Genomic DNA, 72,089 nt, shown 5'->3' on the forward strand with positions numbered 1-72,089 from the left:
GTTTCGCACACTCGTGGTTACAGCCGGAAAACCCTCACTTCCGGTCTGCACTTCACTGTGTGGCGAACTGCGGCCACAAACGGACGCTCTTCTGCTTTGCGAGTCCCCAAGTTTTGACTGTGCCTGGTGTAGTAAACTACTGTGACAGTGTGTTTAGCAATACTTTTTTATGTAATGCAGGAGCGTCTTCAGAGTTTGACGCAGCGTATTTGCACTAATTTATTTTAGCGATTTATTTATATTTTTATTTTTTTTCGAGTTTACTTTGTCGTGATGTATTTCCATTCCATAACCATCTGGCAAGATAGTGCAGTGTTTTGTGTGCGACTGTATTTGAAACAAATTGTTTAAAGCAACATCTGCAAATGTACTGAAACATTAAACACTTTACCTAACTTGTTGTTTATTTATTTATTCATTTATTTAGACGTCAATTTCATTAGAACCAAATTGAGGAGAAAGTCTCCAAGGTCATGTAACAAGTCAGTACATGAAATTACAACGTAAAAGTAATAATAGATAAAATGAAATGTTCATGGACCCAAAAAATTCAAGCCATAACTTTAAGTAAACGCAATCAACAATGAAACATAAGAGTCAGCTCAATTTCTCGTGGAACTCCTCAACACAATAGAAGAGGTGACCCATGAGAAAACTCTTCAAGTTCGATTTGAAAGCGCGTGGTTTACTGCTAAGATTTTTGAATTCTTGTGATACCTTGTTGAAAATGGATGCAGCACCTTTCTGCAAGAGAGTTAAGGAAGTTCGATCCAAATGCAAATTGCATTTCTGGCTAGTATTAACTGAGTGAAAGCTGCTAATTCTTGGGGATAGACTGATAGTGTTAACAAGAAACGACAGTAAAGAATATATATATATATATATATATATATATATATATATATATATATATATATATATATATATATATATATATATATATATTAAGAGACCGATGTCAAAATACCCAGACTAGTGAACAAGGGTAGACAAGAGGTTCGCGAACTCAACACCACTTATTGCCCGAACAGCTAATTTCTAAGCCAAAAATATCTGTTTAGAGTGGGAAGAGTTACCCCAAAACATAATATCATATGACATAAGTGAAAGAAAATAGGCGAAGTAGACTAATTTTCATATCGAATGATCACTCACTTCAGATACCATTCGAACAGTAAAAATGGCAGCATTAAGTCTCTGAACAAGACCCTGAATGTAGGCTTTCCATGACAGTTTACTATCTATCTGAACACCTAGGAATTTGAGCTGTTCAATTTCACTAATCATATGCCCTTTCTGTGCAATTAGAACGTCGGTTTTTGTTGAATTGTGTGTTAGAGTCCGTAAAAACTGAGTCTTACTGTGATTTAGCATTAGATAATTTTCTACAAGTCATGAACTTGCGTCATGAACTGCACCATTTGAAACAGAGCCAATGTCACACACAACATCCTTTACTACCAGGCTAGTGTCATCAGCAAACAGAAATATTTTAGAATTACCTGTAATATTAGAGGGCATATCATTGGAACAGGAGTGGCACCAACACTGATCCCTGAGGCACCCCCCATTTGACTGTATCCCACCCACACCCCTCATCACAGCCATTCTAACACTGTGAATAATGCTCTTTTGCTTTGTAGGTAAGGTAAGAGGTGAACCAGTTGTGAGCTACTCCACGTATTCTGTAATGGTCCTACTTCTGGAGCACTATTCTGTGATCAACACGATCAAGCGCCTTAGTTAAATAAAAAATATGCCTAGCGTTCGAAACATTTTGTTTAATCCATCCAGTAGCTCACAAAGAAAAGATAATATAGTATTTTCAGTTGTTAAACGACTTCTAAGGCCAAACCATACATTTGATAGCAAATTATGTGATTATCCTTACATACACAACCTTTTCAATAACTTCAGCAAACAATTATGGCATAGAAATAGATCTAAAATTGTCTACATTATCCCTTTTTCCCTTTGTATAAAGTAGCTTTGCTACTGAGTACTTTAATAGTTCATGAAACTGACCTTTCTTAAGGGAAAAATTAGAAATATGGCTAAGTACAGGGCTAACATGTGCAGCACAGAACTTTAATATTCTGCTAGGCACTTCATCATATCCATGAGCGTCCTTAGTCTTCAGTAATTTAATTATTGACTCAATCTCCCCATTGTCAGTATCACAGAGGTATATTTCAGACATCAGTCTCGGAAAGGCATTTACCAAGAGAGTTATACGATTCCCTGCAGATACTAAGTTTTTATTTAATTCACCAGCATTGCTCAGAAAATGATTGTTAAATACTGTACATATATCTGACTTATCAGTAACAGGAATATTTTTCCTATGAACTGACTTTATATTGTCGACCTTGTGCTGCTGTCCAGACACTTCTTTCACACCTCACCATATGGTTTTAATTTTATCCTGTGAATTAGATATTCTATTTGTGGTACCACATACTCTTTGCCTTCCTAATAACATTTTTGAGCACCTGTTTGTAATGGGCTTCTGCAGCTTGATTGTGACTATTTCTAACATTTTGATGTAATTCCCACTTTGTTCTATGTGATATCTTTATGCCACTAGTCAGCCACTAAGGCTACCTTTTACTGCTAGTACCCCGTTTAGAACATTCTAATGGAAAGCAGTTCTCAAAGAGCATAATAAAAGTGTTAAGGAAAGCATTATGTTTCTCTGCAGGTATGTTACCTTCACTATAAACATCCTGCCACTCTTGTTCCTTAACGAAGTTTAAAAAGCTCTCTTTTGCCACTGTATTAGCTTTCCTACATAGTTTGTAATTATATGTGTCATTTTTCTGAGTAATGTTGAAATTTGTGCATCATGGTCTGAAAGGCCATTCACCCTTATACTAATATGATGCCCATCTAATAATGAAGAATGAATAAAACTATTATCTATGGATGTGCTACTGTTTCCCTGAACCCTAGTTGGAAAAAACACAGTCTGCACCGGAACATATGAGTTTAGGAGATCTACTAATATCCTCTTTCTTGCACAATCATAAACAAAATTAATATTGATGTCACCACATATAACTAATTTCGGATACTTCCCATAAAGTGAACCAAGAACCCTCTCTAGCTTGAGCAGAAATGCTCTGTAGTTGGAGTTAGGGAACCTATAAACAACAGCCGAAATTTAGTTTCATTAAATTCAACTGCCTCTGCGTAACATTCAAATATCTGTTCAGTGCAGTGCCGTGATACGTGTGTGGATGCAAACAGAATATTGTTTCTTACCTACATGGCCACTCACCCACTCTGCAAGGAAATCCTTGAAAAACAGTGAGCTAAACTGTATTGTGGTAAAGGAATCCTCTGAATTGTCAAGTTATTTAAGTGGTGCTCTGATATACCAATAGTGTCAGAGTCAGTATCTATAACCAGTTCACTAACTTTATCTCTAATACTTCTTATATTTTGATGAAATATGCTAGTCCTTCTCTACTTGGATACTTGACCCCCCCCCTGAAGGTGATTCCTCAGTGCGTGAATGTTTCCAGAAGTTTATTAAACGGTCACTTCACCACAAACAGCATGAGACACGGTAGAAAACTACACGCAATTTATTGCAGAGTAGCGGAGGAAGATTGAGAGGTTTTACAAGTGTGCCACGACCTTTTTTTAGAGTCTGTGTTCAAGTGTGGCAGTATACATCACAAAACTGAAGCAAACTACTGTGGCGCAATCATTTTGAAGTCGTATTTAGAGTCATATTCAATTCGATTTAGTAACTCCTGAAGCAGCTCATGCTCAAAGACAAGGGTATTTCTCACAAAAGCACGTGAAAGGTGTCAGGGATGGTATCACAAATGTGTCGCGATCTTTTTAGAATCCATGTTCAAGTGTGGCGGTGGTGGTGTTCCTCAGAATAAAACGAGTATTTGTTTAAATATTCTCTTTTCATCTGCAAAGCTGTCTCTCTCTCTCTCTCTCTCTCTCCCTCTCTCACTCTCTCCCTCTCTCTCTCTCACACACACACACTTTGTGCAGTGGTGCATTTAGTTCATGTGATAACTTTAAGTCATGTATGTGATAATATTCTGCAGCACCACATGTAATAACTCTTGAAGCAGTTCGCATTCAAAGACAAAGGTTATTCACGTGCCGGGGATGGGAAGGAGGAGGCCATTTCCAACACGACAAGATATATGTGTCTGCATTGTGAGCCAGCGCGAGGCCTCTCTTCCAATGGAGCACGCGCATCGGAGTGAACGTCTTGCCTCTTGCACTTCAGAACACTGACTGACTGGACTTTTATTGAATTATCAACAGTTACAGCACATGCATTTATCAGTATGAATTGCGAAGCGTAACTTATCCCCATCCTGTTACATATTCATTATTTCATGAAGTGTATTCCTCATTACCATATGTGATTACTATTGACGCAGACCTCAATTGCATGGTTACAGCTAATATACTCCTTCTCCAACACAGACATCTCATCCACTGAACACTGTAAACAATTATGTCCATCCTCCCAGTTCAAAAATGGTCCAAATGGCTCTGAGCACTATGGGACTTAACTTCTGAGGTCATCTGTCCCCTATAACTTAGAACTACTTAAACCGAACTCATCTAAGGACATCACAAACAACCATGCCCGAGGCAGGATTCGAACCTGCGACCGTAGCGGTCGCACGATTCCAGACTGTAGCGCCTAGAACCGCTCGGACACCCCGGCCGGCCGTCCTCCCAGCCCAGCAGCTAGATACAGACTAGGCCCATTTCCCCACATTTTTCTCCAGACCGCCATATCCGATTACATCATGGGAGGGGAGAGGGGGAGGGACGATAGCGCCCTCTGGTGGCGGTGCTGTGAACTAGGTCAGTTGGACTCTGGACCTCATGGTGAACGCACTTGATGGAACTACTGCCTATGACAACTCAAATTGTTTATATAAACAATGCATGCAAAATAAAGATTATGTCCATCCTACCTGGTAGCCCAGCACTGCGTCCATTTTCCACCAACTTCCAGGTGGGGGAGGGGAGGAGGGGAGGGGGAGGGAGGGGAAGGGGAGAGTTGAAGGGGAGGGGAAGGGGAGAGGGGGAGAGGAGGGGTGTTAGGTTAGTAGAGGTATCCCAATTCACCTATTCGCTCGCCAAAATTTGAACTTCCCGCCATGACATCACTGCGATGTTGGCACATACATGGCTGCCATTCTGGACCCGCCATCTTGAATAAACTTGGTAACAATGCAGAGTAGGGTGACACTGTTTTTGTTTGTCCCACTACTGACGATGCTGAGGGTGAACATTCTGGAGGTGTACAGAGTGATGGACCCCCCTTTGGTGAGGTCGGATCCCTACCCATCATAGTGATGTGCTCTTCCTTGGGGGCCTAACCGAGAGTTCCCTGTGCTTTCCCTGTGTCTGAATCGACCATCCTCCTGGCGATGGCAGCTTTCGAGAAATATCGGATAGCCATGGTCAATGTGAACGCCATTCACATGTGTCACAAACTGGTTTTACTCCACGGCATACTGTATGACGCGGACGTTGACGTTGCTCTCTTTCAGGAGCTGCATGTTGCAACTTTCTGTGGTTCAAATGGTTCAAATGGCTCTGAGCACTATGGGACTCAACTGCTGTGGTCATAAGTCCCCTAGGACTTAGAGCTACTTAAACCTAACTAACCTATGGACATCACACACGTCCATGCCCAACGCAGGATTCGAACCTGCGACCGTAGCGGTCGTGCGGTTCCAGACTGTAGCGCCTTTAACCGCTCGGCCACTCCGGCCGGCAACTTTCTGTGCTCCCTATGGTTTTACAGCATATGTCTCTCATCCTTCCTCTACTGGTAGTTGGGTGGCGCTCCTCTTACGTGACAGTATCCTAGCTGATGCAGTTGTCTATCTCCCTGATGTCAAAGATAAGGCTCTCACGTTTCGTGGCGTCAGAATCGGCATTGTCTGTGCGCCGTCTGGTTCAGGTCACCGCCGTGAAGATTCCACCTTCTTCTCAATCACGCCTCTCTTCCTGGGTCGGCAGGATGCTTTGGTCATAGGAGCTGATTTCAACTGCACCCACGCACCCAAAGTCCAGCTATTACGTCACTCTCCGTGCGCGGCATTAGTGTCAACTCTCCAGCACCTCAGCCTAGTGGTTTCTGGGGGCATTTTCATGGCGACCGTCTGGGTTTTCGCATTGCATTAGCCATTCTTCCGGCCGACACGATCATGTTTACATCTCCCACGATATTGTCAGTAGGTTGCAGGCTGCTGAAGTCTGGCCCTAATTACCCATACGACTCATCATCAGATACCCACTCAACTGCTCCTCTTTCCGGATGCGGGATATTTTCCGCAAGGGAAGATGAACTCTGTGAGATGGTTTTGTGGGCATGCAGCTCACTACTTGTTCGCTGATGGCAAGAAAACTATTCTTGATTTTTGGCAGTTCCTTACTGAACGCCATTGTGCAGTTCTCCGCAGTCCTAAATACAGATAATTTTTCTCCAATTTCCTTTGCAGTGTCTTCCTCAGAGCTGGGGTGTTCCTATCATGAAGAGTTGTTCCCCGCCTCTTCCACACGTTGAACCGATATATTTTCTGATCATCGGAATGTTCTTCTCGGAAAAACTATGACGTCTTGCTGCGCCCTCCTCCTCGCGACTCCAGTTTCCTGCTGTTCTCGTTGTTATTGATGTTAAGAAAAAGAAAAAAGAGAAGATAAAGAAATAAACGATGTTCACTTTACCTCTATCCAACAATCCCTACGCCCTCCTTGGTTCCTGGAGTGTGCGAGCCCTGCCAACTTCGCCCCCACCTCTCCCTTTGGGCACCGGGAAGGTTCCCTAAAAAAGAAAAGCTTACCTAAGCAGACGATCTCGGGTTCGAATGAAAAAAAGGGCAAAGGTCCCGAGTTCGAGTCTCGGCCTGGCTCATAGTTTTAATCTGCTAGGAAGTTTCAGAATTTATCGTTCTTCCCAAAAGAACCTAGTATTGTATACAACATAGGAGCGATTTAAGCTTTCTCGTGAGAATTATTAGAATGATAATCGTAGGTACTTTTTGACCTGCAACAAACTGCTGTTTTTAAAGTCATAAAATGAGACAATTAATTACGTGGTTGAAGTGTCAGTATTAGTTCTCTGAAGGTAATATGCGTCCGACATGTAACTGGAAGAAACGGGAAAAGTAATAACAAGATAACAAGTAGCCACAGTGGGATTCAAACTGGGGATCCTTTCATTAAAAGCGATCGTATGTCACAGACACTGGCCATTTACCGCTTCTGTTACCAGCAGCCGGCAGATTGCTACGGATATGTGGCGGAGGAGGTTTTACGGGAACCAAAGTTGGTGTCGGAAGTCGCTCAATAATTCTGCTGGAATGAAGATTACATAATTATCACTTCTGATTAACAAAGCCAGTATATGAAATACTCTGGTTATTTATTTAAATAACAAAATTTAGTTTTATACTAACCTATTTATATAACTGACGATTGTAAGGTATAACGCAAAATAAAAACGAATGGAGTGCTGTAAAGTGATGTTATGGCGTCATTAATTGTATTAAGCGTTAGAAACCGAGATTTTTCACAACATGGTAGTCAATATATTTTGATTTAAGTTCATCGTATACTACTCTTCATTTCTCATCGAAGAACGTAATGAAATATATCAGTTCTTTATTTCCAATAGCGCGGCTCATTTGGAGGATGGTGAAGTGTGATTTCATGTTTGAGCTTCTGGTTCTTCATATCCAGCAGCGTCTACAGATTCTACATATCATCTCAAAGTAGTAGTTGTAACTCCTGTACCTGAATATATTTTCTTGGGGAAGTTTTCAGTATTACTGTTGCCTTAACTGAAGCATTTCCAAATCGCACTTGTCTTATAATTTATCACTATGCTTACTTTTCAGCCTCGGGAGTGTCTGATAAACTACACACAGTCTGACACACTGTGCAGCGGAAGCCTTCACGCTGTGGCTGACTGAAACTTTTCCCACCTATAGCATCCACCTGAAAGCTTTCATCTAAGGTATTTCGAATTTCCACATGCCGGACGCTGTTCTCCGTTATAGACGGTATGCATACACTTGGATGAGTATCGTAGCTTTCACACACGAATCATCCAGATATTTCAGAAAGCTACCGAAGCTATGCTCCAAATGGCAAGATGTGGCACCTTTCAGTTCGATATCCCATTGCAGCTGCTTAGAACCCATCATGATGGAATACTCACTTCTGTCGTAGGATTTGCACCCAGCTTGTTGGCAAGAAGACTCCGACATAGCCGATATGAAGGTGCATTTACGTTTAACAATTTCCTCCGCAAATGTATCTCGAGTGTAGGACTGAAAGACCTTTTTCACTGTTTATGTACTGACAGAAACCACTAGAAATTTGTCGTAGATACTGAGCCGACATTTCGCGAAATGTTATAATTTGTAATAAATGTACAGCCCTCTAAGGTACGTTTACATTTGACGGTTATTGCATGGTATATAGAAACGTGTCCTATGTTGTACATCTGTTTCACTCTGCTTGCCATGTTGAAAGCATCGAATCCCCGAGTCGCGGGCTTTGTAGTTGTAAAGACGTCAGAAAAGAAGAAAGAACGTTCTGTCTGGGTTCACGAGTGGATTTTGAGACGTGAAAACTTCAGTGTCTACAGTCAATGTCGCAGCACCGTACTGAGGATCCAGTGCAGCTTTTGAATTTTTTAAGAATGAAACCAGCTAATTAAGAAAATCTTCCTTGTAAATTTGTTCAAAATGGTTCAAATGGCTCTGAGCACTATGGGACTTAACTTCTGAGGTCATCAGTCCCCTAGAACTTAGAACTAATTAAACCTAACTAACCTAAGGACATCACACACATCCATGCCCGAGGCAGGATTCGAACCTGCGACCGCAGCGGTCGCGCGGTTCCGGACTGAAGCGCCTAGAACCGCTTGGCCACCGCAGCCGGCCTGTAAATTTGTCCCCTATACCAAAGCAAGATATCAAATTCAGAAAAGCTATTTGTTGTGTCCAGACAAGACAGCCTAGACATAATGAGAGGAAGCCGAAAGGCACGCGCTAAGCTAAAGCAGGATGGCGTGAGGTCTGAAACAGGGTACGCAGTGAATGCTATAAAGAAAAGTACGTAGCTTCTGGAATACTTAACTTTAATCCATCCTTTTGGTACATCTGGAGATTGTGGCGATACAAGTGAGACTCTTTAGATACATGCAATGTTACTAATGGCGCCTTGCTAGGTCGTAGCCATTCACTTAGCTGAAGGCTATTCTAACTATTGGCTCGGCTAATGAGCAATGCTTCGTCCATGTAGTCGCTAGCAAAGTCGTCCGTACAACTGGGGCGAGTGCTATTCCGTATCTCGAGACCTGCCTTGTGGTGGCGCTCGGTCTGCGATCACACAGTGGCGACACGCGGGTCCGACATGTACTAATGGACCGCGGCCGATTTAAAACTACCACCTAGCAAGTGTGGTGTCTGGCGGTGACACCACACTATTATCGTAACAGAACGACTTGCAAGTTTGTGATCTGCAGTACCAGGTAAGTAGGTACTAAACAATACTTGATGACGCAGTAGGGGGGTGTTCAATAAGTAATTCAACACTTTTTTTTTCTCAGAGTAGGATGGTTTTATTCAGGATACTAATACACTTTAGTATTCCCCACTCTTTTGGCGACAAAATCCTGTTTTTCAACGTCACCTCCATTCAGTGTGACGGCCTTACACCACCATACATGGTATCACTCTACTGATCGGTGGTCCGCAGCTCGTGGTCTAGCGGCTGCCGGCACGATAGCTCAGCGTGTTCGGCCAGAGAGCTGGTTGGCCTCTGTAATAAAAAAACTGAGTGGAAGGATCAACAAACGAATTTTAACGGATGTCACGTGACATCCGCAACGACCAAACCCAACGATCAACAACGAGGAGAAAAAAAAAAAAAAATAATGAAGAAAACTAAAAGTGGCTAGAGTTGCTACCACTGGATCACGGGGTCCCGGGTTCGATTCCTGGCCGGGTTGGGGATTTTCTCTGCCTGGGGGCTGGGTGTTTTGTTTTCCTCACCATCATTCATGGAAAAGTGGTGAGGCTGGATTGTTTTCAGATTCGAAAAGTGTACGGGTGCTCATGACCGCACAGTTGAGTGCCCTACAAACCAAACATCGTCATCTACTGGTCGGCGTTGAGCCAACGCCTTGCAGCATCAATAACCTTTTCATCCACGCACTGCTTACCACGGAATGCATCCTTCATTGGACCAAACAGATGGAAGTCGGAAGATGCGAGATCCGAGCTGTAGTGTGGATGGGGAAGAATAGTCCAATGAAGTTTTGTGAGCTCCTCTCGGGTGCGTAGACTTGTGTGAGGCCTTGCGTTGTCATGAAGCAGAAGTTGGTTTGCATTTTTTTTTTTCAATTTTTTCAACAATGCCGGAGTCATGGCACAGCTGTGTGCCACAGGACGGCACGTGGGAGATCGGACAGGTCTGCGCGATCTTGCTGCAATGATGACAGAGGCCTCGTCCAGCGACTAACCGCGCTTTTGTTCACTGCTATGTCTCCGTAGGCATATTACAAGCACTTGTAAATATCTGCAATGCTCTGATTTTTCGCTAAAAGAAAATCAAAGACAGCTCCCTGCTTGGATTGCACCAACGTTATGGACTCCATTTTGTAGGCAACGTATACGCCATCACTATCGGAATTTGGTGAAACTATAGTGGCTGAAGCGGGCATATACCATGATGTTCCACAACAAATTCCGCATTTTTTCAACTGAAATTGACTGAGAGAAGAATATGTTGTATTACTCGTGTAAGGGAGCAATCAAATGAAGAAGGGATAAATGTTAGTAAACTCTTTATTATTTTAAAAGTGATCGTCATAACTGTCACAACATTGCTCCCACAGTGAGAGAAGATGGTCAGTGCCTTCACGGCATGTTCTTCCCAGGCATACAATTCTCCGCCCGAAGCAAATCGATGGCCACGAATATCACTCTTATGGGCTCCAAAAATAGGGAAATCGCGTAGGGAGGCATTGGGACTGTGTGGAGGATGTGCGAAGGCTTCCGAGAGAAACTTCTGCAGAGCAGTCGAAGCGTTCTTGGCAACATGTAGGCCCGTTAATATGTTGCTTCGGACGAAGAGGTATGCACTATGCACCTGGGTACAATAATGTCTCCGTAGACAACCGCAAACATTTTTCCATGAACGTACTGACCATATTATCTCACAGAGGGATAAATGTGTTAACAGTTATGACGATTACTTTTGAAATAATAGTTTACTTATTTTTTCCCAGATGTCTAGTTTTAATTTGACTGTCCCTCATATTTTATTTCATCATCAAACGTTTATCGAAACGTATTGTTCGATATTGAACATTATATGTTTACAGGTATTATTCAATCTCTATATTGAGCAAGCAGTGAAGGAAACAAAAGAAAAATTCGAAGTAGGTATTAAAATCCATGGAGAAGAAATAAAAACTTTGAGGTTCGCCGATGACATTGTAATTCTGTCGCAGACAGCGAAGGACTTGGAGGAGCAGTTGAACGGAATGGACATTGTCTTGAAAGGATGGTATAAGATGAACATCAACAAAAGCAAAACGAGGATAATGGAATGTAGTCGAATTAAGTCAGGTGATGCTGAGGGAATTAAATTAGGAAATGAGACACTTAAAGTAGTAAAGAAGTTTTGCTATTTGGGGAGGAAAATAACTGATGATGGTCGAAATAGAGAGGATATAAAATGTAGACTGGCAATGGCAAGGAAAGCATTTCTGAAGAAGACAAATTTGTTAACATCGAGTATAGGTTTAAGTGTCAGGAAGTCGTTTCTGAAAGTATTTGTATGGAGTGTAGCCATGTATGGAAGTGAAACATGGATGACAAATAGTTTTGACAAGAAGAGAATAGAAGCTTTCGAAATGTGGTGCTACAGAAGAATGCTGAAGATTAGATGGGTAGATCACGTAACTAATGAGGAAGTACTGAATAGGATTGGGGAGAAGAGAAGTTTGTGGCACAACTTGACTAGAAGAAGGGATCGGTTGGTAGGACATGTTCTGAGGCATCAAGGGATCACCAATTTAGTATTGGAGGGCAGCGTGGAGGGTAAAAATCGTAGAGGGAGACCAGGAGATGAATACTCTAAGCAGATTCAGAAGGATGTAGGTTGCAGTAGATACTGGGAGATGAAGAAGCTTGCACAGGATAGAGTAGCATGGATGGCTGGTTCAAATGGCTCTGAGCACTATGGGACTTAACTTCTGAGGTCATCAGTCCCTTAGAGCTTAGAACTACTTAAACCTAAGGACATCACACACATCCATGCCCGAGGCAGGATTCGAACCTGCGATCGTAGCGGTCGCGCGGCTCCAGACTGTAGCTCCTAGAACCTCTCGGCCACCTCGGCCGGCGGCATGGAGGGCTGCATCAAACCAGTCTCAGGACTGAAGACCACAACAACAACAATGTTTACAGACGATTCATGTGCACGTCTGAGTTATTTATTCCGAACAGTAAAGTGTGCTGTAATCTTAGGTGTTCCTGAAGTGTGAAGTGCCTCAGCATTAAAGCCGCGCGGGGTAGCCTCGCGGTCTGAGGCGCCTTGTCACGGTCCGTGCCCCCCCCCCCCCCCCCCACCTGCAGGAGCCTCGTGTTCTCCCTCGGGCATGGGTGTGTGTGTTATCCATAGCGTAAGTTAGTTTAAGTTAGATTAAGTAGAGTGTAGGTTTAGGGACCGATGACCTCAGCAGTTTGGTCCCATAAGACCTTAGCACAAACTTCCTTTTCAGCATTAAAACTACCTGTTGCCGGTACGTGCGCTCAGCCGCCTTGCAGAAACAACAATAAATCAGAGCGTCCTGGACGGATTATGTCTCTGCGATGTTTTAAAAATGTTCACTCTTAAACTGATTTCCTAAGTTACGAAGTTTTCTTTTAATCTCTTCTACAGTCATATTAAATTCTCCCATCATTTCTGTCAAAGTATTACGTTTCTTCAATTTGGTTTTATAAGTTTTGCATGAACGCCCCATAGTTCAGGTTTATTGAGTCTTCAGGTTTATTAATTCTTCAACTTCAACTTTTAACCATTCTTTTTTGTCACCAATATTCACTCGATACTTACTACTCAGTGCCAGAAAAGCAGATGAACAGCCGACTACTGTGATATTTGTCGGACAAGCTTGAACTTGCAAATAAACAGTGATTACGTCTCTCGTTATAGATGCGTTGACACACGTCACTGTTCTTCACTGGAGATGATTTCTGTGTGGCATAAATACCATGAAATAACTATCAGACACGACCATACCTTAACTCAGTCCTGAGGTGTACATAGAGTAACGTGCTGCTGAGCCTCACAGCAGTCCCTGCGACAACACCGACGTAGGCAGTGGTAGCCGCATTGGCCGTGTGCCCAATAGACGTTACTGTCAGATACGGAGGGTCACTGTAGTGACTTGACAATGGGAGTCTTCTCAAGGTGAGAGAAACTGCAAGCAGGGAAATAACAAGCTAACGGGAGCTAAAATTATGAGAAGCATAACAATAACAAAGAGATGGGGTCAACACCGTAACAGGTTGGAGACTATATGGCATGTTACTAAGCATTAACGAGAGGATGCTTATGAGCCATGTGACTCCATCTAGAGACAACATTCACTGCCTGACAGTCATGGGCCGTACTCTATTTATGCAGTATAAAAAATGTCTGACAAATACATGTGCACGTGGCGACATTGATACACCAGACCATATCGTACTAGACTGCTTCACCTACAAAGATTTGCGGTCTCGTATGACATGAATTGGCACACTAAGTGAAATTTTTAGAGAAAAAGGGAACTTAGATAATGTTTACCAAGTGAAGGCACTGTAAGAAGAAATCCTAATGTATGTCATAGTGTGAAGCGACTGCTCTGAGTGTGGTGATTATTATCGACGCCAGAATTAATGTCCACACATTGGACGACCAGAAGCACTGGATATGTGACCAACAACGTGGCAGCTGTGTCAGAACCAGCAGACTGAATGGAAACTTACATGTGAGTTAGGTGGGGCTTTCAGCAAGGGCAAGTGGCGTGAGACTGGTGTGGTGGGTCTGTCAGGCACTGCTGATTGACCCCACTGGCGCCACTGTGGACAACAGCAGTAGCTCACCTTTGGCGCCAGTTCAGGGGGGGTGGGAGTGAAATCTACACTGTTTGGGGATGGTATGGGTTTCCTAGAAACACACTTCTAGACATTTAGCATGCTGTCCGCGACAATCAGTTCTCACTTGGCATAGAAGTAATGATGTTAGCATAGGTCAAGCACGTCGAAAATCCTGCAACTGGGGCTACATGAAGAAAACACCTTCCTCAACCCTCACGTGTCCCAGTGGTTAATATTGGGAACTGGCCGGCCTCGGTGGCCGTGTGATTCTAGGCGCTGTAGTCCGGAACCGCGCGACTGCTACGGTCGCAGGTTCGAATCCTGCCTTGGGCATGGATGTGTGTGATGTCCTTAGGTTAGTTAGGTTAAAGTAGTTCTAAGTTATAGGGGACTGATGACCTCAGATGTTAAGTCCCATAGTGCTCAGAGCCATTTGAACCATTTTTTGAACTGGGAACTGCCAGTAAGCCATTTGCTGAGATGGTGGTGTAGATGGTCAACAAAGGTAATATCACATGGTTTCGTGTTTCAGGAGTTCTCATTTTCATTTAATGCATTATGAAGTTCTTATTTCTTTCATATTTAATTTCACTAATTATTGAAAATGCTTCAACTGTATGACAAATTTTGAAGCGAGAGAAAATTTCAGTTGTAAGACGCTTTCTGTAGCTATGTGAAAACATGACATTAGAGTCCATGTAGCAGGTGTCGAACTGTAAGCGATGTTTCATAAATACCGGAATAAACAGCCTCCGCTACAGAAGGATAGTATCCCGCTGCCCGGCCTCCCTCCTCCCCCTGCCCTGGACACACCTGGAAGGTGCGGCATCCCCTGAGGTGGGCCGAGGCAGCACGGGCTGTGCGGTCTCTGTTCACGTGATCTGCTCCCTCAAGTCGCGGGTTCACACTCTGGGCCTCCACCTGCGCCAGAACTAAAAACCCCGTCTCGCAGCTGTCAGAGCCAGAGGCGGAGAAGAACGTGAAATTGCATTCACTAGTTACGACCTGTTGCTGTCGGGGGTCAAGCTGCGTAATGCAACCGATTCATATCACTATGCCGTGAGCTACGTATCTGATTTTGTAACGAAACTAACAGACGTGAGAAAGCGTAGCACTTTCTAGTATTTGATCTTCCGAATTTTGCCTCTCGATCATTTCAAGGAGCAAATTTAAAGTCGTTAGAAGTGCAATCAGAAGAAGTGGATTTTTTCGCAAAACTCTGGCACCATAACGCTCCTATAGAACACCTATAATTTTTCAAACCTTCGGATTCAGTGTAAGAAAACTGTACATTATTTGTAGAAAAAGTGTGGCCTGTTGTGTCAATTTCATACTAGAGTATTTTGAGATGTCAAGCGGAATTCGTGTCACGTCAAAATTGCCAGCACAGCAGTCGTGCAGTCGACGCCGCAGCTGAGCGGCTATTGTTGTTCACATTCAGAGAGAGCTGGGATGTTCAATCATGCAGTGCCACGTCTAAAACAGACAGTAAAAGTGTTCTGATATTTGGCATTTCTAAAAACAAGGGCTATTCTAAAAGTGTGATAAAAGGGTAGGCTGAAATGCAACAATAAACCTGTAAATCTGGAAGATATCGAACTTAATGTTAAAGAATTCCACACTATTTGCACGGAAAGAGAGAGGCATTCTTTGCAAGTGTCAGAGACTTCGATCCCAAGTTTAGCGACGCTTATCTACAACCGTAAGTGGGCACCTAGCAGTCAACACTCCAAAACTGTGATAACCTGATAAGCTGGTCACCGTTATCGGATATCGACACTTGCGCAATTGGGCCAGTAATTTTCCATTCTCCGTCGTTTGGAAGTATTTAATTTTATGTGAAAAGAAATACAAATTATTTGCAGAGTACATTTGTGGCCTGTTTAATCCGTTGCATGTCAGGATAGCAACTGGAATCAAACAGAACCGACTAATAATCATTTGTGGTACACCACGACCATTTTACACGCATTGCCGAAAGATACTGTTTGATTTTGTTATAACCGAAACCGCGACAAAATTTTCGATCGCGGAGTGTCGAGTTTAAATCAGTTACTGAGTGCATTGTGACATTTCACGTTCAGGGGAATAAAGTGAAGGTATGTGAATCGATAGGCGGATTACCCGAGCCAACTCACGCGCCACAGCACTCTCGTGTTGTGCGATGCGAAAGATAAGCTGATAAGTGCCGCCCGCTTACGATCGCGCGAGGTGGCGTCACGTGGGCACAGCAGGTGTATAAAAAGAGCGCCGGCGGGGCGCGGCTGGCCCCACCTGCACTGCCGGCGGCGCTCTGCCACATGACGTCAGTCTACTGTGCCTACAGGGTGAGTGGCGGCGCTTCCTCTTTCTGCTCCAGCAGTCTCTATGCTCGGTAGGGAGGAGCTGTCTGCTCTGCCTCTCCCAGCTTTACACTCACAATGTGATGCCAACTGCTCGTCAACACAGACTCCCTCCAAATTTATAGTCTGCGCGACGCATCCACCAGCATCTCCGCCAGCACCGCCTCCTTCCCGTTACCCAGTGTGGCTTTCGGCCGTCCTGCTCTTCCGATGACCTTCTCCTTCACCTCACTCATCTCCTCTCCGAACAGCTTAATTCCCGTCGCTCCGCTATCTTCCTCTCCCTCGACCTTGAACGAGCCTATGATCGCGTGTGGCATTCCAGTCTCCTCTTCGAGCTCCAAACCTTCGCCCTTCCTATTAACTACGTCCGTCTGATCGGCTCCTTTCTTTCCCAACGTCCTTCCTACGTCACCATCCACAACACGGATTCCTACACCGTTTTCCCCTCCGCCGGTGTGCCCCAAGGTTCCGTCCTCTCCCCCCTTCTGTACCTTTTGTATACGGCGGACACGCTGCCGCCTTCACCCCCCATCCACCTTCTCCAGTACGCCGATGACACCGCCTTCCTTGCCCTTGTCCCCACCCTGCAGCGCTCCCAACACCTTCTCCAGTCCCATCTTGACCAGTTCACCACTCGGTGTAACCAGTGGTTGCTTAAGGTCAATCCTTCCAAAACCCAGGCGATCATTATAGGCAAAACCACCCCTTCCTTCCGCCTCCTCGATTTCTATATCACCATCTATGGCCGTCCTATCGCCCTCACCCCCACCCTTAAGTACCTTGGCGTCACCCTCGACCGTCGCCTCTCCTGGACTCCCCATCTCCGGACAATCCAAGCCGAGGCACGCTCCCAGCTCCGTCTCCTCGAGCTCCTTTCTGACCGTACGTGGGGTCTGGACCCCTCCACCATTCTCCACACCTATAAATCCCTCATCTGCCCTATCCTCTGCTACGCCCATCCTGCCTGGATCTCCGCCCCTCCCACCTTTCACAAATCCCTTCAAATCCTTGAACGCCATGCTCTCCACCTCGCCTATTGTATCTGTCTCCCCTACCCCATGCGGATCCTGTACGATCTTATTCCGTTCCCCCACCTCCTCCTCTTCCTCGAACGGATCCTATAAACCTCCTGTAAACTAGATCCTCCTCACCCACTTGTCTCTCCCATCCTCTCCCACCCCCATCCGCTGCCGTGCCTGTATTTCCATATACCACCTGCTCTCCATCTCTCCACTCTCCATACCCTCTCCCAAGGTGGCTTCCGCCAGCTCCCCCTCCCTGATGCCCTCCTCCATCTACCCCTCCTATCAACTTTGATCCTCCCCCACTTCCTATGTCCTTTCCTCTCACCCCTCTCTCTCCTTCCCTCCATCCTCCCTTCCTCCCCCCTCCTGACCCGGACTTCCCCAACCCCCTCCTACCTTCCTTCCTACCCCCAACTCCCCTGCCATTGGCATCTCTGCTCTCCCCCCTCCACCACGTTCCTCCTCTCTTGGCAGGTCCCCAGACTCGCACACGCTAAGTGGACATTCACGCGCCGGAGATCATCGCCATCAGTTTAGTGTCTGTGCCGTCGTGATTGTGTTTTAGTGTTTTTCGCCGCCACGCTCCTCGTTCACTTGTACCGTCTCATTCGTCAGTGTTTGTGTGCAGTGCCGACAGTTTTTCATGTGTTTCTGTCGAGTGTGAACAGCTTCTTGTTTTTTATTTCTTTTTATTGTATGTCCTGTTTTTTAACCACCGATTTGTTACTTTTCTGTCTCCTTTTTCTCTATTAGTTTCATGCTTGTGGCTGAAGAGCGGAGTAGATGTAGTCCGCTGCCAGCCCGCCAGGTGAACAAATGACAATAAAGAAAAAAAAATTATAGTCTGCGCTTGGCTAGGCCAGAAATGAAAGTAACGGAAATGGGGGCTCCAGATAGCCAAGTGTATTGCAGACATTAGGTTCACTGACGCAGGTTGGACGAGAAATGAGCCATTTATGTCAGCATACCTCCCAGCCAGTTGCTGGCGCACAAGAAAGAGTTCAGAGGGGTAATCCGGGCGTCAGAGGGTTGAGTCGTTACATGAAATCTTTTTATTTTTTTCATTTTCATTTTGTATGTCTCTTACACTGCAAATAAACCGAAATAATACTCTAGACATTACATTCATTAATATTTTAATAAAAGCCATGAAAACGAAAGGCAGACTAAAATATGAGATTGAAAATATGAGGGCTAGCTTTAAAGTAATGGCCTGCCGCAGTGGCCGAGCGGTTTTAGGAGCCACAGTCTGGAACCGCGCTTAGTTAGGTTTAAGTAGTTCTAAGTATTAGGGGACTGATGACCTCAGAAGTTTAGTCCCATAGTGCTCAGAGCCATTTGAACCATTTTTTGAAAAGTAATGACTCCAAATTTTTTACCTCAAAACTCTAACGACGCTTTAAATAAAGCAAAATTTCTTAACATTCTACATTTTTGTCCTTCATGTCTATGCATCTATTAATAAACATAGCCACCCTTGCGTCAAACACATTTCTCCCGACAAGAATTTCTTCGATACCGTCGTTGCGAAATGTTTGTTGACGAATCCAGTACCTCACCTCTGCTTGAACTACTTCTCCGCTATCAGAGTGAACTCCTCGAAGGCTTTTCTTCAAGTTTTGTGAACAGACGAAAACCGGATGGGGCCGAGTCCGAAATGTATGGAGGATTATCGATGGCGGTCGGATTCTTGCACTTGTCTCACCACTCGTGTGAGGTGTGGCATTCTAACGCTGAAGGAGAAAGTGCTCCATGTGTGAACAAATTCGTCTGAATTTAGAAACTGAGTTACAGCACACTGTTCCTCACGCACTAACATGGTTACAGCGCACGCTACAAATCAGAACCATCTAGCGGCAGAAGGTTGTTACATGCGTCAGCGAAGCGGAAAAGTCTACTGAGTAAGATGTACAAAGTGTAATAAATCAGTCGATATCGAGAACAGTTTAAAAAATTCCAAGCCGTTACTTTTCGGCACGGCGTCGCAAATTTCATGGAAGTGTTTGTAAGGCACGGACGAGAACGTCATATGTAAAATTAGGTACTTTTACCGTTCTACGGTTGATATTTACAAGTAAAACTAATCTAAACTCCTCCCGCATAGGCCATGAAGGCCCAAAGGTACCGACCGGCCGCAGTGACATCCTCAACACACAGGTGTCACTGGATGCTGATATGGATGGGCACGTGGTCAGCACACCGCTCTCCCGGCCGTATGTCAGGTTCCGAGACCGGAGCCGCTACTTCTCAGTCAAGTAGCTCCTCAGTTTGCCTCACAATGGCTGAGTGCACCCACTTGCCAACAGCTCTCAGCAGACTGGATGGTCGCCCATCTGATATTTACAAGTGCTGGGGTGATATTTATCATGCAAACAAGGCAGTAATACTCTCGGCATCTCACACATGCTATAAACACTGAAGTTTTACAGTTACATGGTTGTTTTAAAGATTCCCTAGAGAAACAGACTTGGTTTATGTGGTGTGCATACTGTAAGACCTTCAGTACACACACCATCAGATTATTTGACTTGTCGCTCTAACGAAGTAGGCGAGTGTCAGCAATGTGTCTCATGGTCTTAGCGTGGCGTGTTTATCTTCTGCCGTTAGGTCAGACGATAACAATGCCACTTGCACGCTTAGAGTAGCAGATTGACTGTGACCAACTTTAAACGGAACTTGATTAATTTTCACACACATTTGTTAAAATAATAACAAGCATAAAAATTACTTAACTTGGTTCTGGATGCTATTTACAACTGACAATCTGAAGTTCCTTTGGTATTGGTACGTTAATCTTATTCTCACATATATCTCTGATACTTGACAAAAGTGTCTATACATTTATCTTCATGGCAATGTACAGGGATATAGTAATCTTATTGGGCGCAGACTGAAACTTGACTGCAGACTGGTACAGACAAATGCAGACTGACTAATCGGAGGTCTGTACACTCGTTATAATGCCTCGAGCGTTCAGGTATCACTGCGCGAGTGTGATCCGCGAGGAGAAAAGGTTCTACGTTAGCAGCAATCTCATTGGCTGCGTTACACATCAATACGCGGATCGGCGGAAGCAGAATTTGGTCCGTCTCTATGGCAGAGCCATCTCGTAGTGCGGAGACAGACGAGCGCTGCGCCTGCGCTGTTGTGCTTAGCGGGGCACGCTCTAGTGGGAAAGTTGTGTACGCGCTGACTATGCGGAACTATGTACACAACAGTTTACATACATAAAAGGTTCGCCGTCAATGCACAGCTTGGCAGCAAACCACTCGCAACACACTATTTCGCCAAACATTGGCGAGGATAGCTGTTGAAGTACAGTGGAAAGTATTCTGACGCAGCCTTCTTCGGATGTGATTTCTTTTTGTCTTAATGAGATCAGAACGGCTGTGAAGCTTCTGTAGCTGACGACAGCGGACTGCATTTCGGGAATAATCACTTTCAAAAAGTCCACGATGGCAGTTCTTTACCTTGAAAAATCTCGTGGTATACATGTGAATTTGTTTGTGCTCCCGTTTTATGAAAATGTTAACATACACGACGTATTGAGCATTATTTTGGTTTATTTGCAGTTTAAGTAACGTCCAGATTGAAAATAAAAATATTTATGGAATACTCCGCCTGTTCTTGGAGAAACACAGACATATTAAACAACTGGATACACAGTATTAATGTTCCACAATACTGTGGAAGATCAGTACCGTGTATTCAAGTTATTTGAAAATAAAGAAAATTAAAAAGTTTCCACTCAGGGACTCGGACATACAGTCCTGAGATTATCGTTCTAAACTCTTCCCGCTGCGTCTACTGCCGCCTGGGAAACATTTTAACAAAAATAACTTGTGGGTCGACCGATTTACGCCAAACATGCCATTTTTCCAGTTTGCTGGACCATATGGAGCTTCTACTTCGGTCACTGTCATTTCCGGCCAAGCCCTGCACTTAGCAGAGATACCGACGAGATCGGTGATGGTGCGCAGGGCAGTCCCCCTTTCAGTGAGGTCTGCGTGTGTGTGTGTGTGTCAGCTCAGCTCTGCAAACAGCAGGGTGACCCACTGCAGGGCCACAGTAGGGGCGGCTGTCCCCACCAGCGTGGTCGTGGGTCCCAGTTCTGCAGCACTCCCACTGCTCCTCGTCCTACACCTGTTGCATTATGTCTTTGTGTCTGCTTTGTATTCGACCACTTGTTTCAGCTTTCAACGGTGGAAATCTATGTTTGCTTCAGCTGAAAGAGATCAGTGTACTAAACTGTCGCAAGTGTAGGCTATACATCAGGTAATAGCTAGCTTCTTTATTTGGGATCTAATATGCATAATCTTTCATTATAAGATTTTGAGTTCACTTGAGCAGTGCACCAATTTACGCCGTTGTCGTTCAGAAAAGTAAGTGCAGGACAGCTGGCCGAAACCCTCTCTTAACGATACAGAGATCGGATGCTGGGTGTCGCATTACGTACTGTGTCTCACACACATTGTTAAAATAGATCTGAGTTATAGAAGGACTCACTCTACAGGAGAGTCAAAACGCAACACCAAAACAATAAGAGAACTCACAATCAGTTTATCAATTTACTCCATTACAAAAATTCCATTGTTTCGGACACAGATGCAGCATGTCTTGGTGGAACTATAATCCTAGATCGAAACATTAGTTGTACAAACATAGAAACATAAGAAAATGTTTAACGTAAGCAAACTCTCCAAGTACTGTGACTTTGGTACCATGAAGGAAGTCATATGTGATTGACTACAAAGTTATAAACCGGTATAATATCTGCTAATCACCCGTCAGAAGTACTTTCGTTTGTGCGTAATGTCTGTGTGGCAGAATCATATGTGCAACACAGTATGAAATACATAGGCTCCGTCCTAGTGGAGAGGTGTTGTTACCTCCAGTACACTAAGCATCACGTTGAGAACTGAATTCTGCATTAGAGGAATGGTGCTGCAGATCAGGCATAACAAATCACAGCAAATTGTGAGCTACTGAAGCAGAAAATTCTCATCAGTTGCGAATCTACGAACGAGGCCTCTGACAGTGAGACGAAAAGAAGTCGCTACGTTACATAAATTACCTACATGGAAAACATGGAGCAAAACTTTGCAAGATGAAATCAACGTCCATTTAACACTAAGATATATACACTCCTGGAAACTGAAATAAGAACACCGTGAATTCATTGTCCCAGGAAGGGGAAACTTTATTGACACATTCCTGGGGTCAGATACATCACATGATCACACTGACAGAACCACAGGCACATAGACACAGGCAACAGAGCATGCACAATGTCGGCACTAGTACAGTGTATACCCACCTTTCGCAGCAATGCAGGCTGCTATTCTCCCATGGAGACGATCGTAGAGATGCTGGATGTATTCCTGTGGAACGGCTTGCCATGCCATTTCCACCTGGCGCCTCAGTTGGACCAGCGTACGTGCTGGACGTGCAGACCGCGTGAGACGACGCTTCATCCAGCCCCAAACATGCTCAATGGGGGACAGATCCGGAGATCTTGCTGGCCAGGGTAGTTGACTTACACCTTCTAGAGCACGTTGGGTGGCACGGGATACATGCGGACGTGCATTGTCCTGTTGGAACAGCAAGTTCCCTTGCCGGTCTAGGAATGGTAGAACGATGGGTTCGATGACGGTTTGGATGTACCGTGCACTATTCAGTGTCCCCTCGACGATCACCAGTGGTGTACGGCCAGTGTAGGAGATCGCTCCCCACACCATGATGCCGGGTGTTGGCCCTGTGTGCCTCGGTCGTATGCAGTCCTGATTGTGGCGCTCACCTGCACGGCACCAAACACGCATACGACCATCACTGGCACCAAGGCAGAAGCGACTCTCATCGCTGAAGACGACACGTCTCCATTCGTCCCTCCATTCACGCCTGTCGCGACACCACTGGAGGTGGGCTGCACGATGTTGGGGCGTGAGCGGAAGACGGCCTAACGGTGTGCGGGACCGTAGCCCAGCTTCATGGAGACGGTTGCGAATGGTCCTCGCCGATACCCCAGGAGCAACAGTGTCCCTAATTTGCTGGGAAGTGGCGGTGCGGTCCCCTACGGCACTGCGTGGGATCCTACGGTCTTGGCGTGCATCCGTGCGTCGCTGCGGTCCGGTCCCAGGTCGACGGGCACGTGCACCTTCCGCCGACCACTGGCGACAACATCGATGTACTGTGGAGACCTCACGCCCCACGTGTTGAGCAATTCGGCGGTGCGTCCACCCGGCCTCCCGCATGCCCACTATACGCCCTCGCTCAAAGTCCGTCAACTGCACATACGGTTCACGTCCACGCTGTCGCGGCATGCTACCAGTGTTAAAGACTGCGATGGAGCTCCGTATGCCACGGCAAACTGGCTGACACTGACGGCGGCGGTGCACAAATGCTGCGCAGCTAGCGCCATTCGACGGCCAACACCGCGGTTCCTGGTGTGTCCGCTGTGCCGTGCGTGTGATCATTGCTTGTACAGCCCTCTCCGGAGCAAGTATGGAGGGTCTGACACACCGGTGTCAATGTGTTCTTTTTTCCATTTCCAGGAGTGTAGATACTGTCAGAAAAATGTAACACCCTCATCAAGGGCATTTTATTGACACGTTATGTGAGAGGTAGTTAATAATTGTTGCAGTATACGATAACAAATTCAGACCAAATGGAACACGCATGTCACAGTAAAGGGTGGCCTGACAGCTACATCAGTGCACAGTGTACACACACCCCCTCCCCCTCCTCCTATCGGTAACACAGTCATGTATCCTAGCATGCATGCGATTTTAAGGATGGCAGTTGGCATCCTACGATGGAGTGAACATAGCGCCTGCCGCCTTTTGTTGCAATTTGTCAATGATTATTGCAGGCTTTGGTGAGGGTGAGGGTATCCTCGCATGCAGGCGATTTTGCGATTTTGGGGATGGAAGTTGGCATCCTGCGAAGGGGTGACCATAGAGTGTCGCCTTTTGTTGCCATGTCCTGCAAGCTCGCATCACCTTCCTGTTGCATTAATGACCGCAGTACAGGGATAACCACCTGTGTAATGAAGGGGGCACTGGATACTTTACCTTGAAGGAGCACCAAAGTGACTGCGAGATGTAACTGATGGCTCCCCACACCTTGTAGCCTGTGGTGGGACCTGATGACCGTGGGTGAATGCACTCTGGAATAGGCAGGCCATCAGGTCTGTGGTGGTTCATGGTGTGGGTTCCTGGTATCATGTCCTAGTTCATGAACCACGGGCAACGTATGAGTGGCCAAGTTAGTGGTCCTGACAGTCGGGATACCAGTTACTTTGGAATAAGGCTAGGCATCTCGGACATGTTCCGAGTCGTGGCCACCTTTGTGCTCAGACGGCAAAGACTACCAAATCCACTGGTTAGTCCCTCAACCGTTAGGGGTAAAACTCAATGGGACCCTGGGCAAGTAAGGCTAGCAACCTGCTTCCCTGCTACTATAAATATGATGCTGGCAACAATCAGAGCAAAATGCCTCGGATCAGGTGACGGAGTCCTACCTCTAATTGACAAACCAGGGACTCCTAAGATACGACTCGGCAAACGGGTGGTAACGAGATGGGGAGCTATTAATATCAATGGGGGCTACTCTGGGAAGAAGGTAGAGCTGGCAGAGGCTGCAAGTAAGATGGAGTTGGACGTTTTAGCTGTTAGTGACATTTGGGTAAGGGGTGAGAAAGCAGAGGAAGTGGGACAATACAAGGTCTACCTGTCAGGAGTCAAAGCAGGAATAGCACAATGGGGTGTAGGGCTTTTCATCAGGAAAGAAATGGAACCCAGCGTAGTTACAATAAGGTATGTAAACGAACGACTGATGTGGATAGATTTGACAGTGTCTAGCAAGAAAATTAGGGTTGTGTCAGCATATTCGCATTGTGAAGGGACAGATCAAGATAAGATGGATAGTTTTTATGACGTACTCAGTGATGTAGTTGTTAGAGTAAAGGACAAGGACAGTGATCTGCTCATGGGTGATTTTAATGCCAGGATTGGAAATCGAACAGAGGGGTATGAAAAGGTTATGGATAAATTTGGAGAGGATTGGAGGCCAACAGGAACGGGAAACAACTCTTGGATTTCTGTGCCAGTATGGGCTTAGTAATCACAAACTCCTTTTTAAACATAAGAACATTCACCGGTATACTTGGGAAGGCAGGGGAACCAGATCTGTCGTTGACTATATAATAACAGATTAGGAATTCAGGAAGGCTGTGAGGGACACACGTGTATTCAGGGGATTCTTTGATGACACTGATCACTATTTAATCTGCAGTGAAATTGGTATTGTGAGGCCGAAAGTGCAGGAGGTTAGGTCCATGTGTAGGAGGATAAGAGTGGATAAACTTCAGGATAAGGAAATCAGACACAAGTACATAACAGTGATCTCAGAAAGGTACCAGTTAGTTGGATGTAGTCAATTGCAGTCACTGGAAAAGGAATGGACAAGGTACAGGGACACAGTACTAGAAGTGGCCAAAGAATGTCTTGGAACAGTAGTGTGTAAAGGTAGGATTAAACAAACAGCTTGGTGGAATGACACAGTCAAGGCAGCCTGTAATAGGAAAAAGAAGGCATATCAAAGATGGCTACATACTCGAACTCGGGTAGACAGAGAAAGTTATGTTGAAGAAAGAAACAAAGCCAAACAGATAATTACAGCATCCAAGAAGAAATCTTGGGAAGACTTTGGAAACAGATTGGAGACCTTGGGTCAAGCTGCAGGGAAACCATTCTGGAGTGTAATTAGCAGTCTTCGAAAGGGAGGTAAGAAGGAAATGACAAGTATTTTGGACAGGTCAGGAAAACTGCTGGTGAATCCTGTTGATGCCTTGGGCAGGAGGAGGGAATATTTTGAAGAGTTGCTCAATGTAGGTGAAAATACGATCAGTAATGTTTCAGATTTCGATGTACAATGGGACAGGAATGATGATGGAAATAGGATCACATTTGAGGAAGTGGAGAAAATGGTCAATAGATTGCAGTGCAATAAAGCGGCTGGGTTGGATGAAATTAAGTCGGAACTCATCAAATACTGTGGAATGTCAGGTCTTAAATGGCTACACAGGATAATCGAAATGGCGTGGAAGTCGGGACAGGTTCCATCAGACTGGACGAAAGCAGTAGTCACACCAATCTTTAAACATGAAAACAGAAAAGATTGTAACAACTACAGAGGTGTCTCTTTAATCAGCGTTGTGGGTAAAATCTTCTCAGGTATTGTTGAAAGGAAAGTGCGAGTATTAGTTGAGGACCAATTGGATGAAAATCAGTGTGGGTTTAGGCCTCTTAGAGGTTGTCAGGACCAGATCTTTAGCTTACGGCAAATAATGGAGAAGTGTTATGAGTGGAACAGGGAATTGTATCTATGCTTTATAGATCTAGAAAAGGCATATGACCGGGTTCCTAGGAGGAAGTTATTGTCTGTTCTACGAGATTATGGAATAGGAGGCAAACTCTTTACGTAGATAGTCAGGCAGCAGTTAGAGTTGACAGTAAAATGAGTCCATGGTTCAGAGTAGTTTCAGGGGTAAGACAAGGCTGCAACCTGTTTCCACTGTTGTTAATATTATTTATGGATCATATGTTGAAAACAATAGACTGACTGGGTGAGATTAAGATAGGGGAACACAAAATAAGCAGTCTCGCAGATGCGGATGACTTAGTTGTGATGGCAGATTCTATTGAAAGTTTGCAAAGTAATATTTCAGAGCTAGATCAGAAATGTAAGGGCTATGGTATGAAGATTAACATCTCCAAAACAAAAGTAATGTCAGTGGGAAAGAGATATAAACGGATTGAATGCCAAATAGGAGGAACAAAGTTAGAACAGGTGGACGGTTTCAAGTACTTAGGATGCATATTCTCACAGGATGGCAACATAGTGAAAGAACTGGAAGCGAGGTGTAGCAAAGCTAATGCAGTGAGCGCTCAGCTTCGATCTACTCTCTTCTGCAAGAAGGAAGTCAGTACCAAGACTAAGTTATCTGTGCACCGTTCAATCTTTCGACCAACTTCGTTGTATGGGAGCGAAATCTGGGTGGATTCAGGTTACCTTTTCAATAAGGTTGAGGTTACGGATATGAAAGTAGCTAGGATGATTGCAGGTACTAGTAGATGGGAACAATGGCAGAAGGGTGTGCACAATGAGGAAATCAAAGAAAAACTGGGAATGAACCCTATAGATGTAGCAGTCAGGTCGAACAGGCTTAGATGGTGGGGTCATGTTACACGCATGGGAGAAGCAAGGTTACCCAAGAGACTCATGGGTTCAGCAGTAGAGGGTAGGAGGAGTCGGGGTAGACCAAGGAGAAGGTACCTGGGTTCGGTTAAGAATGATTTTGAAGTAACAGGCTTCACATCAGAAGAGGCACCAGTGTTAGCACTGAATAGGGGATCTTGGACGCTGAAAGGCATAATCAGTCTTAAATGATGATGATGATCAGGTCTGTGGCATTCACGTGTATGTCTATCACTGGCATACAGACAGAACCTGCTCTTGTCATTGAAGACAACAGAGCAGCATTCCACCCTACAGTCGACTCTTTCACGACACCAGAGAAGCTGTGCTTGGCACTTAGTGGTGGCAGTTGCCACCTGGCTAGAGACACACATGATCTTACTCCTGCTGGCAGTATGTGGCTTCCAATGGTCCTAGCAGACGTATTAGATGCAACTTGTGCCCATATTTCGTCCATTGATGATGTTCGGTCGGCCACTGTTGCTCTCACAGTGTGTCGATTTTGACGTGTGTCAATAGACATCCAGAATACGGTCTGTGGGTATGGGAATGCTACACAAATCATTGCTGACAGAAGCGACCTCCACCCGCCCACAGACCAGCAATGTGACCTGTTCAAATGGCTGAAGTTGTTCAACAGGAGTACACACTCGTCAGTGGGACACGGTTGTTTCATAGAATGAATGTTTTACACAGTGTTCACATCTAACCTCAGCACAGTTACTGCCTGCAGAGTCAAAACAGAAAGGAAGATTTGGTTTAACGTCCCGACATCGAGGTCGTTAGAGATGGTGCACAAGCTCAGGTTGTGTCAAGGATGGGAAACGATTTCGGCCGTGCCCTTTCAAAGGAACCAGTATTTGTCTGGAGCCATTTAGTGAAATCACGGAACACTTAAAAGGGATGGCCGGATGTGGGTTTGAAACGTCATCCCCCTAAATGCGAGTCCAGTGTGCTAACCACCACCTCGCTCCGTGGTCTGTCGAAACAAAAGGCACACAGACAGACCTCCAGAGCGCCATCTAATCGCCGATGACTGTGACAAATGAATCACTTACACTATACCCTAGTCCCACTGAACACAGTCCTTGAGGGTGTTGCTTTTATTTGTATAGGGTGGTCAGAACAAATGTGAAATTGTTGTAAGTGTGTTGCAGGGTAGGCTGTGCTGAGTAATGTCTGTTAAGAAAAAAATTCGATACTTTGCGCAGTTTCTGGGTTAACTGGCACTGAAGTTAGCCAATCGGACTGTTGCACGCTGCAATTCGAGGTGCCCGCCACAGACAGTGTCCCCAAACGTGTTCTTCGTTCGAAGACATCATACCGGCTGTGGAAGGTTAAAACCACATAAGTGCAGTAAGAGGGAACTGTTGAGCCAAAAGACAGAGTGGCGCGCGATAAAGGGCAGTGCGGCCGCTGGAAACAAGCCGACCAGCAGTGTTAACACGACACGCCCCAGACATTTTGAAACGGCGAGGTATCATACGTAAAGTTTGTGTGGAGTACTGACAGAGGTGAAATACCGAAGTGTCAGCTACATAGTTCCCCTACAAGTATGCATTCAGCGAGTTCTTCTTCTTCTTTAGTGTACAGTAGAGCGATCGTTTGGCAGTAGATCTCCAGTTTCACGTCTGTCTGCTTCCCTCATTTCCATTACAGAGCTATGACAAACATCGTTTATAGTTTGAATGATGTACTCCAGCCGTGACATCACTCTGGTTCTGTCTCCGTTGACAGTTTCGTCTGTTATTATTTTCAGGAGCCCATTGTGGCTCAACAGATAACCAAATTAACTTTCCTTCTCACATTCTGTTTTGTCTGCAGTTGGAGGTGGTTCCAAGATCAACCTTTTAAACTACAGACACAAAGACATGCAGCTGAGTGGATAAAATTGACAGACTTTTATTTACAGTGTTACAGCAGCAAAGGTACCAACATAAAGTACTTATCATTCCCTGTGGAAATGACTGTTATTCAGTTAACTGAGCTGGTCTCCTTGTTGCGCTGCTTCGTAGCCTCTAGCACAGCGATTATTAAGGTGTGGGTGTAGACTCACTATCACTATGAGGCTTTGACGACAGTCATCAAGTGTTGGCCACGTTTCCTCCCCTTAGTTCTCTGCTTGTGTCGAGGTTTAAGGAGTCACAGATGAACACTTTTGGCTGTTTTGAGGACGTGGCCACTAGCGTCGGCCTCTGTCTGCATATGTGGAGCCCACTGTCGTTCAGTCTGCACATACTCAGCTATTGTCTAAGTGGCGCGACGGCAGCACGATGTGTGGCATGCGTAAACACGAACAGTCGCGTTTCTCCTTTTTTCACTTCTCTTTTTTGCAAGCCAAACTATTTTTGAGAATGTGGCTCCACTTTTTGAGAAGATGAAATTGGTATTTCTGATGCAAGCACAGTTAGCTTACGTGTTTTGAATTTTTCCCTTTTTAACCCATTCTTCTTTCTGTGAATGGAAATTTAAAGGTTTGTCTCAAGATCTGTGGGCAGTCTTCCTTGTTGGCTTATGTCACACTTCAGCAAAAATTAGACCTTTTAGTTGCGAAACTGTATCAGCGAACGGTCTCTGCTCTTATAAGTAGCATCGGCAATGCAGTGGTACCGTGACGTCAGCTACAGAGCAATTGTATATACGTTAGTTGAAGGGAAAGGATGTTCTCTGTGAGTGGCGCTGACGTACCGCACTATGTGTGGTTGTTGTATGTCGTCCTGTTGGACTATTTGAGAAATGTTGACAATGAGTTGCAGGCTGAGTAGGCCTGCTTCACACTGGCAATGTTTCCCAAAAGCATCCCCCCCCCCCCCCCCCAGTTTTAGTAGATGGTTGATCCCCTGTGGCCAGCCGAAGTGGCCGAGCGGTTCTAGGCGCTACAGTCTGGAGCCGGGCGACCGCTATGGTCGCAGGTTCGAATCCTGCCTCGGGCATGGATGTGTGTGATGTCCTTAGGTTAGTTAGGTTTAAGTAGTTCTAAGTTCTAGGTGACACTGATGACCTCAGAAGTTAAGCCCCATAGTGCTCAGAGCCATTTGAACCATTTGATCCCCTGTGTGAAACAACTCCAACAAGGCTACATGCACGACTATTGGTTAATGTATGAATAATATGGATTCCAGTCATAAAACAAAGTTGTTTTCTTGAGTAACAGGAGATCCTTACGGCTTTTTTAGTATTTCGAATAATTTCCAGTTCAAGTAACAAAAACGGCTTTTTTAGTATTTCGAATAATTTCCAGTTCAAGTAACATTGAGCCATAGAAAGAAATTATCAAAATAAGGTGTTTATTTATCTTTTCTGAGGCTTGTTGTGAAGTAACTCTTTAAAATGGTATTATTGAAGATTTGCAGCTATTCACCAATCCCATCAGTCTGACATAGCAAGGATATCACGGGGCTGGAATTGACTGATGATGGACCATATTTATCAACTGTTGCTTGACGCAGGTCTGCCTGTATCTCGTAGAAGTATCGAGAGGCATCTATAAGCTGAAAGGGCTGCTCAGTGATGCCGTGTTTCAGAATCGTCCAGTATGGACTCAGTTAAGGATAGTAAGAAGATGACAGCCGTGGACGTGGGCGCCCTTCTGGACGCTGGGGACGGCGCCGTGGTGACGCCGGTGGCAGGCGACACCCGGCTGGCGGCGCCCAGGGCCGTCCTGGCAGCCAGGAGTCCTGTGTTCGCCACCACGTTCAGGCGCGACACGCTGAAGACCAGCGCTGGCGAGATCAGCATCGCAGGTGTGGGGGGCCCGGTGCTGCGCCGACTGGTCTCCTACCCGCACACCCTGCAAGCCCCCAGCTGCCCGGCGTGGCCCCCAGCTGCTGGTCGCAGCAGATAGGTAAGGCGTGTCGCGCCTAAAGGCGGAGGTGAGCGGCAGGTGGCCGCTCAGCTGAATGTGGAGACCGCGGCGTCAACAGCGGTCCTCGCAGTCGGGCCCTCCTGCGGCAGCCTCAAGCGGGCCGCACTGGCGTTCATTAAGGCACGCACCTACGAGGTGGTGGCGACAAAGGGTTGGGAGGATGCGATGCGCGAAAGACCAGAAGAGTTGATCGAAGTCACTCGACTGCTATGTGAGCCAACACCACAGACCAGGTAAGTATGAGACAACCCAGTCACTTGCGTTTCTCAGTTCTACACGTGTGTGTATTTCCGAGCCTACAATTTTTGCCAGTTTCCTTAGATGTGTCTTTGCCATATACACCATCATAGACAGTCATTTCCTGATAGCTCATAATGCTGTCAAATGGCTCTGAGCACTATGGTACTTAACATATGAGGTCATCAGTCCCCTAGAACTACTTAAACCTAACTAACCTGAGGACATCACACACATCCATGCCCGCGGCAGGATTCGACCCTGCGACCGCAGCGACAGCGCGGTTCCGCGCTGAAGCGCCTAGAACCGCTCGGCCACAGTAACCGGCATAATGTTGTCGTTGTCCTCTTGTAACATGCTCACTGACCCGCAAAACTGAACTCTGTTCATTATTATACACGGTGGTCCATTGATCGTCACCGGTCCAAATATCTCAGAAATAAGCGTCAAACGAAAAAACTACAAAGAACGAAACTCGTCTAGCTTGAAGGAGGAAACCAGATGGCGCTATGGTTGGCCGGCTAGATGCCGCTGCCATAGGTCAAACGGATATCAACAGCGTTTTTTTTTTTAATAGGAACCCCCATTTTTTATTACATTTTCGTGTAGTACGTAAAGAAATATGAATGTTTTAGTTGGACCACTTTTTTCGCTTTGTGATAGATGGCGCTGTAATAGTCACAAACATATGGCTCACAATTTTAGATGAACACTTGGTAAAAGGTAGGTTTTTTAAATTAAAATACAGAACGTAGGTACGTTTGAACACTTTATTTCGGTTGTTCCAATGTGTTACTTGTACCTTTGTGAACTTACCATTTCTGAGAACGCATGCTGTTACAGCGTGATTACCTGTAAATACCACATTAATGCAATAAATACTCAAAAAGAAGTTCGCCTTCCGTAATGTTCGCACATGCATTGACAATGCGCTGACGCATCTTGTCAGGCGTTGTCGGTAGATCACGATAGCAAATATCCTTCAACTTTCCCCACAGAAAGAAATCCGGGGACGTCAGATCCGGTGAACGTGCGGACCATGGTATGGTGCTTCGACGACCAATTCACCTGTCATGAAATATGCTATTCAATACCCCCGCAACTGCACGCGAGCTATGTGCCGGACATTCATCATGTTGGAAGTACTATGCCATCCTGTCATGCAGTGAAACATCTTGTAGTAACATCGGTAGAACATTCCGTAGGAAATCAGCATACATTGCACCATATAGAACGTCATCGATAAAATGGGGGCCAATTATCCTTCCTCCCATAATGTCGCACCATACATTAACCCGCCAAGGTCGCTGATGTTCCACTTGTCGCAGCCATCGTGGATTTTCCGTTGCCCAACAGCGCATATTATGCCGGTTTACGTCACAGCTGTTGGTGAATGACGCTTCGTCGCTAAATAGAACGCGTGCAAAAAATCTGTCATCGTTCGGTAATTTCTCTTGTACCCAGTGGCAGAACTGTACATGACGTTCAAAGTCGGTACGAGTTCAATCGATGTTGATGTAGCATTCTCAACGCCGACGTTTTTGAGATTCCCGATTCTCGCGCAATTTGTCTGCTACTGATGTGCGGATTAACCGCGACAGCAGCTAAAACACCTACTTGAGCATCATCATTTGTTGCAGGTCGTGGTTGACGTTTCACATGCGGCTGAACACTTCCTGTTTCCTTAAATAACGTAACTATCCGGCGAAAGGTCCGGACACTTGGATGATGTCGTCCAGGATACCGACCAGCATACATAGCACACGCACGTTGGGCATTTTGATCACAATAGCCATACATCAACACGATATAGACCTTTCCGCAATTGGCAAACGGTCCATTTTAACACGGGTAATGCATCACGAAGCAAATACCGTCCGCACTGGCGGAATGTTACGTGATACCACGCACTTACACATTTGTGGCTATTACAGCGCCATCTATCACAAAGCGAAAAAAGTGGTCCAACTAAAACGTTCATATTTCTTTACGTACTACACGAAAATGTAACAACAAATGGGGGTTTCTACACTCCTGGAAATTGAAATAAGAACACCGTGAATTCATTGTCCCACGAAGGGGAAACTTTATTGACACATTCCTGGGGTCAGATACATCACATGATCACACTGACAGAACCACAGGCACATAGACACAGGCAACAGAGCATGCACAATGTCGGCACTAGTACAGTGTATATCCACCTTTCGCAGCAATGCAGGCTGCTATTCTCCCATGGAGACGATCGTAGAGATGCTGGATGTAGTCCTGTGGAACGGCTTGCCATGCCATTTCCACCTGGCGCCTCAGCTGGACCAGCGTAAGTGCTGGACGTGCAGACCGCGTGAGACGACGCTTCATCCAGTCCCAAACATGCTCAATGGGGGACAGATCCGGAGATCTTGCTGGCCAGGGTAGTTGACTTACACCTTCTAGAGCACGTTGGGTGGCACGGGATACATGCGGACGTGCATTGTCCTGTTGGAACAGCAAGTTCCCTTGCCGGTCTAGGAATGGTAGAACGATGGGTTCGATGACGGTTTGGATGTACCGTGCACTATTCAGTGTCCCCTCGACGATCACCAGTGGTGTACGGCCAGTGTAGGAGATCGCTCCCCACACCATGATGCCGGGTGTTGGCCCTGTGTGCCTCGGTCGTATGCAGTCCTGATTGTGGCGCTCACCTGCACGGCGCCAAACACGCATACGACCATCATTGGCACCAAGGCAGAAGCGACTCTCATCGCTGAAGACGACACGTCTCCATTCGTCCCTCCATTCACGCCTGTCGCGACACCACTGGAGGCGGGCTGCACGATGTTGGGGCGTGAGCGGAAGACGGCCTAACGGTGTGCGGGACCGTAGCCCAGCTTCATGGAGACGGTTGTGAATGGTCCTCGCCGATACCCCAGGAGCAACAGTGTCCCTAATTTGCTGGGAAGTGGCGGTGCGGTCCCCTACGGCACTGCGTAGGATCCTACGGTCTTGGCGTGCATCCGTGCGTCGCTGCGGTCCGGTCCCAGGTCGAAGGGCACGTGCACCTTCCGCCGACCACTGGCGACAACATCGATGTACTGTGGAGACCTCACGCCCCACGTGTTGAGCAATTCGGCGGTACGTCCACCCGGCCTCCCGCATGCCCACTATACGCCCTCGCTCAAAGTCCGTCAACTGCACATACGGTTCACGTCCACGCTGTCGCGGCATGCTACCAGTGTTAAAGACTGCGATAGAGCTCCGTATGCCACGGGAAACTGGCTGACACTGACGGCGGCGGTGCACAAATGCTGCGCAGCTAGCGCCATTCGACGGCCAACACTGCGGTTCCTGGTGTGTCCGCTGTGCCGTGCGTGTGATCATTGCTTGTACAGCCCTCTCGCAGTGTCCGGAGCAAGTATGGAGGGTCTGACACACCGGTGTCAATGTGTTCTTTTTTCCATTTCCAGGAGTGTATTTAAAGAAACGCAGTTGATATCCGTTTGACCTATGGCAGCGCCATCTGGTTTCCCCCTTCAAGCTAGACGAGTTTCGTTCTTTCTAGTTTTTTCGTTTGATGCTTATTTCGTGAGATATGTGGCCCGGTCACTATCAATGGACCACCCTGTATACGCTAGCTAACAAAAATTATCGAAGAAACAAGTTTTTGATAGCATCGTTAATTGGTTTCACCTTTAAGTAGTCCATCCTTATTTGTGATCACTAATAGTGTTAAATATCATTTGTACAATAAATAGTTCTATACGTTTTGGCATCAAGTGTCTGGGCAAAGGTTGCACCCCATTGTGCGTATACAGCATGAGCCATTCTGCTGTGGACACAAAACTGCTTTTCTCAGCACAGAATCAGACACAGTGACTTGTGTAGTCCGCAGTTAGGACTAGCTATGCATCGTACCTCACTCTGTTCTTGCGCAGGTCGCTGTAAGCCTCATTACATAAAACAACGTCGCAGTTGTTTGGTGTGTCTACAGCTGTTGTCAGTGAGATACCTTTAAATAGTGTCGCGCTGCATAAAGAGTTGATAAGATGAGGACTGAGTGAGTCACTCATAGCTAAAACCTTCAACAATGTAGCATACTGCAGCATAGTTGAAGGAGGGAAGCAACATAATTACAATTTGTGATTACTCATGTTAGAAATATTGGCCTGGGACTTTTTGTATAGTAAAGCAGACTGTTAGAGCAATCGCTTTTCACACATCAGTATTACAGATTTCTGTATTGCACAGTTGTGTTTCACTTTATTTCCTATACACTGAGGGGTCAAAATATCATGATCACGTGCTTAATAGCTTGATTTGTCCGTCTTTGGAACGCAACATGTCACTGATTGTGCATATCAAGGATCAGAAAGTTCATTGGTAGGCTTATGGAGGAATGTGGCTCTACACACAGGTCATGTAATTCGCTTAAATAACGATCTGCTTAGTTGCATATGCGGTGATGCCGCCAGATAGCGATCTGGACGGGTTCCATAGGACTTACATCAGGCGAATTTAGCTGCAGTGAAATCAACCTATGTTCACTATGATGCTCCTCAAAGCACTGTAGCACAGTCCTGGCTCAGAAATATGGACAGTTATACTGCTAACAGATAACATCGCCGTCGGGGAAGACATGAAGAACGAAGATGCAAGTGGTTCGCAGCTGTCAGCCTGTCTTCTGTTACTACCACAGGTCCCATGCAAGCGCAGGGGAATGTCTCCCATAGCATCACACTGCTCCGACCAGCCTGTGTCCGTGGCGCGCTGCACGTTTCGAGCCGCCGTTCACCACAATGACGGAGTTTGTGGAGACGACCATCGACTTACTGTAGCAAAAATATGATTTACCAGAAGAGCCGACACCTTTCCATTGGTGGACGGCCCAATCTCCATGGCCCCATCAATACTACAATCGTAGTTAACGGTGTCGTTAGGTCAAAATGTTAGCATGTAGGGGTGGTCTGCTGCGGAGCTCCGTGTTCGACTGTGTAAGATGAACGTGCACCAGCGTTGTGCTCTTTCAGCAGACATGTCACAGGTCACCGTCTATCCTACTTTACATAGCAGACAAGCCTCCGATGCACAGATTTTGAATTACTTTTAAAACAGATTATACGAAAAACTAATACATTTTTCAGTCTGGGCTCATATGGAAGATGTGCAGAAGACCTGGTGAAGTTCGCACTAAGTTGTCGTCTCGTCACAGCAGTTCTGGGCGGCTGGCCGGACCCACACAATGCTGGGTCTCTCCACGACATCTTCCCCTCTCTGTTCAGAGCACACACATACTTGAGCACATTCCCCTCTGTGACACACAGAATAGCATACTTATGAATACATCTACCCCATCTATCTCTGATGCTGTTCCATCTCTGATAACCTGGACAGTAAAGAGTCGTTGAGATTGAAATTTCTTTTGTACTGCACCGTCTTACATATGCCCCCTGCAAGTCGGGTAGCCAATAACACTGATAAATCTTCATTTAAAACTGCCTGGATTTCTTCGACCATTTCTACTCAGCTTATATCCTTTATTATAAATCATTCATTGTTTTTCTCTTTTGTTCATTGAAGATTAACACGAAAATTCATGCTTGAAACAAGGAACATATTACTATTGTTATGCACTTTCTTGGAAGAAGGATTTGTTGCTTTTAATACATCATACATAAATATTTTTGTCTGAATTACTCCAAACTCGTTCTGCAGACTGTGGGTAATGATGCAGGCTGTTAAGCTCGAAAAAGTTTTTATTAGCAGCTATTTTCAAATCCTCGTGTACATTTTGCAAATGCTTTTGATGTTATACCTCAGATCCTTGTCGTAATTCTTGAGCATCAACTTGTTCCCTGCCTCGCACTTCAGACTCCTGGGTATCGCATATCCAGCTTTCAATTCTGGGGCTGACACGATCTTACACTTATTCCACGTCCTCCGCCTCCATCAAAATGTTACTTAACGTCACACCAGCTTTCAACGTGTCACAGACGCCTAGGATTTTAATAATTAAAAAAATAAGATTGATAAAATGTTTGCATATAGGCGTAACAATTGCTTACATCAGTGGTTAATACAATGCTTTTGCATTTTTTTGGGGAGGTGGCTAATGACCTTCATGAATCGCTCTCTCACCTTTCATCCACGCCAGATTAACTTGTCTGACTTCTTAACTACAATTCCTCAGAGAGTTTACCATTAATACCTCCTGTGTGTGACGAACGAGTTTCATGTTGTTTCAGTAAGAAGTTCAGAGAACAACTTACAGACTACAGTATCAGAAATCGCAATTACTGCTCATGCTCATCACCGCCTCACTCTCTCAAACACACACACACACACATACACACACACACAGCTGAGTCGCAAATGACACAGCTTACTTTAACCATTTCATGGTTTCATGCTTGCTTACAAATTGGGAACGTTCATTTGAAAAATACTGTCAACAATAAGTTTACTGCGTGAAATTTAGATTTACATAATATTTTTTTATGCTAAGTAAATTACACACTAACATAGCCCCTTTTTCTCAGTAAATCACGATTTTCACCTTGCTGCACCCCTCTATGCCCTGAATTGCTTCTCAGGCTCATTTCAAAACACGCTGTCGACCATTACGTTATCTGTACCTTCCAAAACCCAGTCATTAATACATGCTCTGAACGCTGATTGATGATCGAATTATCATGTTAATCTAATTAAAATTTTTTTCACAACCAGATGACTGCCTGTCCAATTCATATACATTTGTTGATTCTGTGATCTACATCTACATGACTACTCTGCAATTCACATTTAAGTACTTGGCAGAGGGTTCATCGAACCACAATCATACTATCTCTCTACCATTCCATTCCCGAACAGCACGCGGGAAAAAGGAACACCTAAACCTTTCTGTTCGAGCTCTGATTTCTCTTATTTTAGTTTGATGATCATTCCTGCCTATGTAGGTTGGGCTCAACAAAATATTTTCACATTCGGAAGAGAAAGTTGGTGGTTGAAATTTCGTAAATAGATCTCGCCGCGACGAAAAACGTCTTTGCTCTAATGACTTCCATCCCAATTCGCGTATCATATCTGCCACACTCTCTCCCCTATTACGCGATAGTACAAAACGAGCTGCCCTTTTTTGCACCCTTTCGATGTCCTCCCTCAATCCCACCTGGTAAGGATCCCACACCGCGCAGCAATATTCTAACAGAGGACGAACGAGTGTAGTGTAAGCTGTCTCTTCAGTGGACTTGTTGCATCTTCTAAGTGTCCTGCCAATGAAACGCAACCTTTGGCTCGCCTTCGCCACAATATTATCTATGTGGTCTTTCCAACTGCAGTTGTTCGTAATTTTAACACCCAGGTACTTAGTTGAATTGACAGCCTTGAGAATTGTACTATTTGTCGAGTAATCGAATTCCAATAGATTTCTTTTGGAACTCATATGGATTATCTCACACTTTTCGTTATTTAGCGTCAACTGCCACCTGCCACACCATACACCAATCTTTTCTAAATCGCTTTGCAACTGATACTGGTCTTCGGATGACCTTACTAGACGGTAAATTACAGCATCATCCGCGAACAACCTAAGAGAACTGCTCAGATTGTCACCCAGGTCATTTATACAGATCAGGAACTGCAGAGGTCCCAGGACGCTTCCCTGGGGAACACCTGATATCACTTCAGTTTTACTCGATGATTTGCCGTCTATTACTACGAACTGCGACCTTCCTGACAGGAAACCACGAATACAGTCGCACAACTGAGACGATACCCCATAAGCCCGCAGCTTGATTAGAAGTCGCTTGTAAGGAACGGTGTCAAAAGCTTTCCGGAAATCTATAAATACGGAATCAACTTGAGATCCCCTGTCGATAGCGGCCATTACTTCGTGCGAATAAAGATTGCACAAGAACGATGTTTTCTGAAACCATGCTGGTTACGTATCAATAGATCGTCCCCTTCGAGGTGATTCATAATGCTTGAATACAGTATATGCTCCAAAACCCTACTGCAAACCGACGTAAATGATATAGGTCTGTAGTTCGATGGATTACTCCTACTACCCTGCGACCTGCACAATTTTCCAATCTGTAGGTACAGATCTATCGGTGAGCGAGCGGTTGTATATGATTGCTAAGTAGGGAGCTATCGTATCAACGTAATCTGAAAGGAACCTAATCGGTATATAATCTGGACCTGAAGACTTGCCCGCATCAAGCGATTTGAGTTGCTTCGCAGCCCCTAAGGTATCTACTTCTAAGAAACTCATGCTAGCAGCTGTTCGTGTTTCAAATTCTGGAATATACCATTCGTCTTCCCTGGTGAAGGAATTTCGGAAAACTGCGTTCAATAACTCCGCTTTAGTGGCACAGTCGTCGGTAACAGTAACATCGGCACTGCGCAGCGAAGGTATTTACTGCGTCTTGCCGCTTGTGTACTTTACATACGACCAGAATTTCTTCGGATTTTGTACCAAATTTCGAGACAATGTTTCGTTGTCGAACCTATTAAAGGCATCTCGCATTGAAGTCCGTGCCAAATTTCGCTCGTCTGTAAATTTTAGCCAATCTTCGGGATTTCGCGTTCTTCTGAACTTCGCATGCTTTTTCCGTTGCCTCTGCAACACCGTTCGGACCTGTTTTGTGTACCACGGGGGATCAGTTCCATCTCTTATCAATTTATGAAGTATGAATCTCTCAATTGCTGTTGCTACTATATCTTTGAATTTGAGCCACATCTCGTCTACATTTGCATAGTCAGTTCGGAAGGAATGGAGATTGTCTCTTAGGAATGCTTCTAGTGACACCTTATCCGCTTTTTTAAATAAAATTATTTTGTGTTTGTTTCTGGTGGATTTGGAAGAAACGGTATTGAGCCTAGCTACAACGACCTTGTGATCACTAATCCCTGTATCAGTCATGATGCTCTCTATTAGCTCTGAATTGTTTGTGGCTAAGAGGACAAGTGTGTTTTCGCAACCATTTACAATTAGCGTGGGTTCGTGGACTAACTGATCGAAATAATTTTCGGAGAAAGCATTTAGGACAATCTCGGAAGATATTTTCTGCCTACCACCGGTTTTGAACAAGTATTTTCGCCAACATATCGAGGGAAGGTTGAAGTCCCCACCAACTATAACCGTATGAGTGGGGTATTTATTTGTTACGAGACTCAAATTTTCTCTGAACTGTTCAGCAACTATATCATCGGAGTCTGGGGGTCGGTAGAAGGAGCCAATCATTAACTTAGTTCGGCTGTTAAGTATAACCTCCACCCATACCAATTCGCACAGAGTGTCTACTTCGACTTCACTACAAGATAAACCACTACTGACAGACACAAACACTCCACCACCAATTCTGCCTAATCTATCTTTCCTGAACACCGTCTGAGACTTCGTAAAAATTTCTGCAGAACTTATTTCAGGCTTTAGCCAGCTTTCTGTACGTATAACGATTTCAGCTTCTGTGCTTTCTATTAGCGCTTGAAGCTCAGGGACTTTCCCAGCACAACTACAACAATTTACAACTACAATTCCGACTGTTCCTTGATCCAAGCACGTCCTGTATTTGCCATGCACCCTTTGAGATTGCAGCCCACCCCGTACTTTCCCGAGGCCTTCTAACCTAAAAAACCGCCCAGTCCACACCACACTGCCTCCGCTACCCGTGTAGCCGTCAGATGAGTGTAGTGAACTCCTGACCTATTCAGCGGAACCCGAAACCCCACCACCCTATGGCGCAAATCAAGGGTCATGCTCAAAAGTAGCCAAAAACCTGAACCACATTCCGTCTGGTTTGTGTGCGACCCACGTAACATAACTGCCTTGCAGTTTGTCTGCTCTCTTTCTGGTACAGTCGTTTCACTATATAAAATTATTACTACAAGAGACCAATAAAGAAAACTGCTCTCTAAGGCTACCAGTCCAGATAAAAACTAATACCACGATAACGTAAATATCAGGAAACCCTTTTCAAGTTTCAGGTTCAGATTACATGCTTCTGTATTGGACTGGGACACAGGGCTCCAATCCCGTCACTATTGTCTCTGCTAACTAGCCACGAGAGATGTTAACTATCATTTCAGCCACAAGAACACAACTTTGCTCAAGTTTAAACTTGATATGCCGTGGCCTAAAGTTTTATTTTGTGCAGAGATTCGAACCCAGCACTTATCGTCCTTGTTTTCCAGCCAGGAATAGATCTTGCGTATCTATTTATTTCACCAGTAGCGAGATGTGGCCGTATCTGAACTGGAAGTTAAGTGACGAAAACTTTTGTACTTACTGGGACTCGAACCCAGTACATAGTATCACTGTAAACTATATACAAAGAGACGTTGACTATCGAATTTTTTCACCATTAACTACAAGCTGAATGTATGGACCTGAATGATATCATAAAAAGTTCTGTGCCTGAGTGAGACTTGAAACCAGTACCAATCATTGTTGACAAATCATGCGGAAATGTTAAAAATCATAATTGCTTTTCATCTATGGTTTGCTGAAACGAGGCTGTTCGAAACCAGACATACGCCTTTCATGGAAACCTTGAGGAGTTTGTAATGTTGGGGAAACAACGAAACGATGAAACTCTGTCTTTCCAAAAGTGCCTAAACCGGTGAAAACAGATATCTGAGTTCCAATCACACTCCATGACGAATGTTTTTCAACATATAAAGTTCAAATACAGTAAGATATAAGTGCGCTGTGACCTTACATGAGGATTAGTTCATTAGTAAAATAAGATTTCTGGTGTAACAATGCTTACTGGTGGCAGAGTTTCTACTTGCCGTGACTTCTGCCTCTGTCATGACACAACCTGCACCGGTACTTCTACTGTGGACAGCGAAGGGACATCACGTTTAACGTAGATTTGGAAACAAGGTGCAATCCCACGATATTGAACTGTCGTTACCAGAAGTGAAGAGAGTCTGTTTGTGCTTGTTAAAAGTGTCTGCCTGACGTGTGACTCGAACACGGACCTTAAGCAAAGACGGAAACAGATCCCCGAACTACACCCAGTACTTGGCCATTGTTTTGTAGTAATTAGTGATGCTTCACATTGGATGAGCATTCTGATTCTCTGGAGGTTGATTTCAGCCTGCTCAAAACATTCATTCGACTTGATTTTGTAATCACTGAAATAAAATCACGCAACAGACAGCTTCACAAAGGTGCCAATTGGGTAGTATTTCGAAATTCCTGCGGTAGGTATTGTCTTCCAACTGAGGTGCTGCGATTTTGTACGAGTCTATAGTTACACCAACGACGCTGGATCAGACAAAACAGATTCGGCAACAAGTATCGATCAAATTTCCAGAACTTTCTCCAGATAGTGTTGGCGGATTTATAATTGCAGTAGTGTGCCGTTGTCTCAAGAGCTGTTTATTATTTTGTAGGGTTTTATTTTTGTGCCAGAGACTTGTAATTTTATTCTAAGAAGAAACGCGTTTAGTTTATAAGGATCGCCATTCATAGACAGTAATTACCGTTTTCTTAGAACGGGTTCGATGTCATTCTGGAAGTTTTGTTCTTTTATCATAATTTAAGGAAGACTTTTATTTTTTATGATAAAGTGTTACTAATTTACAAAGAAACTTTATTTATCCAGTATACTAGTTTTTTGAAGAGGTAATTCATTACTATTAGTTCTTTTGTTATAATTAACATCGTTTACCTTGGCCAAAACGAGGCTTGCCTTTTTTATGAATTGCACGAGGAAAGATTTACCAAAGACTGCATGCTTGAGATGATGAAAACATTAAAAAGACGGTGCTATAGGGGTGGAAAGAAGCTTTTTTCCTCTCCTTTTTTTTTAAAAAAATAAAGAGAATCTAACTTTGAATGTGGTGCAGAGTATACACAAAGGCCAGACATCGATAACACTTTTTGAACCACATTTGGCATTATATAATCGCGTAAGCAAGTGCATAGTGACTTCTTCTCACGTGGCACATTATATTGGTCTATGTAACCTATCAGAGAAAAACTGAGTTTGAGATTTCTTTGGCGTGTTGTCAAACGTATTGCTGTAAGTAATTTATCAATCGTATCTTTTTATTTGAGCTTCTGTATTGTTCTTTCCGTTAGTTAGTGAATGTTGTACATTGAAGGTTAGGAGAATTGTTTTAGCATTAGGAAATGGAGCTTGAAACAGAAAAATTCTAATATTTCTGACGGTTTTCCTCTTTGAACATATTGGAGGGTTGCAGGAGGTGGAGGCAGGTCGAAACATACGTACCGTCTACGTGGTAAGTGCACTGAAGAAGTAACGCCAGAAAATAGTTTGATGACGAAATTGAAATTCCGACATTAGCCACAATTAGCCATCGAAATAAAATTCGGCGGTGACAAGTGAAAACTTATGGCTGAATCCAGGTCTCCCGCTTACATGAGCAGTCGCCTTAAGCGCTTCGGCTACACAACCAGTCTTCAGGGCCAACCCAAACTTCCGACTTACCGCTCCCTGTCCATTAGTCTCACTGTAGCAGCCTCACGCTGATCCCTGCAAGACACATAAATAGTTTTCTCGTTTAGAGTAGGTTTGTTTCTATCTGACTGTTTGCCAATAAGACCCAATCAGTCTGATGAGCTGTGACCATTTAACCTTTGTGAGACTCTTGCATTCAATGGGCAATGTTGGGGGAAGAAAGAAATAAACAACGTAGGGTTAGAAGTTCCATCGACTGCAACACCTTCAGAGACAAAGCAGGAGCTACGACTGGCAAGGATGAGAAGATTTAACGAAAAAATGGGAAACCTCAACTAGGATGGTCAGGCAGGGGTTTGAACCACTGTGCATTAACTTCAGAATAAGAAAATAGTGGTTGGACATGATAAAAAAATATCTTAAGCAAAGGCCAGTATGATTTCTTATATATATAGTTACATCTCTGGTGGCACGAAGAATGTGTTTTGTGTTAAGAAATGCACCCAAAGGGTGTGTCCATAGCGGTTGGCATCTATTGCTCAGAGGTTGTGTACAAAAAATTTTGTCGTGTCCTTCCAAATTGTAGCATACGCACGCCAAACGAAACGAGAAAAGCAATTATGATTTTTAGCGTCCTTGTGTGTGTTGTCAGCAATACCTATCTGTGCCGGTCTCGACTCCTTCAGGCACAGAATTTTTCACATCATTTCAGCTACATAAATTCTTCACTGGTTACTGGCGAAAAAGTATTCAGTAGTCAATGTCTCTTTGTGTGTGGTCAATTGTAAATACAGGGTTCGAGTCCCAGTCAGCAGATAACTTTTCATCGCGTTATATCCAGTTCATAAATGTACACATCTCGCTACTGGTGAAATAAACCAATATTTAATACGTATTTGAGGCTAGAAAAAAAATTGCATTAGGTGCACAGTTCGAGACGCAGTAAGGCAAAACTATTGGGTTGGTGTACACGTTCGTAGCGTTTTTCCATAAGTTTAATAAACACAACAGATACCTAAAACAGAGACTTTATTCATCAATAAAATATTCCCCTTCACTGTTTACAACAGTCTGCAACTTCTGGGGCCACTTTTCGATTACGCGACCGTGGAAATCACGTGGTTTCAAGACGAAGAATTCGTCGACCCATGTTCGGAGAGCATTTTCATCTGGAAATGTAGTTCCTTGGAGGTTGTTCGATAGAGAAGGTGAAAATGCGAGGGAGATGAATAAGGTGGTTACGGAAAGATTACCCTACCCAGCTCCTGTGTAGTGTTCTTTGTCAGTCGGCCGTTGTTGTGGAGTAGCATCATTTTACGTAAACTCCCTGGTCGTTGTTCTTGGATTACGTCTCGGTTGTTGAAAATAAATGTCAGCAGTGGCGGTTACACTTCAGCGAAGCAAGTCGAAGATTACCACACCGTCACTGTTCCACCAGATGCATAACATTATATTTTGTGGATGCACACTCTTCTTTGTAGAGGGAGTTTCTGCTTTATTTTGGCTCAACGATTCCTTTCTATCCATTATGATAAAATAATGAGACCATTTCCCATGAACAGGATAGGAATGGTGGGTGTGGTTTACGAGCCATTTGATGACGAGCAAGCAGAGATGCACATGGCCACCTGGTGAGTTTTGTGATTTTGACTTAGAGCGTTCTGAAATGAAATTTATTGTAACAAATGGTTTTCACAAGTGGTCTCTTGTAGCAATCGTTTTGTATAATCAAATGACTGTACCGAAATGAGAGCAAACTGCAAGACGCGTACGTAATGTGGGTTGCAAGCAAATCTGGCAGAACAGAATTCAGGTGTTCTGGATACTTTTGAGGTTAATAGTACCTGAGCTGCTCTGTCCAGTAATTCTGTAATTAAGTTTTACATAAGTGTTGGGAATTGCGTGTACCTTTCTTTGTACTTGATGATGATGATGATGATGATGTAGTGAGCAACTGCTGTGGGAAACTCAGGTGGTCAGTCGTTTGCATTAACTGGATCCCTACTCTCATTGTCGGCGTATATTCTACCTTTGTGTGGACAGCCCCTCAGCAGTACCGGCTGCAATGAGCCACTTACATTGCGCCTCTCTCTCTGCGTGTGCAGATTACCAGCCGCTACACAGCTTAGGCACACCACTGCCACCACCGCCACCATCACCACCGGCATGGCCGCCACCACCGCCAACACAGCCGCCATCACCAACACCGCCACCACCGCCACGACCTCTGCCGTTACAGCCCACCAGACTCTTGCTGCAGCTGCAACTGCACCGCCCACGACTCCTCCACTTGATGAAGGCACTGTCTCTCGGATGCGGTGAGTTCCCTAGCTACACACATACACACACACCACACCACACACACACACGCACGCACACACACACACACACACACACACACACACACACATATTACTATTGTGTTGCAGAGAAGGTAGAAAAATTGAAACAGGAAATGTAAAGGCTCAACCTAGATTCAATGAGGGTCAGCAAAGTGAATTGGAAACAAAAGCAGGACATATTGTCAGATGAATAATGAGGTTGGAACCATAGGATGTGTTGCGTCTAGGCAAGACAGCCTAGACACAATGAGAGGAAGCCGAAAGGCACGCGCTTAAACTCACGCAGGCTGGCGTGAGGTCTGAAACAGGATACGTAATGAATGCTATAAAGAAAAGTACGTAGCTGCTGGAATACTTAACTTTAATCCACAATTGGTGAACATTGGTCTTGTAGATACAGTATTATCATTTCAATATAACTTGGTGATGGCGCCTTGCTAGGGCGTAGCAATTGACTTGGCTGAAGGCTATGCTAACTATCGTCTCGGCAAATGAGAGCGTAATTTGTCAGTGTGGCGTCGCTAGCAAAGTCGGCTGTACAACTGGGGCGAGTGCTAGTACGTCTCTCTAGACCTGCCGTGTGGTGGTGCTCGGTCTGCGATCACTGACAGTGGCGACACGCGGGTCCGACTTATACTACCGGACCGCGGCCGATTTAAAAGCTACCACCTAGCAAGTGTGGTGTCTGGCGGTGACACCACAGGATGAGGACATTGTATCAGGAGAGAAAGGTTAATTAAGAACAGGTAAGTAGGTAGCGAGTTATTGAGTAAGTTTAGTGATTTAGTCTCACCAAAATCAGCAAATTAATGTGATAAGTAATTCAGGCATTTAAGCCGATGTCATACGCAGAAACTCTAGTGACAGAGAATGTAGTGTTGGTAGAAGAGCCAACACTGTTTTTCTAGAGGAGGCCGAAATGCACGCGTTTAATTACACGCTGACTGGCGTGAGGTCTGGAACAGGACAATATCCTGAGAATTGCAAATAAAGTACGTAGTTGATATAATACTTAACTTTAATCCACAATTGTAGAACATCGCTCTTGATGATACATGCTTCACATAATAAATATCAATTGAATACGGCGCCTTGCTAGGTCGTAGCAAATGTAGCTGAAGGCTATGCTAACTATCGTCTAGGCAAATGAGAGGGTATTTGTCAGTGAACCATTGCTATGAACGTCGGCTGTACAACTGGGCGAGTGCTAGTACGTCTCTCTAGACCTGCCGTGCGGTGGCGCTCGGTCTGCTATCACTGACAGTGGCGACACGCGGGTCCGGCGTATACTAATGGACCGCGGCCCATTTAAAGGCTACCACCTAGCAAGTGTGGTGTCTGGCGGTGACACCACAGAGAGTATGTCTGTGTATGTGTAACTCTCTAAGTAAAAAGAGACGAACTTCTAATACTCGTGGACTATTGGAATAGTCTAGTAGCGGTCAGATAAACACATGTTTATGAAACCATTTGGGGTAGTTAGTAGTAATTAGAGAGGAGAAGGAATCCTAGAATTCAGCATTAAATTTCTGCTAGTAACGTGAAACACACTCACCTAGAATCTAAACAGAAGCATTTGTCAGCAGAGGCTCAGTTGTCAGGGTGTGGACCACATTGGTTGCACAGCCATAGTTTGGCGTAACAGCCAATCTCAGTAACCACACAGAGGCAAAGCAAAACCTCTGCCTACTGTAGATGATGTTTCTGTCTGTCTGAAAAACAGATTTAGAGTGCCAAGAGCGCCCAAAGTCCTCAATTATTTGTGGTATGCATTCCTATCTCTGTCTTGCCCTATACTTTTAACCCTCTACAGCTCCCTCTAGTACTGTGACAATTATTCCCTGATGTCTTCACATATAGCCTATTATTCTGCCCCTTCTTCTTGTCACAGTTTTACATATATCGCCATCCTCAATTATTCTGCAGAGCTCGTCCACAGTTCCTCTCATAATCCATACAGTACTGAGCTCCAAACGTACATTCAGATATTTCTGCCCCAAATTAAGGCCCGCCTTTGTTACCGGTAGTCTTGTTTTGCGAGTGTATCCACTTTTCTCTCTGCGTCATTATTCCTTACAAAACCTCGCTTTGTCCCTCAGTGTAAATTGGCTTCACAGGTACCAGAATCCCTATAATTCGTCTTCTTCGTGGTCCCTAATTTTGATGTTAAGTTTGCTACCAACGTTATATGTGCTACTACTGAATACTTTCCTCTTTCTTCTGTTCATAATTCTTAATTCGGTGCTCGTTCGACAGTTTATTACATTCAGCGACTCCAGTAATTCTTTCTCGCGTTCAGTGAGCATAGCAATACCACCAACGAATTGCGTCAATGAGATCCTTTTCACCCGAAATTTTAATAATATTTAGGAAGTTTCTTGAGCTCCATCAACGATTCTTTGGTGTTCAGTTTGAATATTTCTGCTGTTGTGTATAGGGATCCTGCATACTCGAGTTGCTAGACAAACGATCAAACAACTCGTATTAATAAGTTTTACATCAAAAGACAATTACAACAACTTCACTTTGATATGTGTCGTGAGCAAAGTGTGACATACAGAATAATCAGTCTTCTTCATAATAGACGAACACAACTCTGTGCTACATAGAGAGTGCTAACGAAATGGCTAACAAAAATGTTCAAATGGCTCTAAGCACTATGGGACTTAACATCTGAGGTCATCAGTCCCCTACACTTAGAAACAACTTAAACCTAACTAACCTAAGGACATCACCACATCCATGCCCGAGGCAGGATTCGAACCTGCGACCGTAGCAGGCGCGTGGTTCCACACTGAAGCGCCTAGAACCGCTCGGTCACAACGGCCGGCAAATGGCTAACACTGAAACTGCTATCCAAGAGGGCTCCCACCAGTCGGGCGCCGCGCTTATGTTGTCTTCACGTAAGGGCCGCTGCTGTAGCGTTGTCGTCCTGGAGGGAGGTCAGTCAGCGTGCGATTGGCTGACTTCTTCTCATAGCCTTCTTTTTCCTGTATTCCCGACTGGCGTGCCGGGGCTGACTTTACGCCGTAACATGTGCACACTACCTACCTCCCTAGCCTGCATCATGATTGAACAGAGTATCCGCCTCCATAGCTGAGTGGTCAGTGCAGAGAATGCCATGAGAGGGGCCCGGGTTCGATTCCCGCCTAGGTCAGTGGTGATTTCCTCCACATGGGGACTGGGAGTTGTGAAGACTTGCACCAGGCGACTGGCCCACCCAACGGGAGGCCCTCGCCACACGACAATCTTTTTTTATTTTTATTTTATTATTTTTTTTGTTGTTGATCAGAATACTATTGGTTAATGTACATATTCTATGTTATCTGCTGTTCTCTAGGTCTGATACCTAATTTTTAAAATTTCGTACTTTTTCACTGTTTCACGTTGTCAAAAGCCATTTAAATACGACAAATCCAATATTCTTTTTATTTTTCTTACACATTATTTCCACTATCAAGTCGAAGGTCGGATCAGCCTCTCTGGATCCTTAACTCGAAATTTAGCGTCCTCTAACAGGTCCTCAGCTGTGTCTTAAATTCTTCTGCACATTATTTTATTCTTGTCAGTAATTTGGATTCATGAACTGTTTAGCTTGTTGAGCGGAAGCTTATTAGCCCTTTTTCGCTTCCAGAATGTCTGGGTGACCTTTTTCTGATAGTCTGTTGTTATGACTCCCTTCTCATGGATTCTACAGGCAAACCTGAATAGTCATTTGATTGTCACCCTCCCCAACGATCATGAAAGTTCCGAAGGAATGTTATCTAACCATTCTGCCTTGTTTGTGTGCAAGTTTTGCAAAGCTTTGTTAAATTCTGAGTCTAATGGTCAGTCACCTACATTTTCCAATTAGGCTTCCATTTCTTCTTCTATCACATCATCTGCTACTTCCTCCCATTCTTAGAGGTCTTTAATGTATTGTTTTCTACCATTTACTCTCTCCTCCGCGTTTAACAGTGGAATTCCTTTCGAACCCTTGTTGACATCTTTGTATTTGATTTCACTGAAGGTGAATGTGTCCTACCTGTCTATGATAATTCCTTTTTCGATTTCTTTTAATTCTTCCTGCAGTCCTTCTACTTTTATTTCCCTCAAACTTCCGATTGATTTCATTCTTTAGTGAGCCGCAATGCTGAATTTCTATCTTTTTCAAAATATTTTTATAATTTTTCTTTTCTTTAAACAGTTTAACTACTTTTTCCGTTTGCCAAGGGTTCTTCAGAAATCCTTTCCAGGTACCGACATTTGTCTGTCAAACTTTGGTTGTTGGCCTACTACTATGAGGCTGTAGATAATGCGGAAATGAATGCCTTAGTTGGAAGTTCAACCAAACAGCGGTTGACGTCTCTGAAAACTCCCATTCTATTTCTCAGTACTTCAGTATCCAATTTATTTACACATTGATTCCTCGTAAACCTTCTTTTAAGCTTCGCTTTACTCATCATCATAACTAAACTGTGACCTGACTCTACATCCTTTCCTGCGTACGCTTTACAATTCAGTATGTGATTTCAGAATGTATGTCTCGTCGTGATGTACTCCAGTTGGAATCGTCTTCACCAAGTACTTCTGCCTCCCCTCTTAAAAGCCGAAAACACTCAGACACGGAAAGAGTCATACGAATGTACAGGGTGTACACTTGCAGCAAATCTGCCATCCAGAACATGTGTTGGAATGGTGCAGGAGGTCTCTCCCTCAGGGAATAGAAGCTGCTAATGAAAGAGCTGCTAATTAAAGAACAGGTCCCAGGAAATACACTTGAGTGCTGATTGTACATGGTAAACCAAATTTCTTTAAATGTTTTCGAGAGGTGCTGCCCCACAGCTCGTAAAAATTCGAAAACTGATTGTTAAATTAAAAATTTCATTAGCGGCTTGAGGTGGTAATCAAGACTTTTTCAGTCGTAAAATGTCACTGATCCTTATCAGTTGACTGTCTTCTACCGTTATAACAGCTATAAAGTTGTACACATGCATTTACCAACCATGATGGATTGACTGTACAGCTTGTGGGACCTAAGGTGTCGACGAATTTAACATACAGCTGAGCAAATTTTTTCCTGTGACAGATTAAGTATGATCTATAACGAGGCAACAAACAGCTGCTGTTGAATTGTGATCCGCAAATGAACTTTACAGTCTGTAGCACGCATAAGACAAAAAATGAATTACAACAGCTACTGAAGATTTGGGTCATTCAAATAATTCCCACCGATCATGATCTATGGCGTTTAGGCTGCCGTCGGTGAATCCGGAAAGTATTCATATCTACGATTTAGCTTCGATCTCTATTTACAGAAATGCAAATAAAGTTCGTTCCTGTTCTGTGTCTTTGAAAAGGAAGTAGAAGACGCTCAGTATACATCTAAGCGAGGAAACGTTTTTCCTGCCACTAAATATAGACGTGACAACATCCCACAATACTTTTGGCAACACTGACCTTCGACTTAGTTCCTGTAGTGGCAGATAATAATCCTGATACATTCGCTTGATATTTTCCTGTCATTTTGATTAAATATTCTGGGTGGTTATCCCGTAAGGGGTGGTACAGGTTAGAACTTGTATGTTTTCGAGACCAGGAAGCTCTTTCCAAGTTGAAACTACAACCACTTTCGTCTTTTACACTGAAAATTATCCAACTCGCCCATCATTGAGGCAAGGAAAGAGCTCCGCGTGACAGTTGTCCGCTAGCTCAGGGGTGAAATGTTAATCCTCCAAAGGGCCGTCTGTTCTAGCAGTCGGTTAAAATCTCGCTGGAAACAAAAGTTGTACTTCTGAGAAAAATTATCCTCAGGCAGATCGACAGTAAGCAAAAAATCTTTCTCCCACATAAGTTTTCTTCCTACCTTGATTCAGTGCATTGTAGATCTATAAGTGAAAAACTTTCAGATATACGAACTTGTTATTGCTGATTTTTCTGCTTTAATAGAGATACTCTTTAGTTTTCTATGCAGAATCAAATGTAGTGACTTGACTGGGGTACTGAATAATTTGAAAACTTGATTTCGTTACTTGTGTGCACACAGTGCTACTTTTCCATACTTTCGTGGTTGCCCTGTAACGCAACTTCATTATGACTGTGGGCTACACATAGTCAAAGTTGTTTTTACACAGAAAGTGCACAATATCTTGCCAATTCGTGACGATTTATGGGCGTTTGTGTTATATGAAATTTATTTTATTGTAGAGGACTTTCGTTGTAAGGTTGGCAAGATAAGTTGCAATTCATTTCTTTTAGTACAGCGTTCACTTTATTGCGTTTTTTTCGTTGTTTTAATGAACGCGACAGATAAACATAAGAAATACGTTACATCAGCAATATGGTCTCTCGCGTTATCTAACATTATCGAACTTGCACCGTACTCATTCGCTTGTTTCATTTTCTTCGCCGCTTTTTGAGTGTTTTTTCCTTTGCTCTTCCATAAGATTTCCTTGCACTACTTGCTTTTATGATTTGAAACTGTTCGTTATTCGCAGTGTATGAAAAGTTCTTATGGATGTTGGTGTCTCCTAATCGGTGTTACGCTGTATTCTTATTGGTGTTATTATGTAGGCGATGCCAATGAAATCATTCTTAAGGAAATCTGCTTCAAGTGAACAATGTGAATAAGAATGTTGTTTAGTCATAATATTAACAGTGTCAGGTAGCCCTAAAAAAAAGCGAACCAAAACCACTTCTGGTGAATGAGCTGTATGTCTACAGTACACGTAAGACACAAAAACAGAAGTAGGTACAAAAGTTAAATTTACTGACGAGGTGGACCATCCAAATAATTCCCTCTGGTCTTTATTTATGATGTTTGATTTACAGTCGCTGAGTCTGAATATTATTCGCAACTGTGGTGTAGGTCGAAATCAAAGTTTCATAAATGCGAATGAAACACCGTGGGCTATGTTTCAAAACTTTCGATTGCCGGTAACGCGGTAGCAGCTTTGCCGCGTTTCCGAAAGTCGTGCTTCCCTAGTGCTAGCCAGCTCAGTACAGCAGCTGAGCAAACGTATTCTCCCTGTTGCTAATCTAATGCAGAATTGGTAACATTGTAGAATACATTTGGCAACTACGTGATCGTCTCTTTACTTCCTGGTGTGGTTCAGAATCGTTCTGTTAAATTCACCTGATATTTTGTTGTCACGTTTGATACATAATCTGACTGATTCTCACGTAAGATTTATCAGTGGGGTGTCAAATTTATGATGTGATCCCAGAAAGGTCATTCCATACAGAATAAACGACGGTCTCATATTTAACGTTACTTAAGCCTCACTATTACTGAAGAATATCGCAGTGAGAGCGCACTAGTAACAGCAGTGGCTCGCTAGCTAAATTTCGGTCAGAGAGTTAGGTGCCCTCTGTAATACAAAAAACTGGTTGTCATATGGAGGTCTGTCCCAAACAAATGTAAGGAACATTAGCGAACAAAATGAGATTGAAAGAAATGGTAACGTGGATGCTTTGTGTGGGGAACGCTGCATTGGCTCCAGGTTCTATCCGCGCGAGAAGCCTGAATTAACGTCACCTTCTTAAAGAGTCATCGCAATTTAAGTATAGTACCCCCTTGATCTAAAGGTGAAAAATTTAAGAAATTGTGACCTTGTACCCTTTTCGAAAATTATATTTTCCTGCTGATAACGACATAAATCTCAATTTTTTGAATACACAATTTAGTTGATTACGTGTGTCATTGAATAATTTATTAACTGAGTTTCTTTTTGGGTTTACTCTCACTGCAAAGTTTATATATTTTTGTTGTAATCGCGAAATGCTTCTTGGGTAGGACACAGGGCAGGCCATATGGGGGACAAAAGTACATAATAACTTGCTAATGCGTGTTGTTTTGTGCAGGCTCGTGTTACAGATACTATCTGATTTATTAACTTAGGCTTTGGCCATAAGCGTCTTCTGGCAAGCTGTAGTTAATATGTATTAGAGGAGAACATATTTTTATAGCGTTTCTTGTTGTGTTTATAACAAAACAAAAACACAAGATATAAACTAATCGTCAACAATATATTCCTAACTTCCCCATTAAGTATAACAGTTTGACAATGGTGATGCAGTTTATGGATTTCTCACCAGTAGAGAGCTACTGGTTTTGAGATCTAGATGTCGATAATCCAGGTTTAAACTACTTTTTCGTCCACAAAGAAATGTTCTTGATGACTGTTCGATAACAAGCGAGTAAGATTGACTCCTGAGGGCGCTAAACCTGAAGAAGTAGTGCGATGTGGATTGCTTTCCAGCCAAACTCCTGGACACTTTGTTTTGTGAAGTCAGCAGAGTGTAGACGGGCGTTACTGTGCAGCAGCAACACCACCTGCCGTTTCCCTGGTCGCTTTTCGTATCTTGCGACCGCAAGGCGTCTCTGGTGTTGAGACAGATCGTAACTACGATGGACATATCACTGGGATGCAGTTCCTTACACAAAACGTCTTATTTGCGCCAGTAGATGCATAACGTTACATTTTAATTGACCCATACTGGCCTCTACTTCTGATTTTTTTATTGGCGCCAGACATTATTTTCTTCTTATGAGGTTAAATCACAGTGCTGTCCGTTATTTTCTTTCTCTTTCTTTAATTGTAGTTCGCCTGCCTGACAGACGGTCTGTTAACATCTCTTTTTCAGGAACGTTATCAGGAACTGCTAGAGGTATCAAGTTGAAATTTGAGTCAAATACTAATCTCTACGGTCTTTGGTGGTGCAAAAATTTAGGATTCTTAGTCAATACAATAAAATGATACGGCCATATTTATCACATATTTTGACACTCGAAAACTCAGTCATGCAATCCGACAGATGGAGAGCTACACTACTGGCCATTAAAATTGCTACACCAAGAAGAAAAAATGCAGATGATAAACGGGTATTCATTGGACAAATATATTATACTAGAACTGACATGTGATTACATTTTCACGCAATTTGGGTGCATAGATCATGAAAAATCAGTACCCAGAACAACCATCTTTGGCCGTAATAACGGCCTTGATACACCTGGGCATTGAATCAAACAGAGCTTGGATGGCGTGTACAGGTACAGCTGCCCACGCAGCTTCAACACATACCACAGTTCATCAAGAGTAGTGACTGGCGTGTTGTGACGAGACAGTTGCTCGGCCACCATTGACCAGACGTTCTCAATTGGTGAGAGATCTGGAGAATGTGCTGGCAAGGGCAGCAGTCGAACATTTTCTGTATCCAGAAAGGCCAGTACAGGACCTGCAACATGCGGTCGTGCATTATCCTACTGAAATGTAGGGTTTCGCAGGGATCGAATGAAGGGTAGAGCCACGGGTCGTAACACATCTGAAATGTAACGTCCACTGTTCAAAGTGCCGTCTATGCGAACAAGAAGTGACCGAGACGTGTAACCAATGGCACCCCATACCATCACGCCGAGTGATACGCCAGTATGGCGATGACGAATACACGCTTCCAATGTGCGTCCACCGCGCTGTCGCCAAACACGGATGTGACCATCATGATGCTGTAAACAGAACATGTATTCATCTGAAAAAATGACGTTTTGCCATTCGTGCACCCAGGTTCGTCGTTGAGTATACCATCGCAGGCGTTCCTGTCTGTGATGCAGCGTCAAGGTTAACTGCAGCCATGGTCTCCGAGCTGATAGTCCATGCTGCTGCAAACTTCGTCGAACTATTCGTGCTGATGGTTGTTGTCTTGTAAACGTCCCCATCTGTTGACTCAGAGATCGAGACGTGGCTGCAGGATCCTTTATGGCCATGCGGATAAGATGCCTGTCGTCTCAACTGCTAGTGATACGAGACCGTTGGGATCCAGCACGGCGTTCCGTATTACCCTTCTGAACCCACCGATTCCATATTCTGCTAACAATCATTGGATCTCGACCAACGCGAGCAGCAGTGTCGCGATACGATAAACCGCAATCTCGATAGGCTACAGTCCGACCGTTATCAAAGTCGGAAACGTGATGGTACGCATTTCTCCTTCTTACACGAGGCATCACAACAACGTTTCACCAGGCAACGCCGGTCAACTGCTGTTAGTGTATGAGAAATCGGTTGGAAACTTTCGTCAAGTCAGTACGTTGTAGGTGTCGCCACCGGCGCCAACCTTGTGTGAATGCTCTGAAAATCTAATCATTTGCATATCACAGCATCTTCTTCCTGTCGGTTAAATTTCGCGTCTGTAGCACGTCATCTTCGTGTTGTAGCAATATTAATGGCCTGTAGTGTACATAGATGTCGGTGTTGGTGGCCTAGGGGGTCTCCATGGTAGCTCAGAGTGCTTGCTCAGGTGGCTGGCCGATCTCCGTAAAAAAAGAAAATGGCTGAAGTATTCAACGATGAAGTTGAAGGTTTTAAATGTTCGAATGTGTTTGATATCTTATGGGACTTAACTGCTAAGGTCATCAGTCCCTAAGCTTGCACACTACTTAACCTAAATTATCCTAAGGACAAACACACACACCCATGCCCGAGGGAGGACTGGAACCTCCGCCGGGATCAGCCGCACAGTCCATGACTGCAGCGCCTTAGACCGCTGAAGGTTTGTGGCGTGGTGTCCACACAGACAAAATTATGAGAACAGTGACGCACAATATGGAAAAAAGCTGCAAAGTGCGTGCCTGCAAACAGAGAAGTCGCCGGATCGGGTCTTGGACAGGTCACGGATTTTTCAGTCTCCCGTCTCATCTTGTCTTGACTTCGGATTCCAAGTTAAACAGATAAACTTCCCGAATAAATAATAGTACTATTTATTATAATATTATTACTATTATATGCGAACATAATCTAAGTTTTGACAGAACCCTCAGAGCACGAGCTCTGTTCGCCCATGTCTAGTTTTTTTAAGTAAAATCTACTGTCGTGCATTAGATACACCAATACTCTTCGCACTTTGTCATCGTGCTACTGCTTAAAAATGACCATTTCTGACGTTTGGTTGTGCTTATTTAACCATTCGATTAAGTGGTCAGTTCCAATATTCGGTCAACACAAATTTCATGCCACCTCATTTCAAGTTTAAACATGCACATGCTTTGTTACTTGTGACCATATTTAAAATATTTTGTTTTTAGTTGTATTCCCAGCAAAAAAATTTCGTCGTATAATTTCAAGGTGAAAATTTCCTTTTGAAATGGCATTTATAGTAATAAATTTGAATTTACTAACGTAATGGCTGCGTAATCTCTAATAACATGTTTTCTGGTATTTGCATTCTCGTGGTATTACTTTGCTTCTAGACTGATAGCCATGCAGAGCAGTTGTCTCTTGTGCCCTCTTGCAGTAGCCATTTTGAATAGGTAAGCAACTGTACTGAAGAGAGAGCAGAGGATCTGTGTTTTGTGGTTTGCATACAAATCAGGCAAAATACAATTCAGGTCTTTCAGATGCTTTGACCCTGACAGAACATGTTAAACACATGTGCATATGATATCAGACACACCCATCCACACACACACAAACACACATACACACATACAACCATACACACACACACACACACACACACACACACACACACACATACACAGTTTTTTATGGCGGAGGTATGGTCAACTCCCTCTTTGTTATGTCTGAAATGTTTCGACCAAATCTTCGTCTGTGTGTAAGAAACTTTCAGTATTGGTGAGGCTGTGCCAAGAAACTGGCCAATAATTATATTGAAATTTTTTTGGCTGCATATCAAGGAAGTGGTTCTCTGCAGAATGGGAGATGGGATTATTCTTATGTATGACCTCTGGCAGCTAAGCTGCTCACAGAAAATAAGTATTATTTGCAAGAAGCATGTGTTATAGTGGATGTGAGTGATGGGTTAGCTACAGCATTCTGAGATCAAAGGTGACTTCCAGGAATCAATGTGATAAAATGTGACAACATAATTACTTCAGTGGTTGTATACAGCAATTTTTAATGAACAATGAATGAAGATTTTTTGTAAGTGGGCTAAAATTGCTGCACCTTAATACACACAGAGTTTCAGACTGTTTTGTATTGTAGAAGTGGGATGTATTAGATTTGTTCCAGGACAGATCTGTATTCAGAACAGTTCTTTTTTCTTGTATCGCAGTTTTCCTCATTATATGTGTGTTGGTGTTTGGAGTAGGGAGTGGGCATGTCTGTGTTTTGTGCAGGAGCCTCTCTGGAGAGCAGAGAGTATGGAGGCTGATCCAGGCGGCTCGGCAGGGGGCAGTATGGGAGCTAAGGGCACTGCTCGCAGTGGGGGCGGACGTGGGGGCGATGGGCGGAGGTGGGTGGACCGCCCTGCACTGGACAGCATGGGAGGGACATGTGGAGACGGCGAGGTGCCTACTGGAGGCCGGGGCGCCAGTGGACGCCTGGGACGGCGGTCTGAAGAGGACGCCTCTGTTCTGTGCTGCACAGAGGGGCCATGCAGCTGTGACACAGCTGCTGCTATCGGCCTCCGCTGACCCAAACTTCAAGGATGTGGATGGGTGGACGCCGTTGCACTTTGCAGCTCATGGTGGCAGCCCAGAAGTGGCAGCTGCACTGCTCGAGGCGGGGGCCGACCAGGAAACCAGAAATGATGATGGGGACACAGCCCTGGACATCGCCAGGCAGTGTAACAGGCGGCGGCTGATCGAGATGCTGTCATCAGGCAGCCAGTCCAAAAAACTCCCTCTGCAATAAAACTAAAACAGGCTCTCCACATCTTGATGTTTTTTAAATAAAGAATTCAAAACGTCAATCCTATTCTCACTCACTAATTGTACCTCTCCTCTAGTAGAGTACTATATACAAATATTATACTAACACTGTGGTAAATTTGAAACAATGTTAGATAAGAGTAAATTAATTCAAGTAACAACATGCAACCTTTCTCTCAAGAAAAATGTCTCGAGTACACTCCTAGATTAAACTTTGTAAATGTCAGCAAGAACTGAAAAATAACTCAGCTCATTACAAATAAATACCACTACTTCATAACATCTGAAGACTGAAAAGTAGTTCACACCAGCCTACAAGGTGTTACAGCAGACTATTGTAATTAGTAGTATACAGGGATCTCTGCTATATGAGTTCTATCAGAAGAATTTTCATGTCCGATATCAGACTCAATTTACTTCCGTATATTGAGCAAACATTTGACAGTACTGTACTTCCTGTGTTTCATTATGGTGTGAACTTAGTAGCAAGCGCTTATCATCAGGAATTATACAGCCAGTCCACATTTAACTGAAGAGAAACAAAGCAATATCTAATATCTTACAATTCCTACACAGCTGTAATGCTGCTCTTGCAAAACCCATCACCATCAATCAGATGATGTGGATTTTCACTCTGATACTACAGGATAACACAGGAAACCTCCCCACTTTTTTCCACATTCCCCCCCTGTCGGTCTGCAGTGCACTTCCCTCAGCCAGGCGCTGCATCGGTTGAGCGGCTGCAGGGGCCGCCACGCAACCCGCTGCGCCTTTGCTGCCAGCCCTCTCACTGCCCCAGACGGCGGTAAGCTCTGCGGAACTACGGCTCTCACCGACTCTGTGACCCACACCAGAATGTCACTTCTATTCCACTACTAAAGAACGAAAACCAAAGGTGCTAGTTCTGTTCCATGAAATGCCTATGCACGTAGAAAGAACTTCACAATTTGTGAAAATAAATAAGGCAACAATATGGCCAGCAGTCCCAATGGTTAAACACCAAATTACAGCTGAGTACCAAATGGCCCCTACAGCGTAACTTTGAGGCTCCCATACAGCAGCAATATAATATAAACCTGCTAAGACTTAGGAAATGTAGCTGCAAAATTTACAGATAGTTGAGTGTAGAACATTTCAACTACGACAACACAAAAGAAGCGTTTTGATTATAGCGGAAAACAGTCTCTAGACACAGTAAAATAGTTGGAAATTAACGATACTACATACGAAATGTAAAGGAAATTCTGTCCTTATACTATTGTTGTCTGTACTTCATGTAAAAAACTACAACAACCAAAGGAATTGTAATTCTGTTTGAAACAGAACACTGAGGGTCAAATTTCAACACAAGACCACAAAACAAATTTCACAATGTCGCACACGAATCCCGACACTCATCAGTCAGAATAATACAGCTGAGACCGTAATGCAAGTCATTGAAGTACAGGTAATAAAATTATATTAGCATTGAGTCAGCAGTCGAGTAATAAGTGTCGTGAACAGTGTATGTCTGACAACTGAATTACTATTATGTCACTCAATTCCCTGATATTTGACTTGCGTTGAGCTGAGGCGTAATTGTTTATAGCAGGATTGCAACAGTGGGAACTGTATGATCGGCACCTGACAGGGAGCTCAGGCATTATACTGTAAGATAACCCGCTGGCAACTTTTCTTGTTGTGGTGCTCACCATTAAATCTCTGTGGCCCCCATGCTGCAGAGAGTTGCGCCGATGAGGTCACTATCTTCGGAATCAAACAGATCTTAAGTTCTAATAATTCGTCAGCATTTTTTAAAAATAGCAACTGTTCCATATCGACACAGGTATCAACAGCCAGAGCTGACACTAAACTTTTTAGGCCCTGGGTAAATGTTCTTAGGCCCCTCCTACAAATTTTTTATTTTAAACTTTGTTAATTTGGATAATGTCAGAAAATTTTAATGCAAATAGCTCCTTTTTTTAAGGAACTTCCTTAATTCGATATGTTACCAATTTGTACTTCCTCTCTAGTTTTTTTAGAAGCTAACGCTTTTATAATCCTGGTGAACATACCGAGCAGACAAATCCTGACCCTTTTGTGATCGTAGCTGATCCACCAAGCCGCTCTTGCCCCACTGCCGTTCTGTAAGCGTTCTTAACTCTTGCAAGAGTGCTCAGTGACCTGTCTGCTCACCATTATTGTTTTTTGCAGTATGTTATTAAAACTGCACTTATGAAGAGCATTGAGAAGTTGTAATATTGCTACATTAATTTGCTATGCTGAAATCGGGTGCTAATAGTAGAATAAAAGCGGGTTAAAAGCCGTGATCTGTCTGGGGACGTTAACCGTGGATTACTGGGCAACTGTTTCATCACATATTTAGTCTAGGTTTACCAAGCAGACTAACATTAATGATAATCTTTTAATAGTCATACAAAACCGGTAATATATATATATATAAAAAGAGAATTTAAATAAAAAGAAAGAAATCAGTTTATATTTGGAAATTTATTTTAAGATTGTTCATTGAAATTTCAGCATATTATACGTGAGTTATAACTGAGCTGGTGCCTTATTTACGACTGAAAAATGTGAGATTGTAATCTTACGGAACACATAAAATATGGAGCCAAGATTGGGAGACTGCATACGATACTGCATTCATAAAATAACTCACGAAGAACATTGAAACATAAGCAAGAAGAAATTAACCACAACCAACAGATTCAGTTTTTTTTACCCAAAGAAATTACGTTCATACCACAATCCTGTCCGTCATGTAATTACCACACACTGGTATACTAAATTCATATTAACTCTTTGTGAAGTCTTCGCAAAAAGAATAGCTGAGGGCTACTTTGATGATTACACCACATGCTCCACGTGGTCAACTTGGTTTACACAAAGCGTACAACTCCACAATAATTTTGATAATTAAAATACATTAGATCGAAAAGCAATTGACAAAAACAAAACCTTGAACTGGTTACTAACGTCTTACTATTAACCTGATGGGTCAAACAGTTATATAAGCACGTGGTAGTGGTCTCGCAAAGTACACCCGACGTGGGCTGAACATAAAGAAAAGTTGCTATATTGAAAATATAGTCAAGACGAGACGTTATAATCACACAAGCATTCGCATTTAAGATTGATCTTAGTTAGAGTTACTGATCAACACGTAGTTCCACTTTACTCACAAAATAGTAACAAAGCAACTACCAGAAAATAATCTGAACTTCACACGAGAACTATATTGCGTTGCAATTTAAGATAACATCGGATATTTTAGACCTAAACCCGAAATAAGGGTGATTAAATTTTCAGTTAGGCTGAACTTAAGAAATCCATTGTCCTACGGGCTTAACAGACACGCGCTTAGCCGGAGATCTTACCACTTCAGACGCTCGCCACGGCCACACTGCAACTGCCCTACAGCCGAGCGTGCTTCCTGAGGGTGGCTCACAAAGACCAACGGAAGTGGCCAGAGGGGCAGCTTCCTATACCAACATGACAACGGACGGACAGGACCATACTAAGGATAGAAACCTCTTTGCTTTTAGGAAGCGTAGCTACCTGTTCCGACGTTGGTCCTACTGTTCTCTAGCAGACAGCCTTGTCTGCTACCCTCAAGCATGCAACTAGAAATACATCTGCTCATTCATCCTCTCACACAAAAGGGAAGGGGGATGACAGTATCTTATCATATGCAGTATATAAAAGAAAGCGGATGTAGGTTCCGTATGAAACTGTGTGACATGAATTACATATAAGAATTACATATAAACTGTGCTTTAAAGTGTAGTAGTGTGACAGATCGTTCTTGTTTATGTGTAAAAGTAACACGTTCCACTGCTGTCTCCTCCCAGATAGTCAGAAACGCCACAGTACATTTAGAAGAGGAATTTATTCCATAAATGGCAACAGATTTAAGAAATTAAACATGAAAGGAATCCAACAGAGACCTTTCATAACCCCAACGCTCCGGGAAAAAGACTGTGCAGGGAATTTTCTGGCCATGCTAGGACATTCCCAAGCAGGCTTCTCACACCCTACTTAAACCAAAAGTGTAAAGAAAAGGCAAAAGGTCACCAGCTACTTGCTAAAACACAATAATTTCAACAAATCTTTAAAATCTACTAATTTCAAACAGAAAAAAAACACAATCTGTGACACCTATTTAAAAGATAGTGTAGACCTAATTCGGTCAGCAAGTAAAAACAATGGTTCCTGTGTCATTAATATGAAAACAATTTCTGGTTGTTACCCTTATGGAGTTCACCAGTATTTGCTCATTGCAAGAGCCAACCGATCACAGGCAAATTTATGACTGTTTATTAACAAGCAAAATTTATGAAAATAGCAAAGGTGCCACAGCAATTAAAAAAAAGAGCATCAAATAACATCGGTATTAAAAAGCAGAACATAACAATGCACAATCTGCAAAAGCAACAAAATGATAAGAGAAAAAACATGTTTTACAAAGTGGTTATCGCAAATAAAATTCTATATCGTATAAAACTAATAATTTGTAGAATTAAAATAACTATGTGGCACTCATTTAATCACTCTACTATATTTCAATTAGCTAGCAAACAATGAGCACTGTGTCATTATACTGAAACTACAATAATTATGTGATTATTACCCTTAAGGGGTTCCTCACAGTAAATATGCCCCATGCAAAGGCTAATCGATCACAGTTCAATGAGAATAAAAAGCTATCTGACTGATAAACGAAGCAATGCCACAGCAATGAATTTACGAAACAAAATATCACAAATCTAATACATCACACAAAAACAAACATTGATAAATAAAACAGTACAATAGTCAACATCTAAAACAAAAAAAACACCTATAAATAAAACACCTGCAAAATACAAGAGTCAAAGTCTAAGAACGATAAATAGAACACCTGCAAAATACAAGAGTCAGTCTAATAAACACCAATAAATCGAACTCCTGCAAAACACACGAGTCAGAGTTTCTCCGACAGAAACACACGTATATGCACTGGACTAAGAACCGTATAATCACTGTTCACTGACACACTCAGTACTTCCACTGTTCCGAGGCACAATATAGGGGAAAGAGGGGGGGTTCGTCGCCGCAGCTGTCAGTAGGGATTTTTTTTTTTGTCCATCTGTTGCGTGCGATCCCGCCGTCTCTGCCCTCTCATGAAGTTTCTCCCGTGTCACGTCATCTCCATTTGGTTCCATGTTTGTGTTGTCAAATTCGTGCGGTATCCTCGTTTGACACGCCAGGTTGATATTCCTGGGCAAGGATGACACTTAATGGCTCTTCTTTTGTGCCACCCTTAGCGACCAGAGAACATCGAACCATGATTTACTGTCGCTTGACAGTGGGCATCCGTCAGGAGATGTTGATAGGCGTCATTGAAGTCTGCCAGTTACTCTGGACAGTATGTGTCAAAAGGCTCCACGCCCTTTGTGTTGTTACCTTCTTGGGTTATCCTCAATTGGCTCGCCGGTTTGATATTCCTGGGCAAGGATGACACTTAATGGCTCTTCTTTTGTGCCACCCTTAGCGACCAGAGAACATCGAACCATGATTTACTGTCGCTTGACAGTAGGTATCCATCAGGAAATGTCGATAGGCGTCGTTGACGTCTGCAAGTTTCTCTGGGCAGTACCTGTCAAAAGGCTCCACGCCCCTTGTGTTGTTTCACCGCGGCCGTCTCGTCACGGTCGCGTGCGTGTGGTGCGTTGCCAGCAGATGGATTTCCGCGCGGTGGACCGCTCGCCCATCTCAGATCATCGCCTCGAGGAAGGGTCGCCCGGGGCGGCCGCCCATTAGCTCCAGGTACAAGGGAAAGTGTTTGCCGCATACCTTCTTTTGTTGTCGGCCGCGCTCCCAAAGTGGCCGGGCTGACAGCGTGTCCTGCTGGGAAACCCGCCAGTTTACAACTAGTCCGGCTGCTCCCGCTGTCTCTTAAGAGTTTTGCCGGTTCGCTTTCACGTTCTCAACTGCATTCACAGAAATTTTTCATCATCCTTATGTGATTACACAATGTCATTCATAATACCACTTAGTATTGTCTTTCACAATTTTTAAGAACAAAGTGAGACTTAATTTTTTTTTTTTAAATTAGATGAATCGACAATATAAAATAAAATTTAAATGACTTGACAATGTAAAAGAATAAAAATGAAATGACTTTACAATGTAAAAAAAATAAAAAATTAAATGAACTGACAATATAATATTTAAATCCACATCACTAATGTGGTTCACTTACGTTTTAATAAATCCAATGCTACTTATTAATTCACTAAAATGAATAGGATTATGCCTTGTGCAAGTATAGGTCAGGACAGCATAGGGTTCACATGTTATTTACACACACATACATGCACACCTGTTGTCTATTCTACAAACTAACTACCCATAAACATGCATTACTCAATATTCTACTTCTATCCACTACTAGTTAAGCCAATAAGCTACTTCAATGCTATTTCAACACCGTGTATATACCACTACAACATTGTTCTAATTCGTCCTCTTCTTGACGCTCGCGGCATACGTCTTGTCACATGATAAATATGGAGAAACTTTCCTTAAACATACACAGTAAAAAGAACAATGGTTATTTACACACCAAAACATTTATACCAGTTCGCAGACCTGAAAAGAGACTCGCAATTATACATTTATCATACTCATATATTCACACATAAAACAGTAAGAAAATTTCATCTAAAATTACGTTATCACAAGAATTAATCACGCAGATGACTCTGAGAACGGTAAAAATATTTTAATTATACAGGTTATACTACATTTTCTTACCCATTTCGTCCCTTCTTTAAGTTACCTTTCGCTTCCACATCAGTTATTTCGCTTGTGGTGGTTATTCTGGACTCACTTCTCATGAATGGCAAAATTGTGGTCACCTCTATTCTGTAAAACAGTTTCATCTTAACATGTTGAACTCACAACAGACACAAAAGATCCGAATCCTCCTGTAGTTTAAATGACAAATGTTTTGCTTCATCCTTATTACCTTAAACCAAGCTTTCCTTCGTTCCCATAATCAAAATTATTTAATCATCCTCTACCTTCAAGAGGGAAATTTCCTCAGTACAAATCATATAGGCTGCAGTGCATCCCGCACCAGCGAAAACGGTAAGCTGTAATGCTCACAGCATCAGCAAAAATACATAAACGTCGCTTTTCTAGGACAAGTATTAACGCAGAATAATTTTTTTAGGCTCTGGCTCAACATCAGTGAAGACTACAAAAAGGATCCACATTTCCGTTCCATTCTCCATTTGCTGGAAAACTGCTCGTATTTGACTGCCACAATAATATTTCAGGGCGACGTAAATTACACAAACCACAATTCTTCTTTCACCTTGAAGGGAATCAATCTACTTACGAAATCCACAGACAGCACTTTCCGTACTCAGCTATAAAGAACAAAAAAGACATATATCATCAATATTAACATATCATCGCATATTGGGAAGCCAATGGTTAAACAATCGTATTATCGCGTCCTGTTTTCAAGATTCCAGATTTACTCATTCCTTTCTCAGAGTTCTCCTCTCTTAAAATATTCATACAGCACGCATACTATAGTAAGAGATCCTCATTTATACTGACAGATACAGAATAGTAATAGATAGATAGTAGCACTGAAAGCAGAAAATCGGAAACAAGGCTACTAACAGCTGGGGACCTGGGTTTGCCAGACCCATAATACCCACAGATCGGATATTCCCCTGAGTTTATGCACTAATTCAGCAACGATCTTGCTTTCCTCAGGAGCGACTCTTTTCAATTTACACACAAAAAAAAAAAACAGCATTTCACTCGTTCACAAGGAAACCTTTTATCTTTACGTTTGAATCAAACTAAATCCTAATTGCACAAGGAAAGAAAAAAAAGCTAAAATCATCACTTCAATCAATCACATAGAAAAATCTTTATCATTATTTTTTTTTAACATATTATTCAAAATGCATACGTCACAAATTTAAACTAATCAATTCTTTCTCCTCACCGCCCTCTCTACTTCTCACTGTCCTTTCTACACATTTGCCATGTCGCTCATTTGTTCCGATTGGGCGCCTTCTGCGCTGATCGTTAGTCATTGCCGGTTTTGCTCATTTCTATTTGCTGGATTATGTCTAGGGTTAGCCGGCCGAATTTCAACATCATGAGGTGCTCCGCCTACAGTCCTATTCCCACCGTGTTCACCGTGATATCGATTCTGGTTGCCGTACCTGTAGCGTTCACGATCTTGTCCACGTCCTCGATCATTTCCGTTGTTCCACCTGTGTTCGCGACTGTTACCCCAGTTTCTATACGGCCGGTCCCGATTATTGTTTCGTTCGCGTCGCGACGACCAGTCACGCCGTTGATTAGTAATACGGCCACGACTGCGGTCGCGCTGCTGTGCCCCGTAATAACTTTGTGCCTGATTAGGCGGGCATTCTGCTGTATTATATTCCAACTCTTGGAGAAGTGTTTTAAACGTTTCGACGTCCTCTTTGCATCGTCCCGCAAGAATGACGTGCCGCAAGTGCATCGGCAATTTGGTGATGCATATCCTAATTAGTTCCGCAGGCCCGTGTGGATCGTATAAAAATTGATTTGCCTGCAGCATGTGGTCGAATAGGCGTGCAGGGCTGCCGAAACCAGACTGGTTCAAATTTGGCAGCATAATTATGCCATGTTTGACCCTATCTTGTGCCGCTTCCGACCAATAGGCGGAGAGAAAGGCTTGTCGAAACTCCCGAGTGGAGTTGCAGTGACGCGCTGCCGACCTCATGCGAATCGCCGGTTCGCCTTCCAAATAGCCACACATATATTCTATCTTATGTGAACTTGTCCAGTCGGGAGGAAGACAGAACTCAAATTGCTCGAGCCATGCTCGTGGATGTATTCCTTTTTGCGAATTTCGGAATATCTCAAACTTTCTTACCGTAAGGAAATGTTTGAAATCAAATCCCCGCATTTCCTCCTGTCGAGGCCCTTGAATGTTTCTATTTTTCTCATGTCTGCCCCTCAAATTACATTCTTCCCTGTCGTCAAAATCTCCCTCGTGGCCGGAGTCCCTCTCTGCACTGTTCGTACGGCTATTTTTAGTGCTATTGGCGAGTTCGGAATCACACGCCATGCGGTTTTCCAGATGCGCCACGCGTTCTTGTAATTCGCCTGTTACAGCCTTGTGTTGCCTGTTCACTTCGAATTGTCCCTTCTGAAATCTCAGAAGCGAACGCACTTCTTCGGTCTCTGCGGCCGCTACCGGTGTAGTATTGTTCTCGCTTTCCGTCAGCTTCATTGTGCCTACAATGTCCGCTAATGCCGCAATCTTATCATCTATTTGTCTCTTGTCCTCCGCCCCAGTCTGCTTCAATTGTTCTACTTGCTGTTCCAACGCGTGGATCGCTAAACTGTTGTCCGCTATTGTGTTGCTAACGGACGTGGGACAATGCGTTTCTGCCTCTTGGACCCTCGAGAGTACCTGCTGATATTCCCTTTGCCATTCTTCCCTCAGGTCTTGGAAATTCCTAAGTAGCCGTTTTTCTCTTTCTTTAGATTCGGCATCGCGACTCCGCTTGTTCTGTTCTAAGGCTTGCAGACGATCATCGATTTGTTCAAATGTACGGCCTAATTCTTTCATAATATCACTTTTTATTTCACTTGCCAGATTGTTTATTCTTTGTGAGATATCATCGGACACTCTCTGCATCGACTTGTCGACTTTATTTGTCTGCTGGATTAGTTTTTCGTCCATTTGTTCGCCTAGCTCGCGGATCGATTTTTCAGATTTCTGCGTCATTTGTTCGCCTAGCTCGCGGATCGATTTTTCGGATGATTCTTTTTGTTCTCGGAACGATTTTTCTGATTTTTGCGTCATTTGATCGCCTAGCTCTCGGATTGATTTTTCAGATTTCTGCGTCATTTGTTCCCCAATCCTGGCAGGGTCGCCATGTGTAATATTGCTACATTAATTTGCTATGCTGAAATCGGGTGCTAATAGTAGAATAAAAGCGGGTTAAAAGCCGTGATCTGTCTGGGGACGTTAACCGTGGATTACTGGGCAACTGTTTCATCACATATTTAGTCTAGGTTTACCAAGCAGACTAACATTTATGATAATCTTTTAATAGTCATACAAAACCGGTAATACATATATATAAAAAGAGAATTTAAATAAAAAGAAAGAAATCAGTTTATATTTGGAAATTTATTTTAAGATTGTTCATTGAAATTTCAGCATATTATACGTGAGTTATAACTGAGCTGGTGCCTTATTTACGATTGAAAAATGTGGGATTATAATCTTACGGAACACATAAAATATGGAGCCAAGATTGGGAGACTGCATACGACACTGCATTCATAAAATAACTCACGAAGAACATTGAAACATAAGCAAGAAGAAATTAACCACAACCAACAGATTCAGTTTTTTTTACCCAAAGAAATTACATTCATACCACAATCCTGTCCGTCATGTAATTACCACACACTGGTATACTAAATTCATATTAACTCTTTGTGAAGTCTTCGCAAAAAGAATAGCTGAGGGCTACTTTGATGATTACACCACATGCTCCACGTGGTCAACTTGGTTTACACAAAGCGTACAACTCCACAATAATTTTGATAATTAAAATACATTAGATCGAAAAGCAATTGACAAAAACAAAACCTTGAACTGGTTACTAACGTCTTACTATTAACCTGATGGGTCAAACAGTTATATAAGCACGTGGTAGTGGTCTCGCAAAGTACACCCCACGTGGGCTGAACATAAAGAAAAGTTGCTATATTGAAAATATAGTCAAGACGAGACGTTATAATCACACAAGCATTCGCATTTAAGATTGATCTTAGTTAGAGTTACTGATCAACACGTAGTTCCACTTTACTCACAAAATAGTAACAAAGCAACTACCGGAAAATAATCTGAACTTCACACGAGAACTATATTGCGTTGCAATTTAAGATAACATCGGATATTTTAGACCTAAACCCGAAATAAGGGTGATTAAATTTTCAGTTAGGCTGAACTTAAGAAATCCATTGTCCTACGGGCGTAACAGACACGCGCTTAGCCGGAGATCTTACCACTTCAGACGCTCGCCACGGCCACACTGCAACTGCCCTACAGCCGAGCGTGCTTCCTGAGGGTGGCTCACAAAGACCAACGGAAGTGGCCAGAGGGGCAGCTTCCTATACCAACATGACAACGGACGGACAGGACCATACTAAGGATAGAAACCTCTTTGCTTTTAGGAAGCGTAGCTACCTGTTCCGACGTTGGTCCTACTGTTCTCTAGCAGACAGCCTTGTCTGCTACCCTCAAGCATGCAACTAGAAATACATCTGCTCATTCATCCTCTCACACAAAAGGGAAGGGGGATGACAGTATCTTATCATATGCAGTATATAAAAGAAAGCGGATGTAGGTTCCGTATGAAACTGTGTGACATGAATTACATATAAGAATTACATATAAACTGTGCTTTAAAGTGTAGTAGTGTGACAGATCGTTCTTGTTTATGTGTAAAAGTAACACGTTCCACTGCTCAGTCTCCTCCCAGATAGTCAGAAACGCCACAGTACATTTAGAAGAGGAATTTATTCCATAAATGGCAACAGATTTAAGAAATTAAACATGAAAGGAATCCAACAGAGACCTTTCAAAGTTACAGAAGAAGAAGTCACTCAAACACAAAATTAGCTGCATGAATCTTTTTTAACCGCAAAATTTCTTTTTTCAAATCCTGCATATTAACATCTATGCTGTATAAAGATTTTGAATTTTCTGTGTTCTCTGATAGTGGACAAAGGTGTTTACTTATGTAGTTTCATAAGAATCCAAACCTGTCCTTGTTGTCTATGGCAGCATACCTTATAGTTGTAGGAAACGCAACTGCATAATACAATCTAAATACTTAGTTTAAAACTGTCTCTTGGGGTCATGTTTAAATCTTGTTCTGGTGTCTCATTTACAAGCAATTTCCTTTTGCCTTTCCGTTTCTCTGTGTCGTGAATCGTTATATTCAATTCAGGTTTTATTTCAATATATTCTGCTACTTCCCAACTTTCGACGTAAATAGTATCGCAACTTTTCCCATTTGCTTTAATACTTCCATCATAATCTTAATAATTGAAATTAGGTCACATATTGCTGTTCTCTCGATTGAGGCACAATGCTACGTATGTTTCTTCCAGGTAAAAACTTGTACGACACTGAAGACATCAAGACACACTGAAATGATTTCAAATACTTCTGAACGCTTTTCATCTCAGTATGCGCCCCCACAGCCGAAGTTATTATCAAGTTCAGCTGCCATTTGTAATGTTGGCAAAATGCTCAGCAAATGGACGCATAGCAGCTATCCGCAGCGACGATTTCTTTGCCGACGTCCCGCGAACGGGTGATCCAATATTTCATTTTAAAACTTTTCATCTTTGGAGACTAGAATGAAAATAATAGATTCTGAAATGATTCCGAAGATAGTAACTTCATCGGCGCAACTTTCCGTGACATGGACGCCACAGAGATTTAATGTTGAGCAGCACGAGGAGAAAAGTTGTCAGTGGGTTTTCTTTCAGTACAAACGCCTGAGCTCTCTGCTAGGTGCCATTTATACAGCTCCAGCTGTTGTAACCTTGCTATAAACAATAACGTCTCAGCTCAAAGCGAGTCACATTACTGACTGACTGACCCGTCTTCCGGTCAGTCATCAACGTCGAGAAAACGCTCTCTAATACTATATTTTTATCGAGGGTAACGTAGCTCAGTACAAAAA

The 72,089-nt window shown here is 43.5% G+C and overlaps 1 protein-coding gene across 1 annotated transcript; it reads left to right on the forward strand.

The window, feature by feature from the left end:
* The first annotated feature begins 16,444 nt into the window (after positions 1-16,444).
* On the forward strand, positions 16,445-59,345 carry LOC124613977 (poly [ADP-ribose] polymerase tankyrase-1-like). Its single transcript, XM_047142765.1, has 3 exons — positions 16,445-16,498; positions 46,416-46,628; positions 58,771-59,345. The coding sequence occupies exons 2-3, from the start codon at positions 46,477-46,479 to the stop codon at positions 59,285-59,287; spliced, it is 669 nt and encodes a 222-aa protein (XP_046998721.1). The 5' UTR covers positions 16,445-16,498; positions 46,416-46,476; the 3' UTR covers positions 59,288-59,345.
* The last annotated feature ends 12,744 nt before the right edge of the window (positions 59,346-72,089 follow it).

This window comes from Schistocerca americana, chromosome 4 (genome assembly GCF_021461395.2).
Source record: "Schistocerca americana isolate TAMUIC-IGC-003095 chromosome 4, iqSchAmer2.1, whole genome shotgun sequence".
In the NCBI taxonomy this organism is placed as follows: Eukaryota; Metazoa; Arthropoda; class Insecta; order Orthoptera; family Acrididae; genus Schistocerca; species Schistocerca americana.

What these genes read in the sequence shown, in the direction of transcription:
- LOC124613977 (XM_047142765.1), top strand. Translation starts at nt 46,477, where the DNA reads ATGGCCGCCACCACCGCCAACACAGCCGCCATCACCAACACCGCCACC. An exon ending in GGCACTGTCTCTCGGATGCG is followed by an intron (nt 46,629 to 58,770) that starts GTGAGTTCCCTA and finishes TGTTTTGTGCAG; the next exon opens with GAGCCTCTCTGGAGAGCAGA.